Here is a 72089-nt window from a genome sequence, read left to right as displayed (position 1 = left end):
TTGTTCCTTTAACCATCCAGATTTCTGTTTGAGATTACTTATTTTCCCCATTTAATTTTTCAAAAGTTCATTCTATCTATACTTTTATAGAGAAATATGTATTGAATTTTAAGTACACCTCTGATTGAGGTATTTAATCAGTTAAAATGCATTATGCACAAGGAAAACAAAGTACTGAAAAGCTACAATAGCCATTTTATACATTTTTTGTATTTTTGTTGGTTGGTGCTGTATAAAAATTAATTTGAATATATAGAACTGCATTATTAAATATATTTGTAATTAGGTTGATGTATAAAACATGACATTTTTGGAGTTTGCTTTTTTTTTAAGAAAAAATATTTGCAATTTTTGCTGAAATTTGGATTGGCTTTCTCAACACTTATTCTAATTTCCTCTTGAAGTGCCCTTTCTGATCACATTTAGAAAAACTGAAATCTCTATTTCCATAATCCTTTGATGAATCTAGTGTTTCAAATCTGATTTAAACTCAGCCAATCAGAGGTAGTGTGAGACTGGAAGTCAAAATCTGGGTAAATATAAAGAGGAACAGGAACATTCATATGAACAGGTCATATACAAACATCAACAAAATGTATATCACTGAATGAACTTGTATGTATGAATGTGTGTATTTACATATTTATGCATCTCTCTATATCTATCATCTATCTATCTATCTATCTATCTATGCCTGTAGTTTCTCCATTCAAGCAAAATTTTTCGTAAAACTGGTAGAAAGAATTGAAAAAAACTAAAGAATATTAATATACAGTTGAAGAAATTCACATGTCAAGCTTATATGTACAAGAGGAGGAAATGTTTCACTAGGAATTAACATGCAGAAAGCAAAACAGAAAAAAATGTCTGTTACAAACTTTAATTCATAATCCTATGTTATATGTAGAGAAAATAAAAACAAGTGTAACAAATATTTTCAAATTACCCTTAACATCTGGAAAGTTATTGTCCTGATAGGCAAATTTTTGTCTCTAAACTCAGTATATAGGTGAATCATCTTCTCACTGATCACTAGTCCACAAAAAATGGAATAAATGTTGCCTTCGAAAAGCCACTTCTTACACCTATTATTAATGCTTCTTCTAAAGTATATTATACTAATCTTATACCACTTTAATTAAATTTATAATAAATTTAAAATCCTAAAATTTTAGTGGACTAATCCAAGTTCAAGCTCTAATCAGATATGATGAATATTAATTTATATTACAGAAATTATAGAAAAATGCCCTTAAGAGGTATAACTTATCTAGTTGTGACATTTTACATTATAATATGGGATAATCAGGGAGTAATAGTTTATCCCAAAATTTTTATTTATTTTATGTATTTTCTTTAGTGATGGGTCTTTCAAACAGAAATATGGCATTGGATTCATACATTCTTAGGACAAAATTCACTGGATAAGTCAGATCCAGATATTATCTGAACATTTTGAAATCATTTGTCTAAAATATATGGGTGGTTATGGTAAATATTTCACTTTCAACAATACCTCATACATTATCCTACGTAATATATAATCTGCAAGACAATTCTGAGAAACATATATTGTCATTATTTCCATGTACCTTGGATCCTTTCAAATTATTACATGACAAGAATACAATGGAGGTAGACATCTGTTTTCTGCATCCATTCTTGAAAGATGTTCAAATTAACATTTATTAGGAATAAATAAAAACTTCTACCTTTGTATTAAAAGAAATGAAAGAGAAAGGCTTAACTTAATTTCTCTTCAGGAAGCACGAGTATGAGACCAACTTTTCATGTTGTTGGAACAATAAAGTGTAGAACTTTATTTTTTAAAAGATGGCAATCATTTCTCTTGATATTGCTGGTTAATCTTCCTGAGAATCCCTTTTGCTTTTCAGTCTATCTAGTTCCCAGCCCTGTTTGCATCTGTTTCTGCATGCTGTTCTGTATCCTAACAAATATTTATCTGGTTTATACTTTATGTACACTCTATGTACAATATATGCATAATTTATGCAAACAGTCTAAAGATACAGGCAAGCAAGGCAAAATACCATGGTGGTTAAAAGTATAGACTCTGGGCTCTACTACATACTGTCAGTATGACCGCTGGAATGACTTGCTTTCTCTGTGCCTTGGAATACTCATTTGTAGAATAAAGTTTATAATAATGTCTGCCTAATGGGTTTTGTATTAGAAGTATTAATGCTCATAAAATAATTGGATACCTCTGGCAAGTAGAAACTTCTCAGTAAATGTTAGCAAATGTTGTTGTTGTTTTTGTTATTGCAATGCCTATTCTGCTTTGTGTAAACAAACTTAGAAAGACGAAACCACTACTCCTGAATAAGAGTTAAGCAATCCCCTTTTACAGAAATTGTAATTCCTGTTCCCACACTCTAACTACTGCTGGGTAGCTGCAAGTCATCTACTCAATCAGTGAATCTCACCAATGGGGTAAAAGCAGATACACACACACATACACACACACACACACACAAACACACCAGAAGCAGATCCTCATTTATCTTATATTAGGTATAGTAAATATTATTTTTTCATTTGTCACCAAGCTCTACATTACATCCTAGAACTTATTTATCTTATAAGTGGAAATTTGTACATTTTGACTACTTTTACTCATTTTTCCACCCCCATCTCCTGTTTCCGGCAACTGCAAATCTCTTCTCTGAGCTAGTATTTTTAGATTCCACTTGTAAGTGATGTCATACAGCATTTGTCTTTCTCTGTCTTTTAAACTCTTAAAAGTTCCTTGAATTAGTGTTGCCAAGGAACACTTTTCTTCCAATTATATACACTGCTTTTAAGATGACTATTTGTTATGTAAGTACAAAGAAAAGCTAGTTTCATATAACTCAATTGAAACATGAAAATTCATAAAAATAAAATACCACTAAAAGCTCTATTTTAGACCTTAATTTTAGTTAATTCAAAACCTACTATATAATATCGGTAATTTAATAATTCTTTTCTATTACTAAAATACTCATAGCAACATGCTGTGAATGCTATTAATGCTAAAGCCTTGAAGGAAAAAAAAAAAAAAAAAGCTGTGTATTTTAACTGTTGGAAGAGGAAAATGAGAAAAAAAAGAACAGCTTGAGACTCTAAATGGTCATATTTTGAAATTTTCATGTAAACAAAAAAGCTTATTATCCCCTTAAGGCTCAAAAGTCCTGTCTATTAGTTATGGTTCTAAAGTAAATATTCCCTAGTTGAACTTGATTTATCTTATTTGCATTCTCTTCCCTACTCATCAGTAAGCCTTTAGAGTCTGCTCTAGTCTTTCAGACCACCAAGTATCACTTAGTGCGCTGAAGCAGTAACTTAATACTATCCTGGTGACCTGTAACAGCTGAAGCAGTTTCCAAAGGTAGTTAGCTTCCAAATAGGCAGTATTTTACTATTTAATAAGCACTGCTTCAATAGACTAAATAATACCTTGATGGCCAAAAAGAGCTAATGCTTCTTTTGGGGGTTGATGGAAATAGAGCAATAGTGTTTGTCTACCAAGACATAATAGTATTAAGACTACACACTTCTACCCTGACTACAGAAACAACAATAGAAAATACTTTGAAATACAATTTAAACTCATTTATATGAAGTAGGAGTATGATAATATCAAAACTCTACCTTAGCTTTAGAAATAAATGTATATTTCTTTTTTTTTTTAATTTTTTATTTTTTTATAAACATATATTTTTATCCCCAGGGGTACAGGTCTGTGAATCACCAGGTTTACACACTTCACAGCACTCATCAAAGCACATACCCTCCCCAATGTCCATAACCCCACCCCCCTTCTCCTAACCCCCCTCCCCCCAGCAACCCTCAGTTTGTTTTGTGAGATTAAGAGTCACTTACACCACACACGAAAATAAATGTATATTTCTTGGTTAATTAAAAATGTAATGAAACCCACATCCTACCATAAAGATGAAGTTATGGAATTTCACATTTTTTCCCAAGGAATTTATGATTTCTAAATTCTTTCTGTTTCTCATTTCTGCATTACCTAATATGTGCTTTTTAGTTTTTACTAAACAAATTTGAAGTAATAGCCTCGAAAAAGATTTTTCTCTAGTTTTGTATATTCAAACTAGGGACTAATAATATAACTCAGTCAAACATGATTGACAGTAATACTTGAAATAATTTTATAATATTTAATAAAATAACTATAGTTTCTATAATTCAAATGTAGTTAAGCTTAAGGTTAAGGGATATGCTCAGATTCTTCTGGTCTTCCTTGTTAATTCTTGCAACAAGATCTCATATACACAAACAGACCACCACTAGTTCCCCAGATCACCCTACTATACCCAGACCTTCAATTTGTCTGTAAATATAGTATGAGTTGTGAAGCCCTATTATTACCAATATATTTAATATGCTTCCATTCTTCTATCTCTTATGAGTCTGCATAGGACTTTCAATCATATTTATTCAAATTAAATTAAATTCTAAAAAAATTATAAGGATTAAGTGCATAGGTATGATAAGTCTGTGGTTATTATCAAACTTTGGGGGAATATATATTTTGTATGTATGTATGACTGTCTTAGAAGCTGCCCATGAAGTGCTTCAGGCCCCAAAGCAAGACATTTTGTTAAAAGTTATTTTCAAAATTATCTCTCACGAGTTTTTCAAAGGGTCTTTATTTCTCACCACTAACTCATTCCTGTGGATTAATATTACCAATGGTTCAAAGACAATGACTAAAGTGACATGCTAGAGAAAGATTCTGAAATATATATATTTTTTAACACCAGTGATTTTACATTAGAGGTAGACAAAAGGTAGGGTATGTTTTTGGCATTCAGTTAGAAGCTGTAGACTGCCTGCCAAAATACCACACACACACACACACACATACACAAACACACAGGCATATTTATAAACTCTGATTAATAGACTTGTTCAAGTGATTTGTCATAGCCAAAACCCAGATATGGATTTTATAGGGGCTCTCCAAGCACAGTTTAACAAATCTGCTCTACCCTGGCCATACTCTTCAGTCTAACAAATTAAATTTGTTTGAGAGAAATGTTGATGAAATATTTCGAGTATTTCTAAAGAAGAGATCAATTTCCACTCTTTACATACATTAACAGCAGTTTACAACTGCATGCCTTGCAGCTTTTAACAGTGTCTTGAAAAAAATATGAATTCAGCCACTATTTTCTGGGTGAATAAAAAATGATTAAATGAATGAACTATTTATAACATCAAATTTCTTAAGGGATTAAAGAAATATTATATTTTATATTTACCTTATTGCTTTTGCACGGTTAAATAAAAGCAGGTAAATTATAATAAAGAAAACTTTCTGGCTTGGAAGGAGTGGGAGTAACATAAAATAAATGAGTAAAACTTGATTCAGTTGGCCACCTATTAGTAACAATACTATAAAAAAATCAGGTTCTTTGGTTAAATTTTTTCCCAAACTAACCATATCAAAGTGTATTAATAATAGACACAATCTATGTTATTTAAAGTAGCATGACATAAAAGCCATATTGCCAGAATTAAATGTATCTTAATTTATGTATTTTTAATGTGAACATTACTGATGCCCTTCCAAAATGCTATCAATAGTCTGAGGCTAAGCCATATTTTTCATATTATGCAATCAGACAGCATAAGAAATCTTGAGAATGAAGGATGGGGTTTCTGTGTGTATGTGTGTATGTGTGTATGTGTGTATATGACTATGAAATTCAATTCTGCATCTAAAATGCTGCCTCAAATATATAGATAGTATATACTTCAAAGCTTATCATTTAAGGATTTTTTTGTAGTATTAGAAGTTGTAGCATATCTTCTGCATATGAACTTTCAAAATAAATGGTCTGGTTTATCAACCTTAACACAGAAGTGCAACAGTTTCCTGTTATTCACTCAGGTAATGAATCTACACAATAGGTAGTCCTCCCCTGGGTAGAGCTGTGTTTGCATCTTGGCCTTTTACTTCCTTAAATTTTAAAATACATTATATCAGCTTCCATGCAGCAATATGAGCTTCTAGTATATCCATAAATGAAACCTCCAGCTCAGGCTCTCAATTGCAAATAAGGAGCCATAACATTTTGTAAATTCTCCCTCTGAAATCACAGAGAAGAAACTCAATATACTCACCAATGACCCTTATCAAATAGCAACTTTATGGAATGCTCTTTGCCTTCATAGTCTCTCTGAAGGTTCCTATCTCTAATGGGAAGGCAATGTACCATTGGCTATTATTCTTACCAGCAGTCTAAGTTGAAGAAAGATGCAAACATTAATTCTGTGTTCTCATTGCAGAGAATGAGATCCCAGTAACGCTATCTTTACTTCTCTTTGAGAATTAATTGTAGATTTGGGTATTTATTTATAGCACTGTGTTACATTCCTGCTCCTTGACCTCTTATGAATCTTAAACCATCAATATGAATGATACTTCATTGTATTTTTTCCACAGTTAATTTCACAATGTTCTTTGAATACCAATTTTGTGAAAAACCAAGGCCTTATCTATTTTTGCTGAAATGACAAGCTGGGTTTCACGCTGTTTCTGAAATCACCATGTCTAGTAAAACAAACAATATTCTATTAAGATACAGGAAAAGAAGAATTTTACTAAAAAGTGTTTTTAGTAGTTGCAGATGATAAATATGTTAAGCTTCTTTTGCCTCCCTCAAGGCAAATTAATTAATGAGGCATTATATGCAATTGTAAGTACCAAGAGACATGACTACATTGGACCAAACACAAAAGGTCTAGTTTTCTTATGTAATAAGGGGTCTGAGGTAGGCAATTGGTGATAGTGGTTTACATGTTCAAAATTGTCAGCATGGGATTTTAGAAGTTCTTGTGATCTTTTGTTTTCATAGTGTCAAAATAACTACTACAGTTCTGCTATCACATCCTATTCTAAGCAAGCAGAAAATAGAATGATAAAGAGCAAAAGGAAAAGCTGGATCTCTTTTAGGAACTCTCCCTTAATCCCCATGCAAGAACCTCTCTTTGTACTTCATTAGATATCTTAACCTGGAATGGATTTGTCACTATTAAACTGAGCACATTAATAAACCACAAAATGTACATTTGTTAAAAAGGAAATAAAATAGAATGGATAGTGGGTAGGCAATAGCAAGTTTCTTCAAAGGTATTTTTTTTTAATTGGCTAGATTGCAAGACATGAAATTTAACGATTTTATTTATTTATTTGACAGAGAAAGCAAGCAGCAGGCAGAGGAAGAAGCAGGGTCCCCACTGAGCAGGGAGTCCAGTGGGGTACTCGATCCCAGGACCTTGAGATCATGACCTGAGCCACCCATGTGCCCAAGACATGAGATTTAAATAAATTTAGTTTTGATTATTTATAATAATAAGGATCATAGCTGGGTGGCTGGGTGGTTGAGTGGGTTGAGCCCCTGCCTTCAGCTCAGGTCATGACCTCAGGGTCCTGGAATCCAGCCCCACAGGGAGCTCTCTGCTCACGTTGGAGCCTCCTTCCCCTCTCCCTCTGCCTGCCTCTCTGCCTTCTTGTGATCTCTCTCTCTTTCTGTCAAATAAATAAATAAATAAATAAATCTTTAAAAAAAAAATAAGGATCATAGTTAAAATTTATTAAACATTATCCACATGCAAGTAGATAATAATCAGGTCATAGAAACTTTCTCATTTACTGTTCATAACAACCCTGGGAATTAGGTATTTGGCAGATATAGAACTTAGTATCTCAGATTCATAGTCCTGTAGGATAAACTTTGCCTTATTTGACAAAAAAATCTTTTACTACTAACTAAAGATTTCTGTAAGTTCCACCATTGAAAGTCCCATGCTTTAAGGACAAAATGTCATCTTATTGCTTTCCCTCTATGACAATGAATAAAGGTCATAAGCCCAGTCACACCTTATCTTTGAACCAAAGCCACCACTGTTACTCCAGTGGATCTCCAGAATCACCTTTTTGGTTGAAGGAATGTTTCTCTATTCTTTAGATAATCAAGAATTTTTCTCACTCTCATTCATGTTGCTTGGTATGTTTCTAAAATTGTCATGCTGAAATTGTTTTATACAAAAAATCTTCCCTATTGGTACAGACTTACATTGTTTATCAGCTACTCAAATGTGTTCCATTATAGTTGAATTGTTTTACAAGTTTCTATATAAATAGTTTATATCTTTTTATTTAATGTAACATTACATATTTACTTGTTTATAATGTACCTCTCAAACACTTCTTAATAATAAGGGGTTTAAGGGTACCTGGGTGGCTCAGTCAGTTAAGATTCTGCCTTTGGCTCAGGTCATGGTACCAGGGTCCTGGGATCCTTGCTCAAGCAGGGAGTCTGCTTCTCCCTCTCCCTCTGCCTGCCACTACCTCTGCTTGTGCATGTGCTCTTTCTCCCTCTCTATCAAATAAATAAATACTTTTTTCATAAAAGGGGTTTAACTTATAGTAAAATTTGTATACTAAAAATATACTATTTGAAATGTGGAGTTGGAATTAAAAGTTAAATTAAATGAAAACAAACTAAAAACTTCAGTTAATATTGCCACAACAAAAATTGAACTAAATGAGTCTCAAATAAAAGAAATATGATTTGTCTGGAAGAAGATTTTTTTTTTTTAATTTTCTTAAAACAAATTTTTAAGGGTGTTTTTCTTACCTATTTTTAAGATACAGATAGAAAAATATTAGTTTTCAACAATGTTGAACAATGTTTCAACAATGAAAACAAGTTTTCAACAATGATTTGGTTGGAAATACAGATATAGATTCAAGCAAACTGTATTGTTTTCTAAAATGTTCCATATGTCATCAACATGAATTGTGTACCTTTATTTGAATAGTGCATGACATTAAAGATGTAACTTAAAGATCAAACTTAATCAAGATTAAATACCTTACATATGAGTTAATATACTGATTTATAATGTTAACTTATATTTATAATTTTAATGTTTTAAAGTTGTATTACTTTTTTAAATAAATAGTCCTTTTTTCAGAACTCATAATGGTAAAGAAATGCCAATTAAACTATATATTGATATGGACATTGCACCTTCTACTATTTTTAATCTTTATTGAAAGAAAGAAAGACTATGTCACAAACTACTCAAAAGAGTTCATTTCCGGGGCGCCTGGGTGGCTCAGTGGGTTAAGTCACTGCCTTCGGCTCAGGTCATGATCTCAGGGTCCTGGGATCGAGTCCCGCATCAGGATCTCCGCTCAGCAGGGAGCCTGCTTCCTTCTCTCTCTCTCTCTGCCTGCCTCTCTGCCTACTTGTGATCTCTCTGTCAAATAAATAAATAAAATCTTAAAAAAAAAAGAGTTAATTTCCTACAAGACATCATTCTCTTATGCTGTTATTCCTTTCTAAAGTGTGTGATTTAAATCCTAGGACAAAAAAAAATAATATTCTATTATGATGGGGAAGAGGAAATTCTTATCAGTTTGATGTTGTTATTTCATTTATGTATAAGCAGGTTGATATACAAATGTTATAATATCTTCAAGCATAATTTTAACTGAAAAGGATTTGTAGCTAAAATATAGATTATTTATTACTATTCTGTATCTATATCCAAAGTTATGTTTATATGTGTTGTGCTTTCCCAGAATTTATATATTCTTCCTAAAAGAATGATTTAAGAGAATGATTTATAAACTGACATATATACACTTCAGGAAAGGATTTTTTTCTCACACACTGAATATACAGTAAAATGATATTTTCCAAAACACTTTGAAAATAAATCATAAGCAGAAAATATTGTTAAATAAGAAAAGATGCATACTTATGCATTACACAAGGTCCATTATCTTTCATTTTAGAAACTTATAAACAGATTTCATATTGTATCAGTACATAATGAATTATGCAGGTTGAACACTTTGTGACAGGTATTCTTAAAGTTAAATATCTTATAAAAATTGCCTAAGCTTCCTGCTATTATCCTCCATATATGGCTTCCTGAATAAATTTTTTCCCATTTGTATTTATTTTTTCCAGTGTTATGAAAAATAATTGACATACATCACTTTGTAAGTTTAAGGTATACAGTGTGATGGTTTGATTTACATACATTGTGAAATGATTAGGTTTAGCTAACATCCATCTTCTCATGTAGATACAATAAAAAGTAAAGAAAGAAGAAAAGAATAAAGGGGAGAAAATTTGCCTTGTGATGAAAATTCTTAGGATTTACTCTATTAACTTTCCTATATATCATATAACAGTATTAGCTACAGTTATTTGGGTTATTACATCCCTAGTACATACTTATAACTGGAAGATTGTACCTTTTGACCACCTTCCTCCAATTCCCATCATCCCACTTCCGATAACCACAATTCTGATCTCTTTTTCTGTGATCATATAATATTTGTCTTACTCTGACTTTTTTCACTTAGGAAAATGTCTTCAAGTTCCATCCATGTTACAAATGGTAGGATTTTCTCGTTTTTCATGGCTGAATAAGATATCATTGTGTGTGTGATATATATTTTACAACTTCTTTATCCATTCATCCTTCAGTGGAAACTCAGGCTGTTTCCATGTCTTGGCTACCATAAATAATGTAATTATGAATATGGAGTGCATATTCCATATTTGCTATGGAAATATGGTGCTAGTGTTTTCATCACCTTTGGATATATTCCCAGAAGTGGAATTACTGGATCATATGATGATTCTATTTTTAATATTTTTCAGGGTCCTCCATATTGTTTTCCACAGTGGCTGTACCAACTTAAAATCCCACCAACAGTGCCATGTCAGCATTTGTTAACTCCTGTCTTTTTATTATGGTCATTCTAATGGGATTGATGTGATATCTTACTGTAGTTTAAATCCACATTTCCCTAATGGCTAGTGATCTCGAGGGTATTTTCACATACCTGTTGGACTTTTGTATATCTTCTTTGGAGAAATACTTGGTCTTTGTCCATTTTACAACTGTGTTATATGTTATTTTGCTACTAAGTGGTGTGAATTCCTTATGTATTTTGAATATTAACCCCTTTTCAGATATATGGTTAAAATATTTTCCCCATTCCATAGGTTTGCTTTATGATTAAAATATTTTCCCCATTCTATAAGTTTGCTTTTAAATTTGCTAATGGTTTTTTTCTCTGTGCAGAAGCTTTTTACTTTGATGTAGCCCCACTTGTGTATTTTTTTATTTTGTTGCTTGTGCTTTAGATGTCATATTCAAAAAAATCATTACCAAGACTTGTGTCAAGGACTTCCGTTCTTATGTTTGTTTTTGTTTTTGTTTTTAGGAGTTTCATAATTTCAGGTCCTACACTTAAATCTTTAACCTATTTTGAGTTAATTTTTGTAGGCGGTGTGACATATGGATATAGTTTTATTCTTTTACATGTCACTATCCAGTTATCCCCATCACCATTTATTGAACACATTGTCTTTTCTCTATGGAGTATTCTTGGCTCCCTTATTAAATAATAGCTGAGCTTATATGCTCAGGTTTATTTCTAAGCTCTCAATTCTGTTCCTTTTTTCTATTGTCTGTTTTTATGCCAATACCATATTATTTTGATGATTATGTCTTTATAGTATAAATCAGGAAATGTGACACCTCCTGTTTTGTTCTTTCTCAGGATTTCTTTGGCTGTTTGGGTTTTTTTGTGATTCCATATAAATTTTAGGAGTGTTTTTCTACTTCCATAAAATAATACCATTGGAATCTTAACAGAGATTATGCCAAAACTATACATGGCTTTCAGGAGTTTTCACATTTTCATAATATTAATTCTTTCAATCTGTGAACATGGGATACTTTTCCATTTATTTGTGTCTTCTTTGGTTTCTTTCAGCAATATCTTATCACTTTCAGTAAAGAGATCTTTCACCTCCTTAGCTAAGCTTATTCGTAAATATTTATTGTTTTTGAGGTTATTAAAAATGGGATCAGATTCTTTATTTCTTTTTTTCAGAAATGTCATTATCAGTGTATGGAAAGTTACTGGGTTTTGTGTGTTAATTTTGAAATGTGTGATTTAATGGATTCATTGATGAGATCTGACAATTTTTTGGTTGAATCTATAGGGTTTTCATGTCATATCTGCAAATAGAGACAATTTTACCTCTTCCTGCTCCAATTCTGATAAATTTCATTTCTTTTTCTTTCCTAATTACTCTAGCTAGGACTTCCAGTACTATGTTGAATAGGAATGATAAGAGTGAGCCTCCTTGTCTTATCCTGATCTTAGAAAAAAAGGTTTTCATCCTTTCACCATTGTTAGCTGTGAGCTTGTCATAGATAATATTTATTATGTTAAGATATGTTTCTTCTATGGCTAAATTGTTAAGAATATTTTATCATGAATTAATTTGAAATTTGTCAGATTTTTTTTCTGCATCTTTTGGGATAATCAAATCATATGATTCTTTCATTCTATTAATATGATGCTTCCCATTGATTTATTTGCATATGTTCAACCATCTTTGTATCCCAGCAGTAAATCCCTCTTGTTCATGGTGAATGATTTTTTTGAATGTGCGTTCTCAATTAGATTTGCTAGTATTTTACTCAGAATTTTCACATCTCTATGTATCTGGGATATTGGCCATAGTTTTCTTTTCTAGCAGTGTCCCTCTTTCTGGTTTTGGTATCAGAATAATCCTGGCCTTATAAAATGAGTTTGGAAGTGACTCAGATTTTTGGAAAAGTTGGAGAAGGAGTTAATTCTTTATATAATTTGTAAGCCATCTGCTCTTGGACTTTACTTTGTTGGGAGATTTTTGATTATTGATTCAATTTCTTACTAATAATTAGTCTATCCAGATTTTGTATTTCTTCCTAATTTGGTCTTGGTAAGTTGCATGTTTCTAAGAATTTGTCCATTTATTCCAGGTTGTATAATTTTTTGCTGTACAGTTTTCATAATAGCCTCCTAGGATCTTTTGAATTTCTGTGGTGTTAATTGCAATATCTCCTTTTTTCATTTATGATTTTTAAAATTTCACTCCTTTCTCTTTTATTTTTCCTTTTTTTTTAATCTAGCTAAGCATTTGTCAATTTTGTTCATCTTTTTAAAGAACTGACTGTAAGCTTGGTTAATATTTTCTATTGTTTTTCTGTTCTCTCTTTCATTTATTTCTACTCTAATCTTTATTATTTTCTTTCTTCTGCTAATTTTGGGCTTCTTTTGTTCTTTTTCTTGTTCCTTAAAGCATAGAATTAGGTTGTTTATTTGGGAACTTTACCTTCTTTATATAGGCATTTATTGCTATGAAATTCATTCTTAGAATTTCTTTAGCTGCATCCCCTAAGTTCTGGTATATTGTGTTTCCATTTTCATTTTTATCCAAGAAACTTATTGATTTTCCATTTAATTTCTTATTTGACTCAGGAGTTGTTCAGGAAAGTGTTCTGTGTGTATGTGTGAATTTTCCCATTTACCTCCTGTTAATGACTTCTAATTCTATGTCATTGTCGTCAGAGAAGATACTTAGTGTCGGGTCCATGGTCAAAGGAATGAGACCGATACAAAGCGAAAGGTCAAGCAAAGCTTTATTTCATGCCAAGCATCAAGAATCAAACCGACCATTCAGGGTCAACTCTTACAGAGGGAGTGATCCCTCCCTGCCTTACAGACTAACTTTTATAGAGCAAAGGCCATGTGGTTGACCCTGGCCACACTCGGGTGGCCAATGAGATTGTTAACACACAGAGAAAGCTGCACAGTCATGCTAGGGCATACACGGGTAGCTAATTGAACTACAGTTCACCCCATAGTAACTATTTGAACTAGCCTATCACCTTAGAATTGGCACCCAAAAGGTGGGGCCCACACTCCTTGGTAGCTAGGGACAGTATGCACGCTCTACTGATTGGAAGTCTCCACCTGACCCGACTCATCCCTGCATGCAGGCAGTTATCTCCACCTGACCTGACCTGTCCTTGTATTGGGGCTCTGTTATCAAGGACTGGTTGACCATATTTTACTGGTTTCCCGGACTTGCTTTTAAGTAAGTTCCCCTGGGGCAGGACGGAGTGGGGGGGGGGCAGGGTCAGTTTAAGCTTTACTTCATAAACAACAAAATCACTGTTGAACTGGGTGGAATAACTCTGGCTAAATAAGCCCTTACACTTAGCATGATTTTAATATTCTTAAATTTACTAAGACTTGTTTTGTGGCTTCACATATGGATTATCCTAAAATAATGTTCCATGTGTACTTAAGAATATAGTATATTCTGCTATTTTTAGATAAAATGTTCTGTATATGTCTGTTAGGTCCATTTGGTCTATTGTGTTGTTAGAACCCTTTGATTTATTCTTTGTTAAGAGTGGGTATTAATGTCTCCAACCATTATTATATCATGGTCTATTTCTGTTTTTTATTTCTATTAGTTTTGCTTTATTTATTTAGGTGCTCTAAGTTGGGCACATATACTTTTATAGCTGTTGCATCTTCTTGAAGTATTGACTCTTTTATCATTCTATAATGACTTTTTCATCTTTTTTTGAACCATTTTTTAGTTGGTCTGTTTTACCTGATATAAATATAGCTACCCCAGCTGTTTTATCATTATGATTATCATTTGCTTGAACCATTTATTTCTATCTCTTCAATCTCATATATGTATGCTATCAAGACTAAAGTAAGTCTTTTGTTAACACATAGTGTTGGATCTTATCTTTTTATTCATTCAGCCATTCTATATCTTTTGATTAGAAATTTTAATCTGTGTATGTTTAAAATAATTATTAATAAGTTTGGACTTTCTGTTAATACTTTGTTAATTTGGGCATTATTTTATAGATCCATTGTTCCTTGTTTCTTCCTAGGAAGAAGTTGCTGCGGCTGAGGTTGAAGAAGTTGCTGACTGTGTTCTCCTCAAGGATTTTGAAGGATTCCTTTCTCACACTGAGGCCCTTCATCCATTTTGAGTCTGTTTTTGAGTGTGGTGTAAGGAAATGGTCCATTTTCATTTTTTTGCATGTGGCTGTCCAATTTTCCCAACACCATTTGTTGAAGAGACTGTCTTTTTTCCATTGGACATTCTTTCCTGCTTTGTGGAAGATTAGTTGATCATAGAGTTGAGGGTCTATTTCTGGGCTTTCTATTCTGTTCCATTAATCTATGTGTCTGTTTTTGTGTCAGTACCATACTGTCTTGATGATGACAGCTTTGTAATAGAGCTTGAAGTCTGGAACTGTGATGCCACCAACGTTGGCTTTCTTTTCAACATTCCTCTGGCTATTCGAGGTCTTTTCTGGTTCCATATAAATTTTAGGATTATTTGTTCCATTTCCTTGAAAAAAATGGATGGTATTTTGATAGGGATTGCATTAAATGTGTAGATTGCTTTAGGTAACATAGACATTTTCACAATATTTCTTCTTCCAATCCATGAGCATGAAACTTTTTTCTGTTTGTTTTTGTCTTCCTCAATTTCTTTGATGAGCACTTTTTAGTTTTCTGAGTATATATCCTTTGCCTCTTTGGTTATGTTTATCCCGAGGGAAACCAGAGCAGATTACGTAGCTGGGCCTCAGGCAAAGACATTTGAGAATCTCTACAACAGTCCCCACCCCCAGAAGATCAGCAAGAAATCCAGCTAAGAGCAAGCTCACAGATCAAGGAGAATGGCGGAATTCCAGAGGAGGAAAAAGCAAAGCATGAAATTCATGGTTTTCTCCCCATGATTCTTTAGTTTTTCAAAGTTAATTAGTTTTTTAAATTTTTTTCTTATTCTAATTTTTTAACCTTTAGTCTTTCCTCTTTAACATTTTTTAACTAGTTTATCTTTATCTTAATACCTTTCATAAAAAAAACCTTTTCTAACCTTCTTTATTATAGCCATATTTTATCCTTCATTGTATCTAACTTTCTTTATTAGATACATATTATCTAGTTAGATAGATTAGAAAAACATAGGGTTTTTCTTCTAAAAACTTTTGGGATAGAGCTTCTTCTAATAGATCAAAATATACCCTTAATCTAGCACAGGGCTTTGTTCTAGTCTTCAGTTGGAGCAAATTCTCTCCACTTTCTTTTTCTTTATTTTCCCAAGCAACTTATCAACTCTTTTTTTAGAATTTTTTTTAAATTTTCATCTTTATAGTCATATTCCATTCCTGCATCATGTTTACCTTTATTTTGTGTGTGTGTGTGTGTGTGTATACGTGTGTGTGTGTGTGTATATATATATATATATATACATATATATATATATATTTCTCTTTCTTTAAAATTTTGGGAGGTAGTTTCTTCTAAGTGACCAAAGTACTCCAAAATTAAGTGGGTGGCTCTGTTCTATTCACCAGTCTAATATCTATATCATCTTTTTTCTTTTCTTTTTTTTTAATTTTTACCCCCTTTCTTCCCCCCACAATTTGGGGTCTCTTCTGATTTTGTTAACACACCTTTTTCTGGGATCTTTGACACCCTTTTTTAGTATTTTATTCTCTCCTTCATATATTCTTATCTGGATAAAATGACAATGCTGAAAAACTCACCACAAAAAAAAAAGAACAAGAGGTAGTACTGAATGCTAGGGACCTAATCAGTATGGACATTGGTCATATGTCAGATCTAGAGTTCAGAATGACGATTCTCAAGGTGCTAACTGGGCTCAAAAAGGGCATGAAAGATATTAAAGAAACCTGTCTGGAGAAATAAAAGTCCTTTCTGGAGAAATAAAAGAACTAAAATCTAACCAAGCTGAAATCAAAAAAGCTATTAATGAGGTGCAATAAAAAATGGAGGCTCTTACTGTTCCTTGTTTCTTTTTTTTTTAATTTTTTATTTTTTATTAATATATAATGTATTTGTTCCTTGTTTCTTAATCTGCTATATTTTGATGTCTTTAGTGTCAATATACTTCGATGTTTTTTACTGTGTTTTTATATAATTACTACAAGATTTTCTCTTGTGCTTACCATGAGACTTAAACAAAATATCTTAAACTCATAATAACCCATTTTAAACTGATAACAACTTCAACAGAATTCACATACTTCACACTTTCATGTCTTCTTTCCTCATATTTCAGTTTATCGCTATTATAATTTATGACTTTTTATATTGTGTTAATAACAGGTTATTGTAATAATTTTTTAATTTTTAAACTACAGTTGTGAATTATGTGAATTATGCACCACTGTTACCATATTGCAGATCCTAATTATGACCATATATTTATCATTGCAAGAGAGAGTTATACTACCATTTTGTGTTTTTATGATGTTAATTAATTTCTCATATCCACCCCATGAACTGCCTTTTTCATTTCTTAAAAGAGAATTCTGGTGGTATTGAACTCCCTCAGCTTTTGTTTGTTTGGGAGAATGTATCTCTCCTTCATTTCTAAAGGATATCTTCACTGGGTGTAGAATTCTTAGTTGAGATTTGATTTCTTTTAATACTTTGAATGTTTCATCCCATTCGCTCCTGGCCTGAAAGGCCTCTGTTAAGAAGTCTGTTAGTAGTCTAATGGGGGGTTCCCTCTATGTAAGTTCTGTCTCTTTTTTTTGTTAATATTAAAATTCTTTGTCTTACTTTTGTCAATATAATTATGTGTCTTAATAATGTGTAGCCCTATTCAGGTTGAATCTATTTGTGCTTCTTTGGGCTTCATGGATCTGGATACCCATTTCTCCCTCCAGGTTTGGCAAGATTTCAGCCATTGTTGTTTTATATATACTTTCTATCTCCTTTTCTCTCTCTTCTTCTGGAATTCCCAAAATACAAACATTGTTTCTTTTGTGTGTGTATGTCTCATAGTTCCTATAGGGTTTCTTCGCTCTTTTTCATATATTTTTTTTTTCTTTCTTACTCCCCTGACTGCATAGTTTCCAATGTTGTATCCTGCAGGTAGCTGATTTTTCTTCTACATAGTTGAGTTTACTTTTGAAATTGTTGTATTCTTCAGTTTGGTTACTGTATTTTTCAACTTCAGGATTTCTGGCTTTTTTTGCATTGTTAACTAATTTCATTTAGTTGTTAGTCTATTTTCTTGTAGCTTACTAAACCTCCTTAAGGGGATTCTTCTGAATTCTTTGAGAGTTCATAGATCTCCATTTCTTTAGCATCAGTTAATTGAACTTCATAGTTTCTTTTAATGAGGGGGAAAAAAAAGTTATCTTCATTATTGTTGTTGCTTTTGGGTTTTTGTTTGTTTGTTTGTTTTTTTGTTTTTTGTTTTTTGTTTTTGGTGATCCTTGCTTCCTTTCATATTTGAGTAGTAGGGCTCCTTTTCCAGACTTTACAGTTTTGTTTTGTCAGGGACAGCTCCTGATCATTTAGCTCAGTTTGGCTTTCCAGGTATGTCTGCTAGTAATGTCTTTGGGTAAGTGGGCCATGCTATTATGGTCTATTTTGGGGAAAGGCAACTGTTTGCATTCTTAGGACAAGAATGGGGGCTATGCCACTGACTGAAAACAGTTGGAGAGGACTGTATGGTTTCCTGCACACCTGAAGCTGTAGAATGGTCTCAACAGTAACCTGAATTCTCTGGTCAGGCTTACTAAATGCCCAAGACTAGGTACTATGTTGAGTAGTAGTAAGTACTATGAATTCTCTTCTTTGCCCTGAAAGGAAAGCAGACCAGGGCCCAGCCCTTGTACAGCTTAATGTTTGGGAGACTGAATAAGGTCCAAGTGTGCACTGATCTCACAGATCAGGGAACTAGTTTTGGTATGCAAACAGGGGAAGTTATGGGCTGTGGTTTCTATTTAAGTGTCACTGTATGTAAGGCTGCCAGTGGGTTATGCAGATTCCCATAACCTTAGGTTCCTTGGTCAGATAGGCTGAAGGTTGTATTTAACAGAGTAGGGCTATAAATTAGATTCCCTTCTCCTGCAGCAAGAGAAGCAGATCAAAAGCTGATAAAGCATTTTGTTCTTTTAACGCAAGTCAAACAATATCCCAAGGTCCCTGGCAGAGCAAGGCCACTGGCTTCACTCTGTAAACATTAAAAAAAAAAAAAAAAAAAAAAAAAAAAAAAGCCTAGATAGAACTGGTAACTCTGTCTACGCTTTTCTCAGCTCAAGCTCCACTGGGCCACAAAGCTTACAAGTATTTTCACCAGCCCTTCTTGTCAAATGGAAGCCATTCCATTTGACAGAGACAGCAGGTCAGGCTGTGTCTCTGTCCCCTTTCCTGGGTGGAAGGAGGAGGAACCACTCTGGGTTCAATTTCCCAAAAGGCTTTCCAGTTGGGAGTGAGCAGGAGGTACCCTCAGGCTTGGCTGTGAATTAATTCCCTTGCCCATGCATAACACAGGAAGACTCCATACCCAATACAGGTTTTGCTCTGGGGGCAATCTTCTCTCCACATCTACCTCACAGCTCAAGTGACTCTTGGCAGCATGGTTTCCAGGTGTTTTCACCAGCCTTTCTGGTATATGGAGTAGGAAAATACTCTCCACTACAGGTAGGGCTATGGCTCAGCACAGTGCATGGACATGGGCAAACCAGGCTCTAGGCTAACAAAACTCTTTGTCTGAGGATCAGACAGAATTGCACTACGCTGAGTCAGTCCCCTTGTCAGAGTGCACCCCAAGTTGGGTGTGCAGATGGGTAAAGTTGCTGTGTGGGACTACTACTGGGCACTGCAATTTGGCAATTTGGTCTGCCAAGATCTGTGTGATGACTGTTACAACCCCCACCCAATTCTCTGCCAGAGTCAGATTCCCAGTGGTTGAACCCTGAGGATTCCACTGCAATTACTGTGGTAAGAGATAAGAGTAGATGCTCCCACAAAATAACCCACTATGCTGGGGAAGCTGGTTGTCCCGCCTGGATGGTCTTTTTTTCCCTGGAGCAACTGGAGCCTCAGGGGCGGCCTTTCCATGTGGTGCTGTGCTGGCCTGGGAAAGAGGAAATGTCAACAAAATGTAGCCATTTCTCTTACACTTTTAATGCAGTCCGTCTTGGTCTTTGAGATGCGGGAGGGTGCTTTGATCTCACCTCATGTTCTAGGGTTCGCTCAGTGGTGTCTTGATTTTGAATATTTGTGAGAGAGAATGAAGGAATGAATGGCCTATGTCATCATCTTCATGATGCCTCTGTCTGTACTTATTAAGGCAAACCATAGCGTGTTTGTGGATTGAGAAATTAATATGCAAAGTACTTCAAAGTATATGATAGTTATTTGTTATATGATCTTTAAAATACATTTATCTTCCATGTATTTTGGATCCTCTACTTGTCAAACTCGATATCTTCCCACTTACAGCAAAGTTGAATTAACTGTAGAAATTTATATAGAATAATCCATTTATTAATTCATTCAACAATTTATTAAACATTAATATTGAACCATATAAATGTTGGTCAGTATATGTATATAAAAATATCTGTCCAATGCAAAGTTCAACCTCATACATACACAACAGTCTATTAAATGGCAAAGAAATTACAAATAAGTAAAACAAATCTTTTGAAGACAGAAGACAATGACCAAATAGATAAATACTTAAGCTCATGCAATTTTTAAAGAAATTTCACCTCAGTGCTTCCTTTAGTTAAGTATGTTTATAATTTTTATATGATTTTTTAAATCTAACTTAGATTATATACAAGCATTTTCAAGGATTTCAGTATATGATATCTAACTTCCAAATGCTATATTACATCTGGCTGCTAGAAAATGCAGAAAATGACAACTGATACCTTGACAGTGAGGAAGGAGTGAAGACTGAAAAGGAATATAGGCACAAGGTTGAAAAATAGCATTTTTGAGAGCAATTTAATGTATCAACAACTGTTACATTTAAACAAAATCATTGCTTGAAAGAGTAAACACATATTTAGGCCTGGACTAAAACATGAGGGAAACAAGAGACCAATTGTGTGGGTCCTGATTCAAATTATATTCTATCAAAACGTGTACTCCATCTGTTTAATGGCAAAAAAATACATATGTTTTATTAAATAAAAGTTGTACACTTTTGCATATATTTTAAATAAATATTTATTCTAATATTCAATATGTAATTTCCTATGCCAAAGTTACTTCTTAAGCTGTTTAAAATTTAGATAACAAAACAAGCCATTCCCATTAACCAAACCAAACAGTAATTATACATTATTTGGTTTTAGACTGAGTTCTAACTTCCGATGATTTTTGCTAGCAATTGTTCTGTATTCACTGGTCCAGTCTATATGTTCACAGGCATTCTGCCAGAAATTATCACCAGATTTTTTTTGCCATCTGTGAAAAAAAAATTTTTTTATATACCAGCTGAATCCATAGGAGTTTGATCAATGTACATTTAGCCATTTATATAGGGGTTTCTATATGCAAACTTCAGTTAATGGACACCATAACTCCAATATGTTTAAAATATTTTAGCATCCCCTTTAAACTCATGCCCTAGACATTTGCCTTTCCGGCTAGCCCCATAAGCTAGTTCAACATAGAATGATTCATATAAGGTAATGTCTCATAATGAGAAAGTACATAAGGTTTAGTTAGATAACTTGGCAAAACTCCAGACAGAGACAAACTTAGTAACTTTGTGGGAAAAATATAAGTAATTTGCAACCAGAGGACTTCCAATAACTTAATTTCTTAATTGCTAAAATGGAGATAATGGTATCAGCTTTGGAGATAATTGTGAGAAATATATCAGAAGTGAATGTGAAGCATACTTAAGCTCAAAAAAGATTAAACTATGTTCAGTATTTCCTATGAATGAATCTGAGTAGTTATACTACTCTAATAAGTATCCTAGAAAATAATGTAGTATTCTTTTTTTAATATTTTATTTGTTTATTTGACAGAGATCACAAGTAGACAGAGAGGCAGGCAGAGAGAGAGAGACGGAAGCAGGCTCCCTGCTGAACAGAGAACCTGATGCAGGACTCCATCCCCGGACCCTGAGATCATGACCTGAGCCGACGGCAGCAGCTTAACCCACTGAGCCACCCAGGCGCCCAATAATGTAGTACTTAAAGACATTTTCCTATGATTTAGAAAATTTGAATTGTCCAGAATATTTCTTTGGTTATGTTAAAATGTTAAATGAACAGCTACTTTCCTCTGTCCTTAAAAATGTTAGAAATAAAAACTATGCAAGTATTAAAATAAATACAGCAATGGGACTCCGATATTTTAATTCCAACAATGGAATTTTAATATTATATTGAAAAAACACATATTATGGTGAACTTTGGTGACTGAGGGGGTTTGTGAAGGAAATGAAGGGTCTACTTCTGAAGTAGAGTCATAAACTTTAGTTTATCAAAGAATCAACAAGGAAGCTTGACAAGAATCAGCACTTCTTTTCAGTAGGCCTGGGGTTTAGGGCAGAAATCAGAATTTTCTAAGAACATTGGAGATGATTCAGAAGCAAAAGAACTTCAGTTCATACTTTGGAAAACATCGTTCTGTAAGATAAATGAAATTTATGGAGAAAAAATTTAATGGAAGCTACGTAGGAGGCAGGTGTAAAAGATATCAAACGTTTCAAGTGTATTGGCAGTTCAAGGGGAGAAAAGGATTTTAATGGATGTTTCACAGCTTAGTATAGATTTGGAGTGTCTGTAATGCCAAGCTAGGAACTTAAACTTAATTTTGTAGCTTATGAAGAGCTATTTTCTTTCAGTAATTTTTTATTCAAGACATACTTTTAAATTAATTTGTTAGTACTTCTCTGTTTAGGTACAGAATAAGACTGAAACCAGTTAGGAAATCAGGACAGTAATAAATTAAAGAAAGGGTTTCTGGTCTTATTCACTAGTTTAGGGTAAAGAAAAACAAACACCTTATTGTGATTGAAGAGATAACCACAATTGATAAGCCTTTTGATATAGAAGGGAAAAATAAATAAAAGAAGTAGACACTCACTTTAAGTTTTAGAGTTTACAAAATTGATTGTGTTGCTCATCAGAGGAAAATCTGGGTCCATATGCTTGGGTCTTATGCTGTAGACATATTTTTATTTTTATTTCCAAGTGATGTAATCCTTAAGAATGCATTTTTATAGGTTGGAAAGTGATCAGAATTAAAGTCAAACATTAAGAGTACTTTCCATAAAAATAAGAATCAAAACATAAAGTGCTGGTTTTAAATGCATAATTTAACTTCTACTTTTCTTTTCTGCTTCCAATTAATCTTAAATCTTCCCTATGAAAAGCAGTGTATATGTTAGAAAAAGAAAGAGAAGAGGAAAAGAAGACAAATCTTGACCTTTCTCCACCCACTTTGAAGCGCTATGATTCCACGTGTTTTTACACCAACAGAACTACTTTGAAGCACACAGACAGCCACGTACAATACTGGAATATACTAGCCATATCTATCTAGTCTCCTATGACATAAACATCTGCTGTTTATGTGTGCGTAGGTTCCACTGACCCAACTTCTGAAACCAGCTCCCTATTTACTCTGGAAAACCATGCCTCCTTGAATTTCAGTCCATGGTAATTTAGTTCACTTGATACTTCTGCTCAAGTTGTGTACATATAACCCAGGCCAAACCAATTAATGCTATATAATGACCAATTCACTAAAATAACTGTATAAGTCGCCTGTGACTATTTTAACAAACTACCACAAACTTAGAGTAAGATAAATTTATTCTTTCACAATTCTAGAGGCCAGGGTGCAAAATCATCTGAAATCAAGGTTTCTGCTTCTGCCCCAAGACTCTAGAAGAGAATCCACTGCATGCCTCTTCCAGCTTCTGATAGCTGTAAGTGCTCTGTGGCTTGTGCTGCCTCACTCCAATCTCTGCCTCCATTGTCTCACTGCCTCCTTTTCTGTCTTGTATTTCCCTCTACCTCCTTCTGAGAAAGATATTTGTGATTGCATTCAGAACACATCTAGATAATCCAGAATAATCTCCATGTCTCAAAATTCTTAATCACATAATATAAACTAACATTCACAAATTCTAGGGATTAAAATGTGCACATTTGTGGGGGAAATATTTTAAACAACCACCATGACCACTTTCCAGGATTTTACTTTTAAATGTTGGATAGTTGGGTCATCAAGATACAGATTTTCTGTATGTGCTTAGAATGACTGGAAGACAAAGTAAAACCTGTACTGTTTACATCCAATTTGGCACTGCTAGAAGAGAGTCTGAAAGGGAGTACAATTCATCTATTACATGAGAGAAAGGAGAGAATAAGCCTGAGACCTGGTAACATTATTTTAATACCTATACCGAGTCACGTCTGAATTAAACTCTACCCTCTGGTAGAGTTTAAATCTCATCTTCAGGATGTGATTCCTTAATTCCTTGTATTGTATTGTTACTGTCACTGTTGTTTAAGCCAGTTTCAATGACAATTTATAGATGTCTCGCTACTACTTCCCAGTTTCCAAACAAATGTTCCTGAGGTTTTATTTTCCGAGGATTAATATATTTAATCTACACTTAATGTAATACAAAAAGAATGTTATATTTGCATATGTGCTTCCAAAATATAAAAAAATTGAAAAGGATGTGTTTTGTACCCAATTTCCCTCTTTGGTAGACTACTGACATAACGAGGAATAAACCAAATATGGCTCAGTATACTTTCATTATCTGCTAACTCTTGAGCTCAAAGCAAAATAAACATACCAGTATTTGCTTTTTCTTAAATGTAGAATGCATGAACAAGTACTCCCAGTTCCAGACAAGGCAGGCTGCTTAACTTTGTAGCAGGTTCATGCTGTCAGGAAAGAAACAGTCATGTTTCCTTCTACTTTTGTACACATTGCCCTACTAATTAATTTTTGAAATTTTTGGAGAGGGCATCTCTGTATGACGACAATGACTTATTTTTGATAAGTTGTTATAGTTGAGTCTTTTGGTGCCTGTAGTGTCCAGAAAAATGGCTCCCAAAGATGTTCATGTTCTAATTCCCAGAACGTGAATATTTTACCTTAAATGACAAAAGGGACTTCGCAGATATGAATAAGTTTTCTGAGATGAATAATTATTTTGTATTATCCATGTGGACCCAATATAGTCACAAAGATCCTCATAAGAAGGAAATGGGAGATTAGGCTTCATAGGAAGATTGGAATATACCAGTCTTTTAGCTATGAACTCCAAACCAACAGAACTACTTTGAAGCCCATAGGCATATATATAGGCATTGAAACCATAGGCCCATTAAGATATAGGGTGTGGCCATAAGCCAGAAAATATAGGCAGCCTCCAGAAAACGGAAAAGGCAAGGAAACAGATTTTTTTTATAGTCTCCAGAAGGAATACAATACTATCAACACCTCGACTTAACTCAGTAAAACCCATTTGAACTTCTGACAGGTTGGGTAAGATTTGGACTTCTGATCTGTAAGAATTGTTAATAAACTGTAAGACAATAAATTTAAGATACTGAGTTTTCAGTAGTTTGATACAACACCAGAAGAAAACTAATATAGTACCATACCCCAAATCACCATGTAGATTGGTGTAGATTGGTGTTCCCACCCCTTTGTTGATCCTGGTGTAGATGCTGAGACTAATGTCTCCTGTATATAAACTTTCTGAATGCTACCCTTTGATGATTGAAGCTGCCTAGCCCTGTGGTCTTGGGATTTATGTTGCACTCTACCACAATGGTAGGACAACTTCATAGGCAATAACTGACTTGAATAGATGTAGAAATGATCCACTGTTCTGTCTCAGGTGTGAGCAAACTCAGCAGCACAAATGACATTACAGGTCCCCCTGGAATCAACTGGACTTCATCTGAAAACACATTCTCACAGAGCTTCTTCACCTTCCCAAGCCTGCTTCTCTGACTCTTTTACCTGTCCTTTGGAGAAGGTGTTCTTAATAAATTGTAACAAACAATTACCTATCCCCAACTCTGCTTCTGCAGAACTACCTAAAACACATACAAATTATTTTTTAAATAAGTTAATGTCTTTTCACGGATACTGTTTTATTCTTTTTTTTTTTTTTAAGATTTTATTTATTCATTTGACACAGAGAGATCACAAGTAGGCAGAGAGGCAGGCAGAGAGAGAGAGAGAGAGAGGAGGAAGCAGGCTCCCCGTGGAGCAGAGAACCCGATGTGGGACTCGATCCCAGGACCCTGAGACCACGACCCGAGCCGAAGGCAGCGGCTTAATCCACTGAGCCACCCAGGTGCCCTGTTTTCTTTATTCTTAAAGCACTCAGAAGGTAGGTTCAGATAAGATTATTATGCTTTCAATATTTTCACTAAATTCAAATAAGGTTAAATAAATCAGATAATTTATTTTTTTCATTTCTAATTAAGAAAGTCTTTAGCAAATTATATATCATTTGTATATTTATCTAATCATTATTTGTCCAATTATTGCTTAGAGTACCTATATACTACCCATTATATACCTTTCAAATGTGGAGACTTTCATATCAACATTATGAAAATTCATGGCTCAAATTTTCAAATCCACCTAATGACTCTGAAAGTACTTATTTTTCTTTAACACTGTGACTCTTTGTAAAACCACTTAGTAAATCTGTTTATCCTCTCCTGGCATCAAAATAGTTTTATAGAAGACAAAATTAGCCTACACATCCAAAATTTATATTTGAACTAGTCATCTTAGCATTAATGGAAAAGCACAAATTATAGTTATCAAATCCCAGTGAACCCACTTCCAAAAATTACATGATCCCCATCTCTAAAAAATAATTAAAAGTATAGATACTTTCATACATAATAATTAAAGTATTATATTGAAAGACAAATTTATTCAATAGAAAAATATTTTAAAAGTATAAACATTAAAGAGTATTAGAAGAATATTCTCAGTTTTGGTTTTTAGTGTTGTCTGAACAACAATGTCCATGTTGCCACTCACAGTAGCAAGCAAAAGGAGTAGTAACATATATTTAATTATTGGGTCACTGACAAATAATTTTGTGATAGTCATAGATGAAAACCAAGTTCAATATTTGAAATCAATTAGAAAATACTAAATATAAAATGAGAGTTCACATTTCAAATATCTTGCATTGGTAAATAAAGCAGAGATGATCACTTTTGTAATATTTTAATTCTGGATTACCTATTTTACTACATCTAAATTCTGAGGTAATTTTTTAAGAAACTTAAAAAAAAAAAAAAAAAAAGAAACTTATTTATTTGAGAGAGAGAGAGAGAACATTCATGGAGGTAGGGGCCAAGGGAGAGAATCTCAGATTCCCCCGGAATGGAGATCTCCATGCAGGACTCCATCCCAGGAACCATGAGATCATAACCTGAACCAAAATCGTAAGTCAGATACCTGGAACCCACTGATCCACCCAGGAACCCCTAAATGCTGATTAATGTATTAAACAAAATTTTTCCATTGAAATTTTGAACCATTACACTAAATAAAATAAACCGGTATAAGGAGAGATATTTTTGCATTCTTTCACACAGAAACAAATTTTAGAGTTTGTGTATAATTATAAAAGGAATAGTAACATAGATAATGTATTCAGAAAAAACATAGAGAGTGGAATAAAAAAGGAGGAAAGGTTTCAGTGGCTCAGAAATAAAAAACCCAACAAAACAATTGTGACTATATTAAGCGAATTTTCTTTCAAATTCCCAAAAAATTAGAATAAATGGAATTAGGGAAGTTATGTACAAATTAACCAAAGTCAGTCAGGCTTTTTTATATTTATAAATGCAAGCAATAGTAAATGCTGATAGTTCAGTTTTTGGGTTTTGTTTTCATTCTTTCCTTTTTTCTTTCTTTCTTTGTGTGTGTGTGTGTGTGTGTGTGTGTGCTTAAAATTCTCCTATCTCCATGTTTTGAAACCCCAAAGGAAAAATAAAAAATAAATCTCTCAAAGATAAAACACTTTCAAGATTGCAAATCTTCTTTCATGAAAAAAATTTCCATTAAAAACAACACTTTATGTATATTTTAAAATATAGCAAACCAGTGCACAGAAGTTTTAAAACCTTGACCAATAGGTTCATTTGGATGGATACTGCCTAATAAATACTGAGTTGATAAAACTTGGTAACATTACTGATAATAACCATACTGATATATCCTATCTATATAATGGGAATTATAACTAGATAACAAAGGGATGGTAGTATAGTTAGATCTTTACAATAAAATTATGGCTTATCTTTTGCTTGTTTTTCACTTTTTAAAAAAAAAAATATTTATTTGGCAGAGATCACAGAGATCACAGGCAGAGAGGCAGGCAGAGAGAGAGGGGGAAGCAGGCTCTCCACTGAGCAGAGAGCCCAATGCAGGACTCGATCCAAGGACCCTGAGATCGTGACTTGAGCTGAAGGCAGAGGTTTAACTCACTGAGCCACCCAGGCGCCCAAGAATGAATATCTGAATATAATGTTAGGAAGCTGTTTAGTGCCTCCCTACTTGTTATCTACTCTGGGAAGTATTTTAAAAAAGTATTTCTTAAGAGTAACTGTTATGTATGTTCTCTCTTTTCATGCTACTTACTTTCTATTTACATTAAAGACTATTTGTTGTAATTTTCTGTGACAAATAATAAAGTTAGTCTTTGGACATTGTGTATTTTTAACAGAATATAACCCCAAAAATGGAATACCTAGTACCCATTAAATGTCTCCTATTGGTTAGCTGGTCTAGAGTCTTTAAATAGAAACTATTCCATGGAAGATGATGAATGTAATGGTAGGATAATGCAGATCCTTAAAAACAGTCTAGTGTGTCTATCTGTAGATAGTAGAGGTAGTGTTAAAATGAACATTTAGCAGATCTACACCGGTTTTTTGAAAGTCAGTTTTGAACAGAAAAGGCATTGGGAAATTTCCAACTTTGTGTACTCATATAACTTTTGGAAAAAAGAAATGAAAGAAGGCCTCACAATGTTGGTCATCACCTAGGTTACCTGAGCACATTTAAAAAGATCCCTAATGAACATGGATGCAAAAATTCTCAATAAAATACTAGCATATAGAATCCAACAGAACATTAAAAGATCATTTACCACAATCAAATGGGATTTATTCCTGGGCTGCAAGGGTGATTCAATATTCACAAATCAATCAATGTGATATACCATACTAATAAAAGAAAGGATAAGAACCATATAATCCTCTTAATAGATGCAGAAAAAGCATTTGACAAAGTACAACATCCATTCATAATAAAAGTCCTTAACAAAGTAGGGAAAAGAGAAAACATATCTCAACATCTGAAGAACCTACAGTGAATATCATCCTCAATGCGAAAAAAAAACTGAGAGCTTTTCCGTGTTCCAGTTAGGGATAAGACAGTGATATCCATTCTCACCACTGTTATTTAACAAAGTATTGGAAGTCCTACCCACAGCAAACAGACAGCACAAAGAAACAAAAGGCATCCTAGTACATAAGGAAAAACTTTCAATATTTACAGATGACATGGTAGTTTATATAAAAAATCTAGAAGACTCACCCAAAAAACTTCTAGAACTGATTCGTGAATTCAGTAAAGTTGCAGGATACAAAATCAATGTACAGAAATCTGTTGCATTTCTATACAAAGAGATACAAGATTTGTACTCTGAAAACTATAAAACACTGATGAAAGAAATGAAAGGTGACACAAAGGAATGGAAAAACATTCCACACTCATGGATTGGAAGAAGATATATTGAAATGTCTGTACTACCCAAATGAATCTACACATTTAATGCAATCTCTATCAAAATGCCACCAATATCTTTCAAAAAAAAATAGAACAAACAATCTTATAATTTGTATAGAACCGCAGAAAGCCCCCAAATAGCCAAAGCCATCTTGAAAAAGAAAAACAAATCTGGGGCACCACAATTCTGAGCTTCAAGCTATATTACAAATTTGTAGTGATCAAAATAGTATGATATTAGCACAAAAACATACACATAGATTAATGGAACAGAATAGAAAACCCAGAAATGAACTCGCAACTATATGGTCAATTAACCTTTGACAAAGCAGGAAAGAATATTTAATGGAATAAAGACAGTTACTTCGAAAAAAAAAAAAAAAAAAAGGCCTACCCCGAGAGGCGGAGGAGAGGTCGGAGCTGTCTCCAGGAGCCCTTAGAGACCTAGTCCCCGGCGGCGGTGGCGGGGGGGAGCGCACAGGAAGATTCATTCCACGTCTTATAACCTGAAAACGGTGGGCCCCAGGAAGTCTTACTGGTTTCAGGTAGAAACAATAGTTGAAGATGTCCAGCAAAACAGCAAGCACCAACAACATCGCCCAGGCCAGGAGGACAGTGCAACAGTTGAGAATGGAAGCCTCCATCGAGAGAATAAAGGTTTCAAAGGCGTCAGCGGACCTCATGTCCTACTATGAGGAGCACGCCAGGAGCGACCCTTTGCTGATAGGGATACCGACCTCAGAAAACCCTTTCAAGGATAAAAAACTTGCATCATCTTATAGAGGAACGCTGAAATGGCTCCTCACCTCTTCTCAACAAAGCAAATTTTGAGCAGCTCCTTGGAAGAAATTTACTTTCAGCTTATTTGGTAACCACTGCTAATAGCTAAAATACTCTAACTTGGAATAAAAAAAAAAAATAGTTTTTTGTTTTGTTTTGTTTTGTTTTGTTTTTTGATGGTTACAAATAGCTTCAATTCATACCAGCGTAGGTTCAGGTCGTGTTTTGGTGTCAAATGAGTTAATGAAAATATTAAGCACTGGGACTTCGGAAATGAGGACCTGTATAACTCAGGAGCCATTATCTCAGCAACTCCATGGAAACACATGGTCCTTTGTCCTTAAAATTGCATTCTACCTTGTCTTCCTTTTACCCAAGATCACTAGACAAAAAAAGTCAGAACTGGACTTGTTATTCATACATTTTCATTGATTTAAATACATTACATACAAGTTCTACAGTGCGTTGGAAGAACAACACAGGCAGCAGCACTCTCCCAGCCCAGCCTCACCTCCCTGACACGGGGACAGGACCTGGGGCTGGCAGAGGGCTGGGCTGTCCCATGAGTGTCACCCAGAAGCCTTCCCTGGCACTTCGGGCCCCCAGCTCTCCCCAAGTCCACATTCAAGGCAACCTGAGTACAGACTTAAAGAGAATGGAGACATGCCGAGAAAGGATACCCCACATTCTTGCCTGCCAAGACTGGGACCAGCCCCTTCATTCATTGGACCCAATTTCCTTCTCATCACAGAGGTGGTCTAGATGAGGGCAATGTGCAGATCTACTTGGCTGGGGGATCATTAAATAAACAAATGTGGTGATACCGTATTAACAATCATGACCTGAATTCTGTGAGTAAGCAGTTTTCCAGTTCAGGGAGTAGGGGAGAACCACATTACTCAGCCTCCAGAGGGTTCTGGCTTCAACTCTGGGTAGAAGGAATGCCAGTCCTGGTCAACCATCCATGATCTTCACCACAGCAAACTGGAATCTCCAATTTTTGAAACTAATTGTAGGAAGAAAGAGTAACTCCAGACTGACATATAAATTGATCAGGATGACTACTAAAGTGTCCTCCACTCCTAAGGTGGCAAAGTCTTCAGAGTGACTGTTGGAGTAAGGAGCCTTTCATGTGCTCCCAGTTATTATACAGTGCATAGAGGCTGGTAAGCATTAGTCCTGCTAGACCACCTCGTGCTACCCCTCGAAGACCACCTGTACATTTATACAACATGCCTGTCATGGTTCCAGCTGCTATGGTGTTAAGGTCATCTTCTGCACCTCATGTTTTCTCAATGATGACACCAAATGCACTATAGAGCAAAGCCAGAGAACCTAGAGTATTAGCCCAAAGTGCCCCTTGCCTAGTCACCATGTTCAAAATCTGTACGTTTCTCGGTTTGGACCAGGACATGTTCTGGGTTTCCTTCAATCCTAGCCGTAGACCATTCATCGCTCCAAATGCAGCCCCTGTCATACAGCATCCTCCAATGGTAAAGAAGGCCAGTTCAAATCTGCCCCGGGTTTTATTAGCTCCAGTCGGTAAAATAAACTCATCTGTATCCTGAACGAGATATCGTGGATCCACATTTAAATCTCTGCATTCAGAGATTTAAATCTCTGCATTCAGCATTCAGTAATACTACCAATAAACGCATTTATAGTCTCTTAATCACAACCCCCCCCAAAAAAAAAAAAACTGGGAAAACTGGACAGCAACATGAAAAGAATGAAACTGGACCACTTTCTTACACCATACACAAAAATAAATTCAAAATAGATGAAAGACCCAAATGGGAGACCTTGAGCTTATGACCTGAGCTGAAATCAAGAGTCAAGACGTTCAAGACTGAGCCACCCAGCACTCCAATGTTGCACATGTTAAATCTGAAATGTCTATAATATACTTACATGGAGATTTAGGTAGCTGGATACATGAGTGTACAATTTAGAAGAAAAGGTTTGCTAAAGATAAAAAATGAGAAGTCATCAGCACTCAAATAGTACTTAGAAATTATAGTAACCATCTGTGTTATTTTATGAAATGGCATATTATCTTCTCATTTACTTCCATGCTTTGCTTTATTAAAGAAAAAGTATAATAAATAATATAAAAGGCATGCATCTGACACCTAAATTGCCATTTTAAAAAGTTATAATATTTGCTTCAATATACTTTTAATAAAATTATTAAGGTGATAGGAATAAAGTAGAATTTCCTTTGGTCCCATCCCAAATGTTATGCCTATTTCTACTCCCACAACTTTATCTCTTCTAACTGACTAGTTTTTTTTAATTCAATCAAATATACATTCCCTGGCTAGCTCCATTGTTTACCATCACTACTTCTGAAACAAACTGAGGGTTTTGGAAGAGAGGGGGGTGAGGGTTGGGTGAGCCTGGTGGTGGGTATTATCGAAGGCACGTATTGCATGGAGCACTGAGTGTGGTGCATAAACAATGAATTCTGGAACTCTGACAAGAAATGAAATTAAAAAAATTCTAAACATGTTTTATCCAGCAATAATCCTTCTCCAGTTCCATTTTTTGTCTATAAGGAATCTGGATGTATGTATTTCTTCTATTCACACATTTTTATTAGTGCTGTCTTAAGAGAGATTAGAAATAAACACATGTTTTAACTATACTGTTTTAAATTTATCCTTTCTTTAAACCTATTTTCCATTTAACCACCCAATGTTATGTCCAGGTCCCAATGAAGAAAGACTACCTACAGTTATGTGGCCTTCTGTACCCTGGGAGTTTACAAATTAATGGAGAAGGAATGTATAAGACAAAAGTGAAATGCCTTCACAGTTTACCCTTGAACAACATAATGGTTGTGGCACTGAATCTCACACAGTCAAAAATTCGTGTATACCTTTTGACTCTCCAAAAACTTTACTACTAACAGCCTACTGTTGACTAGAAGTCTTACCAATAGCATAAACAGTGGGTTAACACATGTTTTGTATATACTGTATGTTTACAATAAAGTAACCCAGAGGAAAAAAAATGTTATTAAGAAAGTCATGAGAGAAAACACATTTATAGTACTGTATTGTATTTATTGAAAAAAATCTGGATATATGTGGACCCATGCCATTCAAACCTATGTTGTTGAAGGGTCAACTGTACTACAAGCCAGATGTTGCAGACGAAACTAGTACCTCTCATTTTGACTTATGAGTGAAGCTTTCATTCTTATCTTACATTATAGAAAAACTATAGAGCATAATTACCTCTGATTTTTGAAATACTGCTGATTTCTGCAGGGAGAATCAGCTTCCTTCTCTTCTGAATATCTTTCTGAAAGCATTTACATTTCAAATTATTCCATACTGCCTCATCAGCCATTTCTCAGTTGTTTCCAACTTCCAAAATTGTGTTGATATCTCTTGTCTCTTTGGGTTTCTATTTTTATTCCCTTTCTTTCAATTTGGGGCTTGGAAGATTTGAAGGTGGGATAGAAATAAAAAGTTTAACTGGAAGCCTTTATTTTTTAACAAAGGGACAATTCACTAAGTATATCTGTTGGGTATATTCAGATGGGCAAATTTTGACCTTTCCGTTATCCCTCTATTTGATTTTTTTCCCTTTCTCTCATGAACTTACAATATTTAGGAAGAAGATGGATTCAATTAAAAATATAAACTATGTTACAATATGCATGACCCACTTCTTCAAACCTAGGAAACTTGAAAACTTTTTTATTTTTATACACAAAAGTGTATATAGCATAGGATATATATGCACACATATATGACATATGCTTAGTATAATTGCTTAGTTAATATTAGTTAGTATCATACTATTACTTTATATGATTATTGAAGTATTACTTTAGTTATAAAATAGGTCATTGTTACTTAGCATAATATTTGTATATTTGCATTTTTACATGTATTACATCAACCAAGTTATTAGTTTCAGAAAATAGCACCAGTTTGACATTTTATAACATTTCTTACTAAAATAACTGAAACAACAAATGCAATTGTTAAAAGATTACATTAAAGTGAAGAGACATAACAGAAAATAGTATATAACAATGCATTGGCTGTGTAGCTTTTAAGAGTGTTTATAATTCCTTAATGATATCTATTTTTAGATGTTGCTCCTCTCAACTGCAATCATTGTTGTATCCTTTCATTTTTTGGCTGAGGTAGAAGCCTTCAGGGGTTGTTCTTAAAATTTAAAAAAAAAAAAGTTATTTATTTTAGACAGAGAGAGAGGGAGAGAGAGAGAGAGAGAGAGCAGGTGTAGAGAGAGAATCCTGAGGGAGATTTCCCATTGAGCAAGGAGACAGATGTGAGACTTGAAACCAGGACCTGAGCTGAAATCAAGAATTGGCTATTCAACCAACTGAGCCACCCAGACGCTCCTTCAGGAGTTGCTCTTGCTTTCTTCTCAGTCCACAGCATCTTAGCTTTTCACGGAAAACACATCCCTGCTCTTACATTGGTGGCTGCTGCACTACCTGCTCATGCTTTGAACTACTGTGTTCTCACCTTCCAGGAGCTCAATGTCTCTTCAGTAGTCTGCTTTGTCTTGATTATAGTTCACTTTTAAAAATGAGGGAAAAGTAAGTTATTTCAATCCTTGTTATAGCAATTTTGGTTTAATTTTCTTCTATACCTTGGCTTGCTCATAAAAAAGATATTATAGTTTTTTACTGATCCCTTATTTCTACCCAGAAATATTCCTCATTCACTTTTTTCTCACCCTCTGGCTCCTGACACTCGAATCCCTATTACATTTTTCAGTTTAATTTCTTAAGAAGTAATCATAGTTTGCTTTCCTAACATAAACAACTAGACATATAAAACATTTTGAAAATATTTAAATATTCAAATGCATCATACTAATTAGAATTATCTAAATACTCATTTTAAAAAGTCTTAAATATTTTAAGTATATTTCATAAATAACTTCCCCACACCAATAAAAAAAAAATACAGTAAGAGGGGACTTTTTTTTTAACTTAATGAATGGCAAATGCTTTTTTTTAAAAAAAAATGCTTTTTTTATTGGAGAGCAAAAACATGTCTATCATTCATTCATCTCAAGATCTAATTTTTCTTAATGGTATTCCTACTACCTCCTCAAATCATGCAACAGGTATCAATGCCCTTGAAATATGCCATGTTTATTCTACATCATAGAGTATAACAGTAAGTAAACAAATATGTTTGTTCTCATGAAGCTCTTATTCTCGTATCAAATAAGATCAATTCAGTATTTTAATTTAAAACAACCAAGTAGCAGATTTTGTTATCACTTGGTTGGTTATGTCAAACAATTTTTGTGCATAACCATAAAGGTTATAAATCACCAAAATAGCATTTAGTAGTAATTTGTTAAACTCAAATGATTGAAAATTTAACAAAGTATATTAAATTTAGATTTCACATTAAAAAGAATGTGAAATAAGTAGATTAATTATAAAAATATATTGATCACGTAACAAAAAGGAAAGCTTTGCTACTATTCCATTGTTAAAGATCTTTTGACACGGTAAAACTGAAGAAAAATTCTTTTATTATGAAGAGCTTATCATTGATTTTCTTTGTCAGCATTTTCATTGCAGATTTTTCCCAAACCTCCATAAAGCAATAATTGATATCCAAGGGATTCCTTTTGATGCCAAAAGTCAGCTATCAAACATATGGCTTTCCCATGTAAATATGTAATTAACTTTTTTCCCTTAAAGCATCACAGAAACACATAGCAGTAGTTATTGCATATTTTTGAGTATTTATAAATTCTAGAATATTTTAAGGAAATGCAACTGACTAATTATGCTTCTCTTTTAGTAGGTTTTTTCATGTTCCAATTATTTGGATTATGAAGAAAAACACTTCATTGTAAGAGCTTCCAATGTACTCAAGTGGAAATATGTTGTAATGAAAAAGATAAGTCCATATGCTATGAATTGGCAACAGCTGTTCTACTTCCATCCTATGGGATGAGAGAGGAAGAGAAATTGGAACACCTTGATGAATATTAAGATGATAAGAAATAGGATACTGGCACGATAATTCTACAAGTTTCAGATTCTTTATGGTAATATCATTAAACCTAATGGCAGAGTGATAAGATACTACATCCACACATTACACTTATCTTAAAATTGAAAAATGTCAATCAATCTAATAGTGTATATGTGTAAATACCTAGGCAGTTTCAATTTCTTTGAGTTGTTTTACTGAATTAGGCAGATGTCCCAATACATTATAGATACAATCTTAGCAAAGGTCATGTGTGTAAAAAGCATTAGCCAATAAAAGTCTTTTCTAAAAGCTAAAACAGACTTTAGTTAGGGTCTTTATCATGTAATGTAATAGCTAAAATTGTATTCCTAATGAAACAACGTGCTTCAAGAAGTACAGAAAATTACATATTATGCTTTTATTTATGAAATAGTTTTGTGCTATAGTCCCAATACAATTTGTATCTGCCTTTAACAGACTCAACAAGCTCAATGAAGCTTTGGTGTTTAAGGGCATCGGATTTCAAGCCAGATGCCAAGAACCAAATTCAAATTTTACCATCAACTATCTGCGCAACTTTGTGCAAGTAATTTAAACATTCTATGCCAAAGTTTAACCATCAGCTGTAGATATGATTGGGGATTTATCATGCTAAATGGCATTAGCCGCATCTGGTACATTGTGAATACTCAAATATTAGGAGTAATACTTCCAGCTATAGGGGACACGGACTGAGTAAAAATTAAAAAGATGATATCTTTGGTATATTTTATGACAACAGATTATAAAGAACTTCAGTTGTAGATTTTGGATTTTTGGTAAGACAACTAGTAATCACACAGTATTTTAGGTTAGGCAAATGTAATTTGACTTGATGATCGGAAAGAAAACTCCTTGAATTTATAAGAAAACTTTGGATTAAAACACAGTTAAAAGAGAATTATAATTAGACATCTGGAATTTGATTGATTGATACCAAATTAATTTAAGCCAATGTCAGTAAGGACTTGCTTTAAGAAGAAAAGAGATGAACTGGAAAGGCAGGTTAGGGCTTTGTTATGCGCCGGGGTGAACAGGATTTGATAGATATGAATAAAATAGCCAACTATAAGACTTACCTTAACATTTAGTAATTAGAAAAACAACAGTGCATTAACAGACTCAACAAGTATATGGAAAGAAAAAATTGGGCTAAATGGAAAGACACAAGTTAAGGGTAGATAATTTTATGCATATAGTCTTCTAATGAGAAGATTCTAGATAATATGCTTAATTTTTAGATTGAAAAATATTTCACTGTCTCCTATATATTCATTCTAGTTAAGAAATAGTTGGATTGGGTGCAGATAAGTTAATAAATCATTTTATTTTATTTTGTTATTTTACATTATTTTATTTTATTTTATTTTATTGACAAGTCATTTAAAAAAATTCAAACTGTAATGTTAGCAAAACTTTCAAGGAGAAGATTGAACTTATAGGCATTCTTGTAGGAGGACATATTGGAGATAGACAAAAAGGGAAGAGTAATTGGATAGAAGAAATGTGTATATTTAAAAAAAATGACTATGTCTACTGCTGTAGAACTATTACATAACAGTATTGCTGAAATAGAGTATTTAGGTAGGAAAATACTGGGGTATAAAATTAAAAAATGCACTGAGTTAAGAACCTTAAATGTTCAGAGGGGAGTTTCCCAAGGATTAGTCTAATTCTGTGATGGTCTGCATTCAGTGTAACTATTCATTGCACCCAGATACATATAAGGTATCCAAAAACCCTCATTTTGTTTTGGGAAAATTTATAGTAATCCAGGATTCTGGGCCAATGGTTTTTGAAAAATGATGAGTTGGTGGATAAAGTGCAGGCAAAACTCAGAAACAAGTCATCTTCTGAATTCCTTCCATTCATCTTCTTTACTCCTCTAAAAGGGAAAACAGCTATAATTAGGTAGTATAATCCCAAAATAGTCATAAAAATTATAAGATTGCAAGATAGATATTTACTGTATACCCATCTAGTCCATGGAGGTATGGGATTTAATTTAAATTTCTTAATGTTCAGATGAGCCCACAATAGTTTCCTAATTACTATCCAAATATGAATGTCTTATTATAATGTATAATCAATAAAGTGCTCCCTTATAAAGGGACACTGGTTGAGTCACTTGGTAGGACATGTTACTCTTGATATTAAGGTTGTGGGTTTGGGCCCCACCCTGGGTGCAGAGTTTACTTAAATATAAAAATTTTTAAAAAGCTACATTATAAAAATAAATCCAAAATTAACCTCAAAAATATATTTTATTTATTTATTTTTTAAAAAGATTTTTTTTATTTATTTGACAGAGGGAGAGAGATCACAAGTAGGCAGAGAGGCAGGCAGAGAGAAAGGAGGAAGCAGGTTCCCTGCCGAGCAGAGAACCTGAGGTGGGGCTCGATTCCAGGACCCTGGGATCATGACCCGAGCTGAAGGCAGAGGCTTAATCCACTGAGCCACCCAGGGGCCCCTCAAAAATATGTTTTAAAGGAGTATAAGTAATATAATTTATTACATAGGTAATGTCTTATTCCAATAATGTATTTATAAATGCAGGCACTATAAGGCAACATTTTTTCCATATTACTTGCAAATGAAAATATAAGTATGCCTAAACTTATCCAAATATCTTAATGTATATTATTTATATTAAATCTCAAAATCAAATTTATCCTTTTCATGTTATTCATTACACTAACATTTTTTACAGTCTCAGTGATTATCAAGATTCCTTTTCAAATACTTATCACATAATAACTACATAGACTCTTTTCTATCAGAAACCTTAACACCAATGCATATAATAGAGGTTGATTTTCAAACTGTTATAAAAGAAGAGTATTTAAAATAGTGGGATTGGCAGCTGGGTGGCTCAGGCCATGGTCCCAGGGTCCTGGGATTAAGCCCAGCATCAGGTTCCCTGCTCAGCAGGAATCCTTCCTCTTCCTCTCACACTTCTCCCGCTTGTGTTCCCTGTCTCTCTGTCTCTATCTTTATCAAATAAATAAATAAAATTTTTAGAAGAAATAGTGGTATTACAGGTATTTAACTTTGCAAAATTAAATATGAAGTAAATCTTTGCTACTTTTAGAAGGGATATGTAAGCATTATCAGAGTGTTCATTCTGAATTGTTTTCTTTCATGAAACTGCTTAGCAATCCCCAATGCAGCTAATTCAAGCTTTCCACTAAAATTTTCTAGAAAGAAGGAGAAAATAGGATAGCAAAAATAGTACTGAAAATTTCTATTGAAATATTATCTAAATTTAGGATGAGATTTCAGAATAATTTGGATTGAATACTAATTTTTTTTATATCCAGTCTTCTCTTCACCATAAAGAAGTTAACAGTGATTTAAAAATAAAAAAAAAAATAAAAGCTAACAATCTAACATTTGTTTTAAAACATTAAAAAAGCATTTATAGGGGAGCCTTGGCTGGCTCATTCAGTTAAGCATCTGCCTTCAGCTCAGGTCATGATCCCTCAGTCTTGGGATGGAATCCAACATCAGGTTCCCCGCTCAGCAGGGAGTCTGCTTCTCCCTCTGACCTATCTCCTCTCATGCTCTCTCTCTCTCCCAAATAAACAAAACTTTGGGGAAAAAAAAAAAAAGAAATGACAATGTATATGAAAGTATACAAGGATAATTTTAATATACTAGTATTTAAAACACTATACAATGATATAAGTCAATTATACCTCAAAAAAAGTGGAAGAAAAAATAGATTAAAAATTTTCAAAATTAATTGAGGCAGTATATTACCATGTTTTGGAAATGATCATCTATCACTGATGATTGCAATGCAATATATATATATATGTATGTGTGTGTGTGTATATATATATGTATAGATACATATATATATGAGATATAGTATTTTGGAAGGAGATGTTGTTAACATGTGTTGAAATAATTCAAATATGAATAATATTTGAACCAGCAATTCAAGTGATATAATTTATGTTTTATATTTTATTTTCATAATATCATATTTTCATAATTATAGAATTTCTCTTTCTTTTAGGTGTTTTAGTTTCTCCAGCCATGTGCATTATACAAGTACAACTCAAAGGCCCAATTTTCCTTCATCCATAACCCAATAATTTATCAAAATATTTTTCTTTTGGATGAATTCAACTAATCTTCCATTATTAATGGCAATATTTGTTTTCATCACTCTATCAGATATGCTTTGTGTTGTTTCATGTCCTTGTTCATAGGTGTACAGATTCCTTATCAAATATTGAACAAATAAAACCTCTTTACTTTTCCTGTCATCTTAACTTTTCATAATAAGAAGCTTTACCAATCAAACATCTATCAGAGTTAGAAGAATCAAGTTACTTAGAAGTTACAGAAACAATGAAATTCCAAATAGTAAGCATAATTTCTCTTCTTAACACCTCCCTCAATTTTATCCCTCTGCCATACTTGGAAAATAGTCATATAAGTAATTTTTGATAGAGAAAAGCATAAGGTAAGTTGGTTATAAACACACCATAATTTCACTGAAAGCCAACCCATCACACAATACTTCAGCTGGGACATAACCTGAGAACCAGAAAAGCATAAGTCCTGGATTCACTGTAGGCTGAACCCCAGCTTTCCGCCCTTAATACAATGGTTTGTCACTTTTTTTTTCTTTTTCTTAAGATTTTATTTATTCATTTGAGAGAGAGAGAGAGAGAGCATAAGCAGCTGGGATAGGCAGACATAGAAGCAGACTCTCCTCTGACTGGGGAGCCTGACATGGGACTCAACCCCAAGACCCAGAGATTATGACTTAAGCTGAAAGCAGATGCTCAACCATCTGAGCCACCCAGGCATCCATGTGTCACTTTTCTTGTAGGGTCTTTCAACATTGAAATTAAATGTTATTAAATAGTATCTCTGTGTGCTCTTTATTAGTAAGCTTTATTTAAGACCAATAAGCAAACTATATTAATAAAAATTGCATTAATAAAAGAGTATTAATACCTTGAGTGTATTTCTTCCATAAACTTGAAAGCTGTAAAATCAATCAAATAGAAAGAAATCTGAAGAAAACTAAGTTTCTGCATATTAGAGATGTTAAATATTATCTCATTTACAATAAAAGGACCAAAAGTGTTTCTCCTCATAAAAATGGATAGATTTATTGTTGAATAATACTGTATGATAAGGAAACTACCCTTAGTTACATACATAAATATTTTCATTCATTGTGAAAACATATGGTATCTATCTCTTCAATTTAGACTCCCCCAAATTAAAGACAGGAAAGCAGTCACAGAATATCACTGCATCATTTATATTGCCTTGTTTGCTAATGAATCAATTTTGAGAGTGTTCCATTTTTTTTAAAAATTCACCGAAGAAAATATACCTTTTCTTCTGAGATAGAAAAAATTGCTTAGTACTCTATTTACATTCACCAATTTCTTTAATAAATTTGAAAGTAACCAATGTTTATTTAGATAATAATAAATAAAAGTACTATATGTTTTAACCATGACAGAATAAAAAATGGGTAAAAAAAATGGGTTTCAATATTACTATTGTATTTGACACTTAAGAAAGTTATATATTACTATGTTAAAAGTATATACACCCTCATCCGTCTTAGGCTTTCACAAAAGCTATAAATACAGATCTGTCACTCTTCTTGACATAGCATTGACAACAGGCCTATCCCACAGAATGATGAAAACCTAATGCAATATGAATTTCTAATCTCCCCACAATCACATATTCTTTCCTTGAAGCTCTGCCAGGAGGTGTTTCCTCTGAGAACAATGCTCAAACTTTTCATTACAGAACTCAAAACTGCTTAAACTCATAGAATTTTAGATATCCATATTTGCATTAAACTTGAAAGATTGGAACTGAATTCATATGGGGGGTCTCTAAATCTTGCTAAGAAATTATAAACACTTTTTTTCTGTCTTGAAAATTAAATGCTCCATGAATGGATATCATTGGTTTTGTATCAAGTTTGATTTAGCTTTCCCATTTCTTTTGGGATGATGTGCTTTGTGGGTTGTCATGAATACCTGAGTAAAAGGCAAGACTACAGGCGGGAAAACTTGCTTAGGGCTCATTGTTGATAGGGAAAATATGTGTCTGAATGTATGTGTGTGTGTGTGTGTGTGTGCGTGTACTTGTCATTTTGTACCCATTATATTATTAGGTGATAACATAAAAGATTTACTGTCTTCTTTGAGATCACTTGAGTGCATTCAGAGACTATGTTGAACTCTTCTTTAAAAACTCTTTAAAACAAACTGAACTAAACTCATGTTTAACTTGTTTCTGCTTGCATTGAAAATCCCAATGGAAAGTGGCTTTCAGGAAGTTTCCATATTAAAAAAAAAAAAAAAAAAAAAAAAAGCTTCTTTTGTAAAAATCCAGGATTGCAAATGAAAATCCAAATCCAAAAATTATCCCCATTTCCTCAAGGAATCACTCAGTTTTTTACCTTAGGTTCCAAAGCAATATTTTAGATCAAGGGTCATTACAGTTTTTCTGTAAAAAGCTAACTAAAAAATATTTACCCTTTGTGGTTTAGAGGTCTCCATTCTACCTACCCAACTGTGATGAAAGCAGAATGGTTATATAAAACTTTATTTACAAAAACAGGAGGTGAGCTATATTTGACCTGTGAGCTCTAGTTTGTCAGTCTTTGTCTTAAAGTATGAATATATGAAAATTACTGTAATTTAAGGTGTGAAATCTAAATATTTTCAATTAATAATATATTAAAGTATACATGTATAATTAAATCTATTTCTATTAATGACTATATATTCACTTTGAAGCCTAGTCTGAAGATGACTCATTAATATTTGACATTCACTGGAAATCACTATTTATAATAATATTCCTATTTTATTTTTTAGAAAAGAAAAAGCAGAACAAGGGAGTTGGGGGAAATTGGAAGGGGAGGTGAACCATGAGAGACTATGGACTCTGAAAAACAATCTGAGGGGTATGAAGTGGCGGGGGGTAGGAGGTTGGTGTACCAGGTGGTGGGTATTATAGAGGGCACGGATTGCATGAAGCACTGTGTGTGGTGCAAAAATAATGAATAATGTTATGCTGAAAATAAATAAAAAATAAATTTAAAAAAAAAGAAAAAAGAAAAAGCAGAACAATGCAGCTGGAGCTACAATGTATTATGCTAAATGAAATAAGTCAGTCAGAGAAAGACAAATAACATGATTTTACTCATGTAGAATTTAAGAAACAAAATGGGTGAACATAGAGGAAGGAAGAGAGAGAGAGTGTGTCAAATCATAAAATAGACATGTAACTATATAGAACAAACAGGGTTGCTGGAGAGGAAGTGGGCAAGGGAATGGGTTAAATGGATGATGGGTTTTAAGAAAGGCACTTGTGATGAGCACTGTGTGTTATATGCAAGTGAGGAATCACTAAATTCTACTTCTGAAACTAATATTACACTATATTAGTTACACTAATTAACTAGAATTTAAATAAAAACTTAAAAAAATAAAATAAATAAATAAAATAAAAAAGAATGATTGCTTTTATTAGTTACTTTGTTCTGCATTGAGGATGAAAACAAATAAATTTTATCTCTCAAGACATTATATTTTAAGTGTAATCTGAACTAGAACTGTTAAAATAGAAATGTAGACCTAGTATAACAAAAACAGAAAATAATAGCAATTAAATTTATCTGTGGAGAGCAGAAATGCTTATAAGACTTGTTACACCTATGGTGGGATTGTACATTCTCTTCCTATCACACAGCAGTTCAAAGGCATAAGAATATAATCATGCTCTTTGGATTTATTGAATAATAATAAATGCTTGCGCAAGGAGACCACAGAGCAAACATATTTGTTTCGGTATGTCAAATAAAATCATTAAAGTTATGATTTAATCCAATGACAAGTGAATGAAGAATAATGACCTATAAGCAAATATCCAGGTAGTAAAAATAATAGAAGTTAATGCCTTATTAGATATGTATGTTGAAATGGTAAAGGAAAGCAGCTGTCAAAGAGAACTGGAGGACTGTAATGGGGGTGACTAAATGAACTGGCTTATCATAAACTTAGATTTTAATATAAGAAGGAGGAGACATGAGTAGTTGATAATTTAGAACATCATATATCTGAGGTTCTTATAGGTATTTATGGAAAGGTCATTGGATCATTAAAATTTAGTTTTTGGGAAAGATAAGCAGCCTTTTAAATACCAGTGATGCATCCCTAATCACATAATCCAGAAAGCATCTCATTAAATAACTGAACTAGATCAGAAATGTATTATATCCATATTAAAATCAAAGTCTTTGAAAGACTTATGTGAACATTTAGAATGATAGTACTTCACAATTCTATCAATTACATATTATTATTTAATTTGAATGCATATTTTGCAGTTAACTTATTCATGAATATTCTGAGATGTATAGTTATTCAAAATTTATTCAATCATAAGAGTCATATAAAGATGGAAAATAGTTTTATGGCTTTTCACATCACCTGCCCCAAGGTCAACTTTTTCATCATTTATAATTATGATTTCAGGGATTCAGTTACATAATTGCTTGAATACATCCATGAAAGAAGAATAACTTTAAAATATTTTAGTCCTTTGGAGGTATTCATCTACCCAATACTTATGAGTAAATGGAAAAAGTTTCTTAGTAAAACGAGTATAGAAATCAGGCTTCTTGATTTTCAAAAAGCAAGATTATTTTTCTGCAACCTGTTACTCAGCAAATATAAATGTCACTTTAGTGAGTAACATTGAATATTTTTGTCTTCAATAACTTCTGGTAGCATCAAGTATGATTTATCTGCCATGAACCTATTCAGGATACTTCATAAGATATAAAAAATTGTAACGGTAATTCAACAATTATCTCTCCACTTGTGTTGAATTGTGTAATTAAATCAATCTATATTATCAAAATGCTTCAAAATTAAGTTATTTCATCATTTCACCTCCATCCTTGACATTCTAATCCAATACTGCACTAGTTTTATTAATAATAAAATTATAAATATTTATTCAAAATTAATAATGTGCCAGATATTTGGCTCAACCTTTGCATTAACTAACTCATGACTCTCTAAAATCAGTTGTTTCATCTCTAGAGATATAGAAAGGTTTCTAAAGAAAGAGTGTCGTGCATAATTTTAAAGGATTCAACTCCAGGTACAAAACCTTCAAATATAATAGTCTCTGAAACTACTATTTCTTTAATCTTCTATGTTCATGTTCATTCCTCTATCTTTTCTGCTCTTTCACAATGGATCGTTCCCATATTATGGGGGGAATAAAGCAGAATTAGGCAGAAACAGAATATTTCAAAAAACTTGTGTTTATATTGAGAAATGAGAACATGAATAGCAAACTATTGATTAAAATAATTTCCTAAATAAGATAATGTGCATGTATTATTTTTGAAATATTTTGAAGAGAGACCTAAAAATTATCAGATAATATTATTAAAAATAATAAGAGCACTAGAAAGAGCATTTCTCCCACTACACACAAAAGAAATTTAGTTACTCAAAAAAATCATAACTTTCCCTTGACTCATTAAAGAGTTAAATTCTTAAGAAGCAATCTATCCAAGAATTGAAATAAAGGCATATTCTGTCACGTAGAGGTGGGATGCAAGCATTTTTTCATTTGGGGCAGAGCACTGGAAGAAGAGATGCAGGGCGCCATAAAAACTGGTAAGAATAATGCAGTTAGGGGCACCTGGGTGGCTCAGTTGGGTAAGTAACTGCCTTGGGCTCAGCTTATGATCCTGAAGTCCTGAGTTGGAATCCAGCATCAGGCTCTCTGTTCAGTGGGGAGTCTGCTTCTTCCTGTGACTCTCTCCCCTTTCATGCTCTCTCTCTCTCATTCTCTCTTTCTCTAAAATAAATAAATAAAATATTTTTTTAAAAGAATAATGCAGTTAAAATTGTTACTAAATTGCTAAAGGCTGAAAACAGGCTAGCATGAGGCTTTAGAAACCTTAGAGGCACAGACAAAAGGGAAATTCAGAGTCACTCGCAGACTCCTCTCCACGAACCTCACTGCTTACAAGAAACATAGGGAGAGAATTCCTCCCTCTTGGTGCAGACCTGGGACACATCAGCCACTGGGCCCTGGCAGGGGGTGAGGAGAGAACAAGCTCCGTCTCTTATCTTTCACTAACATTTTCTCTACAGAGCCTTAAAGCATGAGGCAACAAACTCTGTCACTCTAAAAACAGTGTGGAAAGATTTTGACTGACAGAAAGGAGGATAAAACAAAGCACTTCTGCTCCTTGAAAGGGGCGCAAACCTTCATTGGACAGGACAATTGGAGGTATTCAACCATCGTATAGGTGCAGGGTAAATCAGATCCCCTTTGCCAAGACTCAGAGACATAGGCTGTAAATACAGTTCAGGATGAATGAAATAGAAAATACCCTGTTCTTCTCACCTTACCCCAATATGACTAGCAAGCACCAAGAAACATACAATTAACAGTTTACCACTAGTGGCAGGACAAGAGAAAGAAGAGAGAATCTTTCTAAAGAGCAAGATTGTAAGTAAAGCCTAAAGCAAAAATGAAAATGGGAACATTAAGTAAAACTCTCAATGAGCCTCCAGCCAAACACAAAGCTAGCGGATTTGAATCTGGTGGTATACTGAGGATAATCATAGAAACAACCAAATCCATACCCAGAAAATCTCACTTGTGGCATTCTCCATCTGAAGTGTCATTTAATGGGAGCACCTGAGTACCCAGTCAACTAAGTGTCCAACTTGGTTTCAGCTCAAATTATAATCTCAGGGTAGTGGAATCAAGCCTCATAAGGAGCTCTGTGCTCATCATGGAGTCTGATTAAGATTCCTTCCCCCTCCATCGACCTCCCCCTCTGCTCTCTCTCTCTTAAATAAATAAATAAAATAAAATTTTTAAAAATAGATAGATAAATGATAGATAGAGTGTTATTTAACAGTTGAGTCCAGATACCCAGGACATTAATGACCTATTCCAGGAAACTGGAATTGAGAGAAATTGTGTGTGTCTTAAAGGAAAATGAATCAAATCCAATAGCTTGGTTATATGCTTTAGCCAGTACATGTGTGACAAGGAAAGTGTGACTAAAGAGGCAAATATGATATTAAAATAGAAGCCTTATACATAAAAAGGTTTAAAATTTCCTGAAGCCATTTTTAGAGAAAACAAAATAAGAAAATAAATAACGAAGAATGCAGATCAAAACGCAATAATCCATGATCTTGTCCCAAGAACATTGGTGGCGGTGTTTTCCTTTTGAAGACCATCTGCTTTCAAGGGATGGGAGTAGGAACCTCTGCATGGGTTCTAGAAGTAGGGACAATTGTCCAGTACTTTGAATATCATTTATGCCTCTTTAATTAAAAGAGATGAATTCAAGAACCTTTAGTAGACATAGCCTATTGCTACCAATACCTGACAGAGTTCTTCCCACTGTGAAAACTTTTACTCTGATACTTCTAAAAGGTTAGATCTGGGGTTTAGACCATTCACAATTGCTTATGAGAAGATTGAAGAAAGATTACTGATATATGTTGAAAAGAAGGTGTATTGGATGACTCTTTACAATATTTTTCTATGTCTACTTGTTATAGTGTGGAATATAGATTTAAAAGTGATGTTTCTAGATTCATAAGCCAATCTGTCACTAACTTATAAGAGAAAGGTTTAAGAACCAGAGAAGGATTGGATCTCACTGTCATTAAATCACTGACAATAACATATTAAATTAAAACTAAATAATAGAAAGATATTTAAAAGATCCCATATATTAAAAATGTATATTTCTAAATAATTCATTGATCAAAGAGTAAATAGAAAAGAATATTATATTTGAATTATATAAAAATACAAGTGCAGTGCATTAAAATTTGTGGTATGAAGTTAAATGATAGTAGTAAATGATTGCTTAGAAGAGAGAACTCATATTAATGATCTTAGCTTATTTAAAGTCTAGAGGAAAATAGAAGCAAATTAACACCCAAAAGAAGCACAGGGAAAGAAATATTAAAGAACAGTCTGTTAATGAAATTGAAAAATTTTTTAAAGACCAGAAAAACCATAGAGAATCAATGAAATAAAAACAGATTCTTTGAAAAAAACCCCAAATTGATAAAATTCTCATCATCCTAAATAGAAAAACATACCGACATATATTACAAATATTAGTAAGAAAAGAGGACCAATCATATCATACTTTACCAGTATTAAAGGTTAATAAGGAAATATTACAACTTTATGTCTATTAATTTGAATATTTAGATTACATGGCATACTTATTGAAATATCCAAACTCATAATCACCATTCAAGAAAAAATAGTAATATGAATAGTTTTATATTTATTAAATATATTTTATGTATAGTTAAAAATATTCAAACTAAGAAAATCCCAGGGCTCCCTGGTGAATCTCACCAAAATTTTATTTATTTATTTATTTATTTATTCATTTAGGAAAGATTTTATTTAAATTCCAAATAGTTAAAATACATAGCAAACTTCACTTCATGTGCACAGTAGAGTGATTCAACACTTTCATACAACACCCAGTGCTCATCACAACAAGTGCACTCTTAATCCTCATTACCTATTTAACCCATTCCCCTACTCACCATCACCCTGGTAACCATCAGTTTGTTCTTTATAGTTAAGAATCTGTTTCTTGGTTTGCCTCTTTCTCTGTGTCTTTTCTTACCCTTTGCTCATTTGTTTGATTTCTTCAATTTTACATATCAGGAAATCATATGGTATTTGTCTTTCTCTGACTGAACTATTTAATATAATACAATATTGACTCTCTAGCTCCATCCATGTCATTGCAAATGACAAGATTTCATTCTTTATTTATGGCTGAGAAATATTCCATTACTTCCTCCTCCTTTATCCATTCATCAGTTGATGGAGGTTTGGGCTGTTTCCATAATTTGGCTATTGTGGATAATGCTATTATAAACATTGGGGTGGATGTATCCCTTTGAATTAGTATTTTTATACTTTTTGGGTAACTATCCAGTAGTTCCATTGCTGGATAGTAGGGAAATAATAATTTTTTAAGATTTTTTTAATGTATTTCACAGAGAGAGAGAGAGTGAGTGAGAGAGAGAGAGAGAGAGAAGCAGACTCCTCCCCTGAGCTGGGGTGAGGAGCTGGGACTTGATCTCAGGACCCTGGGATCAGGACCTGAGTCAAAGCTAGACACTTAATGGACTGAGCCACCCAAGCACCCTAGGAAATTCTATTTTTAACTTTTTGAGATAAACTCCTTAATGTTTTCCAGAGTGGCTGCACTAATTTGCACTCCTACCAACAGTATAGGAGAGTTCCCTTTCTCCACATCTTCCCCAACACCTGTTCTTTCTTGTGTTGTTGATTTTAGCCACTCTGACAGGTGTGAGGTAAAATCTCATTGTAGTTTTGATTTATATTTCTCTGATAATGAGAGATGTCGATGTTGAGCATCTTTTCATGTGTTTGTTGGTCATCTGTATGTTTTCTTTGGGAAAATGTCTATTCATGTCTTCTGTCCATGTTTTAATTGAATTTTGCTAAAGATTTAAAGAAACAGTAGCAATTCTATACAAATTCTTCCAGAAAACAAGAGGCAAGACTTTTTTCCAAATTATTTTAGCAGACTATTTTGCCTAATACAAAAGAAAGACCTAATGAGAAAAAAAATTACAGACTAATCCTCCTCATGAAAAAACATACAAAATTCTTCACTAAAATGCAATATATAAAACATAAGATCTAGCAATATTTAAAAAGTACAATATAATACATCATAACCAATTTTAGTTTATGCCAGGAATGTTAAGGGTGGTTCAACATTTGAAAATAATATAATGTATATTACCATATTAACAGACAAAATGAAGACCCATATCTTAATAGGTATAGCAAAGTTCTCCAACAAAATTCAACATTTATCCATGATAAAGAATCTAAACAAACTAGGCATGGAAGAAAATATCCTCAACCTGATAAACCATCAAAAACAATAAAACAGGGGCACCTGGTGGCTCAGTGGGTTAAGCCTCTGCCTTCAGCTCAGATCATAATCCCAGGATATTGGGATCGAGCCCCGCATCAGGCTCTCCGCTCAGCAGGGAGCCTGCTTCTCCCTCTGCCGCTCCCCCTGCTTCTTCTCTCTCTCTTTCTCTCTCTCTCTCTGTCAAATGAATAAATAAAATCTTTTGAAAAAAAAACAAAAACAAACAATAAAACACACACACATACTACAGTAAATGTCACAACTAAAGGTGAAAACCCAATTGAGTTTTCCCAAAACTTAGAACAAAATGAGGATATATATTCTTCAATATCATATTGGAGGTCCTAGCCTGTGCAATCAAGCAAGAAACCTAAATCCAAGGAGTGGTTACCGGAAAGAAAAAAAATAAAATCCTCTACTCACAGATAACATGCCTATCTATATAGAAAATGTCACAGAATCCACCAAAAAATGTTCATTGAACTAATAAGTAAATTTAATAATGTCACAGTGTGCAAGGTTATTATGCCAAAATCAATTATATTTTAAATACTAAATGAAAATCGAAAATTTTAATATACTATTTTCCATGATACAAAAAACATTAAATAGCTATAAGTCTATTAAGATATGTACAAAGACCTGTATTGTTGGCTGGAAAGTACAAAACACTGATGAAAAAAATCAAAAGAGATTTAAATAGAGATATGTGCTATGTTCATGGAGTCCATGGAGTGGAAGTCTCCACTTTTTGTTAAGATAGAAATTTCACAAATCTGAACTATAGGTATATTACAATTCCATTAAAAATGCAAGCTGAATTTCTTTTTATAGAAATCAACAATTCCTTCTAAAGGAACTAGAATAGGCAAAATACATTGAAAAAAGTTATAGGTCTAAAACTACATTATTTCAAGACATAATTGAAAGCTATAGTAGACAGTTTGTAAAAGGGATAGACACAGAGATCAACAAAACAGAATAAGGAGTGTAGAAATAAATCCATACATGTGACCAACTGATCTCCAACAATTTTGCAAACTTCTGTCAAGAATGCAGAGCATCTGAAACTCTCATACATTATACGTGGGAATGCAAAATAATACTGCCACTTTGAAAATAATTTAAATGTTACTTAAAAGTGAAACATCCACTTAACATATGACCCAACAATTCCTCTTTTAAATATTAATCAAGTGAAATAAATCTTTATGATCACAAAAAACCCTGTATGATAATGTTTATAGCAGATTTAGTAATAACTGCCAAAATTGCAAACAAACCAAATACTCTTCAACTAATTAATGGATAAACCATTAAGGTAGGTCCCTAAAATGGGATTATTTAATAATAGAAGCTGCAAGTTACTGATATATGCAACATAATTGAATCTCAAATATATTGTGTTAAATGACAGAAATCAGTTTAAAAAAAGCAAAACTTTACATAAAGAAAGAGATCATGGGGCACCAATGTAGCTCAGTAGGTTAACTGACTACCTTCCGATCAGGTCATGATCCCAGGGTCCTAAGATCAAGGCCCAAATTGGGCTCCCAGCTCAGTGGAAAGCCTGCTTCTCCCTTTCCCTCTGCCTGTGCTCTGTCTGCTTATGCTCTCTTTGTATCTCTGTCAAGTAAATAAATAAAATCTTAAAAAAAAGAAAGAAAGAAAGAGATCAGTACTTGTCACAGGCTGTGATTAGGGGAATGCTTTACCTAAAAAAGTGCACAAGGAAATTTGTGGGGGTGAAGGATAGAGTTGTTCTCTAGCTTGTGGTGATATAGACATGACTGTATGTTTTTCAATATCCACAGAATTGTATATTAAAAACAATAAAATGTTACAATCTCTAAATCATGCTTTAATTAAAAACAAAAATAATACTCATTTATAAACTAATATGTGAGCTTGGAAGAAGTAGTGGAAGAAATTCAGAGAATTATATGACGTTGCTATAATGAAATCCCTTTCATTTCCATCGACTTATTTATTTGAATGTTTCTTAGTGTTTACATTATAAAATAAAATGTAGTAAACATAATTTTACTTAGATCCATCTCCTAGAATTAAGTGATAACTAGTTATGAATGCATGAATTGTGAGCACAAATTTTACTTCATTTATTTACTGATAGATGTTTTTTCCAAATAAACTTTATTCATGTGTAATGTTTATCAAAAAAAGAAATACAGTAACAATGTGAATTAATATGTTAACATCAATGATACAAAAGAAATCATTTTATATTTGAGTTTGTTTTAAAAATAAGCTTATAGGGGCGCCTGGGTGGCTCAGTCATTAAGGGTGTGCCTTTGGCTCTGGTCACAGGCCCAGGGTCCTGGGATTGAGCCCTGCTTTGGGCTCCCTGCTTGGCCAGAAGCCTGCTTCTCCCTCTTACACTCTCCCTGCTTGTGTTCCCTCTCTTCCTGTGTCTTTCTGGGTCAAATAAATAAATAAAATCTTTTAAATAAATAAATAAAAATAAGCTTATATATAATTAATATTATATATGATATTAATATAGCAATATTTAAATAATATACAATGTTATACATTGCTGTGCAATATATACTATATAGAAGATAGAAGATACAACAGTCTTGATCATATTGTGGATCACTATATCATTCTTTTCAAAGTTATGATCTATTAATACATAAATATATATATTATATAGCACATATATTAATACATAATCAATATTTATATGTGTATTAATATATAAATACTAATTATATTATTTGCCACTATATCATTAGAAAGGCATGCTATCATAATAAATAAAGAATATAATGTGACTTCTAATAAAGTTTTATTAGAAGAGTGGAATGCAAGAACAAATTCAATTTTCTCTGTTTTGAAGCAAAAAAAAAATCAGAACAAAAGCAAAGGATTACAGAATTGATTAATTTGATCATCATCACTTAGTTGGTAGTGGGCAATGTCAGGACTAGTGCAGATCTATGTAATGTTACCGTATGTTCTCATGTTCTTTTCTATATACTGGCAGAGTTTTCACAAAGAATCTATATAGAAAACATATAATTGTAGGCACTTTTTGTTTCGTTACTAAAAATGTTTTTATCAATTATATAGTTTTCAGTATCTTCCACAGCATCTTACATAAAAAGTCCTCCACTGTTAATCAGCATACAATTGAGGTTATGTAAACTTTTATTTTCATTTTTGCCTTTTCTTGTAGGAAGTTTGACATAAAACACAAGTTGCTAACAACTGCTTCAGCTTAAGTTGTGGATGCTCCTCCCTGTATAGATACTTAATACATGCATGTATGTCTTCGTGTGTTTGAAAGAGTTGTAAAAAACATACATTGTGTCTTATTTGATAGATTTTGATTAATTATTACTATAATCTACAAAGGGAATATTCTTTTATACTTTAAATGGTAAGTAATCTCGGAACTATTTTTCAATGTTCTTGTTTATAAAATGACTGTTTAATTTATCCGTATTGCTAGGTCAATTTTACATTGAAGTTTAACGATAGACTACTTCAAATTATTTTGGAAGTGGAAAACAAATAAGCAAAAAATACAGATCATAATAAGCTATTACAACAGGCTGAAATGAAAGCTGTTGGTTTATGTCAAATTTGAATTTCAAAAATAGACCACTTGCTGAATGTTGGAAGTTGATATGAAACAAATGTGGAAAGGTCTTTCTAAATGTCAAAGCTATTCTTTTCAAACTAAAATTAGATTAATTTAGCTCATTAATAAACTGATGACATTTTGCATAACAACAATTTGTGTATGATATCATAGTCTCCAGTGTGCAAAGAAGTAGAAATATAATTTTCTGTCCTTTTAAAAAATGAATCGTTAGTATTACATATTAATTGCCTCTTAAATACTTACTTGAATAATAAAGAAGTCCCAAACACAATAATTTCTTAAAGCTACATATCCCTGAACATAAACTTTGACAGAAAATAATCATTAGTGAAAGCAAAAATAATGTTTAGAGGAACTTTAGATTTTTGGTATTGATCCCATTTTGGAAAGATTCTAGAATTAGCATTTTTTATATATTCAAAACCATTCTAAATTAATTTGTTTTTATTTCCCAGCTGCTTTTTAAAAGCATGTAAAGCAAGTTGTGAACATTAGTTAAATGAATCATGGCTTATTTTACATTTTCACACTTTTACCAAAAATTGCATATCATAGGCATCTCAATTGGAAAGTGGAAAGATTTTGAAATAAGTGTTATACAAAACATCCCTGGGATTTTCTATAATGCTACTATTTTAATTCATTTATATAAAATGCAATTGATATTTCAAACATTTTTCCTACTGAATTTATTATTTTTAGGAGAAGTCTATAATCCCAATATAACTTAGGGTTTTAGGAAGAAACAATTTTTGTCTCCATTAATCAATCTAAAAACTTTATTATTTGAAAAGCAAATGATTTTTCTAAGAAAAGTTTTTATAGAATGTAGGTAATTTCCAGGATAAAATAATGACAATAGAATCAGGAAGTAAGAAAATGACTTAAAGGTCATCCAGAACATCTCAAAGGAGCTAATGACTTTACAGGCATTTTCCCTCAAGTGAAATCAATCTCTAATTGATCCACACTTTTGTGTGTACTTGATACAAAATAATCACTCTATCTCTATTTTTTAAATGATAATCTTGCCTTTTATGCTTCTAAACATCCCCCCAAACCTATATGTGAATCAACTATATATTTTAGACCATACTTTTCATTAGACTTCTTATTTCAATTACCTATATGTTCAGTGCTTACTTATCATATACTATGATTATGAATTTTCTTACAGATAGTTGTAGCTGAATTTAGTTTATTATTTGTCTATGCCCTCTATGTAACCTAAATGCCTATCAAATGCCACCTCTACTTAATTTATCTGGAAAGATAGGAGGATCCAAATGGTGCCATCTACTAGATGTTTTCCAAATTTTCTGTCCTTTTCTAAAAGGAGGATAGGGAAAGGCTTACATTTTTGCTGAAAATACATGGATGACTAGATAAACTAATATTCTATCTTTCTAGTTTATTAGTGAGGATTTGATCACAGAAAGAGAATCATGAGTAATGACACAAAATAAAGGATTGACTATGGAGATCTGACCTTATGATATGCAGCCTTACAAATCTTTACACAGATTACAGTCATTGCTTCTTTATAAGGTGCTGGGTCTGAGGTCTGGTGAGCAAATGGTTATGAAAGAAAGGTGAATGTGAAATGGGGAAGATCAAGGACAAATGAAAGAGACAAGAAAGAATTGGAGCCTGTTCCACACTCCATTGCCTCCCAGCCTCTTGTTGCAGGTGACCTGCAAAAGAACCTTTCATCACAGAGATAAGCACCTGTACTAGGATCCAAAGAAAATGAAGGAAGAGATCCAGCAAGCCCAGGAGAAGTTGAGAGCCTGGATACTAACTGCCCCAGATTTACGTACCCTGGCTTAGACTCAGAAAATGCTAAAGGAATAAATCCAGTGAGAACTGGAGGAGCTGTAAGGATGAGCTGCTGCCCCATGACAACCGAGTGAGCTAGCAGATCAGTGACAATGTGCATGAACTGTAACAGCACACAGTATCTTGTACCAGCCCTTCCAAGCATAAGAAGAATATGGTATACAAATAATGCACAAAATTTGGCCCATACTACCCTGAAACTATGCATCAAAGTTTATTTCTGGAAAATGTAGTTCAGGTTCAACTAGTTGACACATTATAAAACCATCACAGCCCACACTATTTCAACATGCCATCTACATACTCATTGTTTAAAACATACTTCAAAATAAGGACAACAATGAAATCACACTTCTAGATAACATCAGTACAACTATCTCCTGCAAACCAAAAGCAAGGTAACTCTCCTCTTAAAAGAACATTCAATATTTTTTATATATCTTTGATGATGTTTATTAATTCAACCTCTGAAGGGCTTGCTATGCAGCTGGTGCTGTAACTGAGGTTTAAAATGTCATTTCATGGCTGATTCTAGGTCTGGTCAGCAAAAATACAAGATGAGCTTGGAGCATCTCATAGTATAAGAAAGAAAGAAAGTGTTAAAAATACAAAAAGGTGAGGGCATGTCAAAGAGACCTCAGTGTTAACAGGAAAGTCCTCCCAATGGCCAGAAGTGTAATAATTTAAGTGAAAATTGTAGTAGATTATAATTTATAGTATAAAATAATTATACATGAGTTCATAAGATTTTTAATAAATGGTTAATTGAATAAATAAATGGGGGAAAAGAGAGAATTCTTCTGTAAAGAATAATATATGTAGATACTCTCTTCTCCAAATGGTGACTCTTATCTTGCAGAACTTTAGGATGGGCCAGATATGAGCCGGAATATAGGAAAGGCAAACAGTAAGTTTACAGTAGGGAAATTTGTCAAACATTGTCTTAACCAAAGTTCAAAGTTAACGTCACCAGTGATGTCATATAGATGTCATGTGTTCCTAATATGATGTAAGAACAGAGACACACCATTTCTGTAACAATCTTTACTAAACCCATAACACGAGTCTAATCATGACAAGAATATCAGACAAGCCCAAACTGAGAATACTTCTACAAGATAAATGATGACTACTATTTTTGAGTGCTGAGGAAAACTTAGAAACAGTCACAGAGGAGATTGAGGAGACATGACAGCTAATTGCAATGTGGTCATCTGTGTTGGATACTGGGGGTGGGGTGGGGGGAAGGACATGAATGGAAAAACTGATGAAATCCAAATAAAGTTTGGAGTTTAGTTCATTATAAATGTAGCAATATTGATTTCTTAGTTTTGACAAATGCACCATAGTAATGTGACACAATAAGATTAATTGAATGTTATATTAACAGGAACTGAAACTAGGTGAAGGATATACGAAAACTTTCTGAGTTATCTTTGCACCTTTTCAGTAAATCTAAAATCTACCAATAAAAATCTTATTAAAAAAGTAGCCATCCCCTGGTTTTATTAGGCTAGCTAATTCACAGTGATAAGAAACATGATAAAACCAGTAAAACCTGTGAGCAGGAGCCCATTGTCAGTTTGTTTGCTACAAAATGAGTTTTGTGGTCAGAAGTAATACTTTGAGAATACCATGATTGTAGGTAACACATTCTAGAGATCCACAGATGGTAGTTTGGGCAGAAGCACTGAGTGTCAAGATGGCAAATTCATATTGCATAAGGATCTATTCCATGGGGATGAAGTGTTCATAGGTAATTAGTCCGCTACCAGGTTGTACCAGAATTATGCCATTCTGGGAAATCAACCTTGGTCTCTCCAGTTGACAGGCTAGACAGGCAGTGATTCTAACCAGACAAACCCGAATGACTGCAAGTCTATGCTGTTAAATACATGTGCAGACTTAAGCCTTGTTGCCAGGACAGATTTACCCTTAAACTTATTGAGCACAGAATTATTGGCAGAGGGAAAAACCTTACTGATACATACAGAATGGGTTATCCTACATACTTGATTATAAGATCCTTGTCTACTGAAATTTGTCTTTGATAAATATTACATTAGTTACAAAAATCAGCATATTTCATTGCTTTTTGGAGAGTTCTATCTACATACCTATTTCCCTCATTTTCTATTTATGCCCTTTCTATATAATTGACCATTCAGCCAAAACATTATCCCTTGTATATGATGCAGGGTAAATCTATACCTCTATCTCATCATTTATGGAAAATAAACAACACCTGGTATTACTTGTTGTTCTACCCACTGAGAGGATTTTACCCCACCAGAGCCACTTAAGTGTGGTGAATAGTGCTTTAGCAGTAGACTTTCATATGTTATCAATAAGTCAGAACCATTGTTCTCTATGAAGCTATAGGGGCAGCTTATAGGGGAAAAGTAATGTAGAATGGTAAGAACCATTTGCTTCTGGGCAACATACTTGGGCATCTTGCGGCTTTAACTCTTGCTTAAAATCAGACTCATATACACAATATGCTGTTGATAATGCAGTTGATAATGCAGGGCTATTAGCAAACTCAGCATTATGGCTTGGTGTGTTACACAAAATACAGTTCATAATGGACATCTCAAATTGCACATTAACAAGGGGATCCATAATCTAGCATCAACTAGATACAGAACAGTAACATCACCACAAGGATTCTTCATGGAGCCCTTTGAGTATACGTTTTTAAAAAGACTCATTTCCAGTAGTGACAAAAGTTATTGTGATAAGTTAGAGTATACTTCCTGGAAGTGTAATATTTTATTGAGCAATATTAATGAAGATCTGAATAAAGGAAAATATATACCTTGAATAAAGAAATTAAGACTCATAATTTTTAATTTGACAATTTCCTCATATTAATCTAAAAATTCAATGCAAACCCAACATAAAGTCCTTCAGTGTTTGTTTTGCTTTGTACACTGAATGTGGCAAAACTGATTCCATAATTTATATTGGAAAATAAGATCTAAGAAAAAATAGTGCAACTTTGAAGAAATAGAACAAGTTTGCAGGACTAGCAGTGTTAAATATTAACATCAAGGGTACTGAGCTGGTTCAATCAGTAGAACATGCAACTCTTGATCTCAGGGTTGTGAGTTCAACCCCCACAACAGGCATGGAGCCTACTTAAAAAAAAAAAAAATCAAATTTAAAAAAATGACAGAATATATTCACCATGCACAAATCCTAATCCATAATATGTAATATTTGAATTGGTATTATTTATTAAGCTGAGTTTTGTTTATATAGATGTTCATTATGTTATTTTTACACATTTGCACATCACAAATATTTCATAAGTATACCTAATATGTTAAAGCTTTATATTGGTTCTTAATTCATCAGTGTTTTCATTTCAATTTTTCCAAATATTCTATCATAAATAGTAATAGATTATATCAAGATCATTTTTGGCATCTACTAATAAGGTCATTAGATTTTTTAATTGACTTAAAGGTGTGAAATGCACAATTACATTACGTAATTTTATACTTCTTTGAATTCCTGAAGTGTTTTATTTTGTTATAATAGGAAATTATAATTTAATGCACTATTGACTAATATTTTTTATTTTCGTCAGGGTTTTTATATAATAAGCAGTACTGAACTAAATTTTTTCTACACCTGATGTTTTCTAACAGAGAAATCCTATGTTTATAAAATCTATTCAGGAGTTTTCTTTGTTTTCATATAATTTGAGAAATAATATAGCGTGAAATATCTATAAACCTCAAAATCTGAAATAACACATTATTCTTTCATTATTTCTTTTTTCCTTTTTAAATCCAATTTGGAAATAAATCTTTCCTTCCAAGGCATCCATTTCATCCTGTACAATTTATAAATTATATGTATGACCCAGTTTGTAAAATTTTTCTGATACTTGAACTAGGATATATTCTATATTTTACATTAATAAATTCCATAAGTAACTACTAATTCAGCTATATAGTAATAACAATCAAGATTTCTATATATTGGGGTGTCTTGGTGGCTCAGCTGTTTATGTGTCTGTCTTTGGTTCAGGTCATGATCTAAGTATCCTGAAATCTAGCCCTACATCAGGCTCCCTGTTTAGCTGGGAGCCTGCTTCTCACTCTCCCTCTGTCCCCCAACTCATGCTCTCTCTCTCTCTCTCTCTCTCTCACTCTCTTTTTATCTCAAACAAGTAAATAAAATCTTAAAAAAAATTTCTATGTACAAAAGTATTTGCTGTCTTTAATCTATAAAAGAAGATGAATATCATATTAAAATTTCCAACACTTTCCTTGGTTTCTACTTGGTTTTGATTTGTATATGATAGATGGTACCTAAAGAAAATAAATAATATTTACATAATTGACCTTTCTCTCAAAATAAATTGACCATATATTTCTGTTTAATGATTATTGTCCTATATTCTAGTATCACTATAACAATATTTCTTTATGTTTGTCCACTTGTCTTATAAATCTTTATTCATATCATCATATTTGACCTTTCTTTTTATGATGTGTTCTCTTGTAAAGTGCACATAGATAAATTTTTTTAACTCAAGCTGACAGTCATTGATTTAAGGGTTATTAATAGATCTATTCATTACAGTAATTACATATATTCTCATGGCTTATATGTTTGATATTCATTCATATTAGTATGTATACTCTGTTTTAGCATCTTTATTCTATGCTTGATATTACTAATAAGAAATAGTTTAGGAACAGAATAGAAATCCCAGAATAAACCCACAATTACATGGCCAATTAATCTTCAACAAAGCAAGAAAGAATAGGAGAAAAAAAAGAAATTATTTGATTTCATATACTGACTCCAATCATTTGCTTGTGCTTTCACAGATTACTGTGTTGAGAAGGATTCTGAAGAAATGAATGGATGACCTGAGTTACTACACCAGGCAAGCAATACAAACTATTTGATTTGCTGGCTAAGTGTAGGAAAGTCTAAAATGGGTGATGGAGAAGCAAGAGTACAAATATTGTTTAAGGCCACACGACCAGTGGAAGCTATCAGCAGATAAGGTACTTGGTTTGATTATCTTCTTTGAATATCTTATCAGAATTCCAACATGTCACTCATTTAAGAACCCAAATTGCATCCTAACATTTGAGAATAAAATAATGGCAGCATTTTTCTCACAGAAGATTCAGGTATAATAAGAAGATGCTATGAGATTTGAATAGTGCAGGGGTAATTATGTACTTCTCAACATTTGGTCAGGCCTACTTTCCCATTGGCCTTGGCCAATTAGAGTATTTATTGGCTAACGATCAATTCCACAGTTGAAATCTTTGTCACCATTGTCACTGGCTCTACACCTAACACCACTTCCTCTCATACTCTTTCCATGAAAAGAGTCAGGTTTCAGTACAACTGCCACTAGCATAACCAAGTTGGAAGACATAGAAACTTCAGCATCAAGGTCTGACAAACCCAATTCATAGACACTGGATTTTTACAGATGTGCTGAATAACATAATCTTAAATCAGAGGATTGCTTTCTGCTAAGAGGGGCCAGACAACATGAATCAGATATGGTGAAGTAAAAGTGCTGTAAGGCAGATGTTTAAAACTGAGAGGCAGTTTTAAAAAAAGAGCCTGCAGATTATTTGCTTTCTTCTGAGGTCTCATCAAGGATGACAAGAAAATAATAAATTTCATGAGTCTGGGATGAACTTAATAATACAGTATACTGTATTTTCTCTCCTTCTTATCTTACACTTCCTTTTTTCAATCACTCTGGCTTCATTGGATTGTAATCAAGAAAAATGAAACAAGTAAGCTTTGCCTTAAAGCCAGATTTTAGGGAATCAATGTGAAGACAGTTGAGTGTTTTGTTTAAAAAATGACCCTTTGGCTAGATATTTATTTATTTATCTATCTATTTATTTATTTATTTATTTAATTTCAAAGGGAGAATTGAGTAATTCATCAGTTGCATACAACACCCAGTGCTCATTACTTCAAGTGCCCTCCTTAATGCCCATCACCCATTTACCTCATCCCCCCCACCAACCACCCTCAGTTTTTTTCCTATCATTAAGAATCTTTTATGGTCTTTTATGGTCTGTTTTCATCTTATTTTTAAATATATTTTAACTTATTTATTAATTTAATTATTTAATATATTTTTATTTATTTGCTTATTTATCCATTTATTTACTTAAGATTTTATTTCTTTCTTTGAGGGAAGAAAGAGGGAGCACATGCACAAACAGAGAAGAGGGGCAGAGGGAGAGAGAAAGGGACAAGAAGACTCCCTGTTGAGCAGGGAGCCTGACACAGGGCTCAATCACAGGGTTCAATCCCAGGACCCTGAGATCATAACCTAAGCTGAAGGCAGGCATTTAATGGACAGAGTCACCCAGGCACCCTGGGTGATATTTATTTTTTAAATTCAAATATTCTTATCTCAAATTTCTAATGGTATCTCTTTATTTCTGATGGGTTTCTGTTGCATTTTGCTTGTATTTCATTATACGTCACTTTTAAAATACACTTTTTAATTTTGCATAAATGATCTTTCCTATCATCAATGAGTATCACCACCATTATATTTACTTCCTTATTTCTATGTTTGTTTTATTTTCTAATTGTTGCTACAATATAGTGATCCATTAAAAAAATGTAAATCTCATTGGGATTGCATGAAGCTAAATGTGATAATATATAAAGTAATATATTTAAAGCATTTAGCCCAACATGGCACACAATAAGCACTCAATAAATTTAGATACTTATTTTTTTTTTTCTATTCCCACTTGTGGTAAGCTAAAAATGCCGCCCCCCCCCGCCAGAATATAAGGCACTAAAGCCCAGAATCTGTGACTATTACATTATATAGCAAAATATGTTATTAAATTAAGGATCTTGATAAGGGAGATTATCCTGGAATATTTGAACAAGCTGAAAATGCAATTCCATCATAAGAGAGATGCAAAGGGAAATTTCACATTGACAAGAAGACACAAACAGAAGAGGACAAGACAATGTGACAATGGAGATATAGATTAAAATGATAAGAACATATGCAAGTCAAAGAATGACAGCAACAACAAGAAGTTGCAAGTGGCAAGGAATACATTTTTCTAGAACCTTCAGAGGAAGCACAATGCTTCAGACACCTTGATTTTGGTCCAGTGATACTGATTTCAACTTCTGGCCTCTAGAACTGTGAGAGAATAAATTTATTTTGTTCTAAACCCCCAGTTAAACAGCAGTTTTTTTATAGCAGCCCTAGGACAGTAACATACTATTATAATTATTACTATTTCAGGTTATAGGAAATATTCCATTTACAGTGTATTTCTGATAGAAAAACATTAAAGTATAACAATAGATGCATCTTCTATAACATGGTAATAAGACTTTTAAGACAGGTTTTCTTTCTTCTTTTAACTAAAAAAGTTTAAGTAACAATGATACTCAGTTTTCTGTGGAGTTACATGTGTGAAATTAAAGACAATTAGGTATACTCAGGTTTTGGGCCATATTTAGCACTTACTGTAGAAATGGAAACTTCTTAAGTTTATCAGTGTAACCTCCTTGAAAAGTTCAAGGTATAGTCTCAGAATCCTTGACAGCATTCAAGAAAACAATTATCAAGTGATAAAATTGTTATATTTTTCTGACTCGGGTTTTTATTTCAATTTTATTCTGCCTTTACTACCCTTAATTTTTATTTTTTGTAATTCTCTCAGTCATTGAGTTTTAAACAGTAAAAAACAAAAACTTTTCTAGAAAGATGCATCATTGATGTACTGTTTTGTTGAATACTTGAGATTATCTTTCTGGTTTCTCATGAATGATGTGTCTTCACTGAATAAGCATTTCCAGGGAAATTTTATCTTCTGAAATGAAGATACTATAACATTATTTCTTATGTTAAGAATTGCAGAAAATTGACTGAATTTTATTCCTTTATATAAACTACATTTGTTTTTTTCAAAAATTTCACTTTATTGGGTTCATTTTCATGAATATTGTCTTAATTACAGAAGATGTCAAAGAAAAACTCCAAATATTCTGTGTATTGTGTCGATATTTGAACATTGTGAATCCTAACTATATAGGCTTATATAAAACTGAATATTAACCGAAGGGAGAATTTTAAGTAAAATCTGCCATGTTTTGTTCAAAGCTATTTGGTCACAAAATAATATAGTGATTAAGATTCTGAAGCTAAGTTCTCTTCATTTATATTACTCTTCTGAAACTTACTAATTATGTGTCTATTTTGTCAATATTCGTAGTAATATTTAATGCATGTGAAGCACTTAAGCAATGTTCACTAACTTTTATGGTCTTTTACTGTTATGCCAAGCTTGAATTTCTGGGAAATTACTATGGAGGGAGGGGTAGAAGCTAAAGAAGAGAGAGAGAGAATCCCAAGTCGGATCCAGGCCCAGTGTCCTTAGGGTTCGATTTCATAGCCCTGAGGTCATGACCTGAGCAGAAATCAAGAGTCAGATGCATAACTAACAAAACCACCCAGGCTCCACTCTGGGAACATTTTTGTTTTATTGATCAATGCACTACAGAATTAAGGCATGGTATGATTACTTCCAAGAGTTTGAGGGGCAGGGGAAGCAAATTTACTCAGTCATGTTATAGTATCCTTTTTCTAGCTTGTTTGGTTTGTTAATATTTTTTTTTAAAGACTCTTATGCCAATAATCATCAGGATCATTGGTCTGTAATTTTATTTTTGTAATGGTTTGTCAGATTTTCATATTAAGGTTATGTTAGTTTTCTAATTGATCAGGGAAATAGTTCCTCCTTTTCTACTTAAAGGAAAAAAAAGTTAAGATTAATTCCATTTCTCACTAGGATGATTGGTAGAATACATCAGAGAAAGTTTGTGGGCCTGAAGTTTTCTTTTAGAAAGGTTTGTAGTAATAAATTTATTCAATAGATACAGATCTATTCATATTTTATATCTTACATAACTTCTTATAAATTATATTTTTGACAAATTTAAACATTTGTAAAAGTTGTCTACTTGTTGACATGAGGTTTTCTTATTGTATTCTGTGATTATCATTTTAATGACTGCAAAATCTTTGCTGACAATACTTTATTTTATTCAGGCTATTGTTCATTTGGGTTTTCTGTGGGGGAAATTGTCAATTTTGTCCAAATTTTCCAAGAATCAGTTTTAGCTTTGTAACTTATTTTCAGTCTTTTATCTATTGCATTCATTTCTGCTCCTATCTTCATTATTTTCTTCCTCCTACTTGTTTTTGTAAGTTTTTTCTCTTGTGTGGTATCATAAGGTAAAATTTTAGGTTACTGATTTTAAAACAATTTCTTTCTTTAATAAAAACACCTGAAATGACAGCTTTTTCTCTAAGCCCTATTTTAGCTGCATCCTAACAAATTTTCATACAGTTGTATTCTAATAGCAGTTCCTTCTTTTATGGTTGCACAATGAAATTATTATATGCAAAATTTTATGAGAATTGTCACCTCTTCCTCCCTTCTTGCCTGAAAGGAAACTTTCTTTCTTTTGCCCTGTTGCTCCATTTGGATTATGTTCCCTACAATGTCTCCATAATGTGATATTTTGTCCTGGCACTGTTTACAGGGTTCTACTGCACTACTATACCAGTACCAGTGCCTGCACTACTGATGAAATTAATCTGGAATAACTCTCTGGTTTTCATAGCTCTTTCAGATTGCCCCAACATACTTCCCAGTAACCAGCCATTTCAGCAGAAGTCTTGTTTAGTTCCTTGTGTTTCTTCCCACAATTACTGACATAATCTAAATTTTGTGGCTACCAGTGGTTTGTGCCCACTCACTGGTATTTATGGGTCTGCAGCAGTATATTCTGCCACCAAGTTTTGCTTCAGATATTGCCTAAGGCTCTTAGTTTTACTACCCTAGCAGCTTTGTTTCTTTGGGTTTCTTTGTTTGTGTGTTTATTTTGGGTTTTTATTTATTTTTTTTTTTTTGAAAAATTGGAAAAAGAAAATGAAACAATAACTATAACCATGTCATTCTTATCTACTCTAAACCCTCTCTTCTTGTAAATTTTTTTTAATTTTATTTATTTATTTGAGAAAGAGAAAGAGAGAGAGAGAGAGAGGGAAAGCACAGAGGGAGAGTGAGAAGGTGAAGCCGACTCCCCACTGAACAGAGAGCCCACTGTGGGACTTGACTCCAGGACCCCGAGATCATGACCTGAGCTGAAAGCAGATGCTAAACTGACTGAGCCACCCAGGTGCCTCTTCTTGCAACTCTTTTTATCCCATTTTTATATAACTGACATTTATGCATCTATGGATTATAAATTCTCTTATAATCTATGGCTATTAAAATGATTATAGATTTCAATATGCATATGGCAAAAAATTACAATTATTACAAAGAGTAGTCATCAGATAACAGATCAATTTCTAATCTTCCCCAAGGATATGAAATACATATTTAATAAGCTTACTGCATTTCAGCTTCTTTTGAAAGTAAAACGAAGATGTCAGATATATAAAATGTTTATAGTGTAAGCTTTGTCTTTTTAATTGTTTGTTTCTTTTTTTAAATCTTTGTTTTATATAAATATTTCGACAAGGTTTTTCAGGGAATTTTCTAGGTAAACCATAGCATTGATTTGGTAACAAATATATAGCAAAAATAATTTGTGAAACTAATACCTACTTATTTCAATGTAGCAGAAAATCAGTTAGGTCAGTGATGATGCAAAATAAATATACTGTGAAAACAAAACGGTTTCCCTGAATTAGGTCTTAACTGCCTTTAGGGTTTTACATGTTTTGCTAAATTGAAATTTCATACAGTAAGAATAATTCCTGATAGCTCTGTAGCTTCCTAATCCTATGCTTTTTTGATAGTGTCCTTTCTAGAATAGGGGGAAAAAAAAAACCAGAAGTTAATTGCTTAAAGTCTGAAAAATGCTTTTCTTTGAACTCAATGAAGCACAAAGATAAATAGTGTATTACTAAGGGGAATTTAGCTCTATTTACTACTGCTTGTAGTGTGAAATTGGCTGTTTGTGATCTCTAAAGACTTGCTTTTTTTCCAAAACATTGTATGTTTGCACTGACTATAGAAAAAGATGAAAATGTAAAAAGAATTTAGATGAAGGAACATTCATTTAGTTAAACAGTTTTTAAACTGCTCCATTTGGTTTTTTGGTGTTGTGGATTTATAAAAACCTTAACGGATGGCTTCTCAAATAATGATGTACTCTAGTATATTTCACCGTGTCTTTTTTTTTTTGGCTATTCTTTTATATATCTTCTATATACTTATTTTATTTAGTATTATTTATTGTGCTATATCTTCTTGGGTTTTTTTTGTCTATGTGTGTTCTGAAAATTTTTAACTAGGGACACACAATCTCTTTAAAATCAGTATTTGGGTTTATCACAACCCTCTAGCCTCTAATCATAGCTCTTGACATAGCTTACAACATAAAGTATATGGTTTTGTCATTGAGAAAAACAGAAAGTGTGTTTTATAAATAATATAAAAAACTTATACAGCTGAAATGAATTTTGAAGTATTTATTTTATTGCAAAACAAAAATGATCTTAGAGTACTTATGTACATTTTTCTGTGAATTCCAAGTTTGTGATACATATTATGTATATATATATAAATAAATATATATATTTAATTTACCATGGAGATAAGAAATCAGTAGATTACATCATTTTAACCATCTGTATATTGGTATTCCATCAAGCACAAGATTAAATGTTATTCCCATTAGCTTATATTGTACTATTGTGTCACTCTTCTCAGTTCCTGGAAGAAAAGAATTTGCTACATTTCTTTATTTTCCATTGTTTATTAGGAAAAGAATTAGATATATAAAAAAGCTAAAGGACTGATACAAAAGTCAAATGATATTTTATATATATATATATATATGTATATATACATAATAATCATCAGGTTTTTGTCTATAGATAGGTTGACTCATTTGAAAGTAAATTTCAGAGATAATGAGTTGGCTTCTGCCTATGATTGCATAACAGACATCTCCTACAAACAGGGCTCTATGTTAGGCATAACACAATAAAACTGCTGAAAATCAGTGCACGCTTAATTTAACATATTAATTTGATAATTAACTATGAATATGTAGCTTAAATTTTAATAGTACTTTTACAGATATGACATTTTCCTAAAAAATGTTTATTATTCTGTTTATTGTTTTTAATATCTGTGACATTTTTTATGCCTAATTATCATATCTCTTCCTTAACTATGTAAATTCTAATGTTTGATGAAAAAATTCTGTGATTCATCTATAGAATTTTGCTGCTTCTATTTCCTGTATCATATATACTTGCTAGAATTTATTTATCTCAAATATTAAAAACTTATAGTAAACAGCTTTGTTTTGTTTCATAAATTATTACCACTTTATGGTGAAAATGAACTTACAAATCAATATAAATAGTGGAGAAAATACATAATACTATATACTTGTAGGCACTGAAATGGGACAAGTATAGTATATCCACCTATGCAAGTTATCAATTTGAGTACATTTCCAACTGTAAGAATTCATTATATTGGCGTTCAGAAAGAGCCATTCAAATGTCAACTTCTCTTAAACTCAGAAGCTAAGTAGCTCCTGAGAGATTTGGCAGAAGTGGGTAAAAGAGAAAAACAAAATCAAACACATACACAAAAAAAGTCACAGTCAGGCAGTCCATAAATATTATTAGAAAAAATATCTAGGTCACTGAAGAAGTATCTTTTCTTTAGGGTACTGAGTTGTATTTCTATTTCTCAATTGTAACAAATGACAATAAGGTATACATGCATTATCCAAAGAGTACATCAATTTTCACATATAAATTTGGATTACTATACTAAATAAATTTTGAGATGTGAATTACAGAAAATCAACTTAAATTTCCAACCTTGAATAAAACTGTCAAACCAAACAGATATTCAAAATCACAACTATAAAAAAAAAAACTAATTATAGCGTCAAGTGTACTTTTGCTTATCATACAGACTATTTTTTTTAAAAAAATTATTTAAGGATAAACAGATATAAAGGCAGAAATTCAATAAATCTAGTGGAACAAGAAACACTTAAGTTTTAGTCATTACTTTTCTAGCAATTATTCCAAAGCATGTTTGTTTGTTTGTTTATTTATTATTTATTTGCTTAAAATATTTTATTTATTTATTTGACAGAGAGGGAAGTCACAATTAGGCAGAGAGAGGAAGGGAAGCAGGCTCCCTGCTGAGCAGAGAGCCTGTGCTAGGTACTGAGCTCAAGGACCCTAGGATCATGACCTGAGTGGAAGGCAGAGGCTTAACCCACGCACCCCAGCATGTTTTATTTTTAAGACAGTAGTTTTCATGTTAAACAGTGACTTCTTATTCTTTTTTTATTGGGAATTTGAAACACTGAGCTTAAATCTTCTTCCACTGAATAACAAAGTTGATTAACTGATAATTTTTTAAAGAATTCATTTATTTATTTGACAGAAAGAGGTTACAAGTAGACAGAGAGGCAGGCAGAGAGAGAGGAAGAGAAGCAGGTTCCCTGCTGAGCAGAGAGCCTGATGCAGGGCTCGCTCCCAGGACCCTGGGATCATAACCTGAGCCAAAGGCAGAGGCTTTACCCACTGAGCCACCCAGGCAACCCTTAACTGATCATTTTAATAATAAATGTAAAACATGGAAATTCTTTTGATGTAATTCAGGTGTGTGGAAAGAATTTCATTGTCTGAGCCAATGAATGGTACATTTTGTTTTTAAAAATTTAGGAAGCCAAAAGACTTGAATGTGTCTGGTCAAAGTTCAGGAAATGTGTGCTTTGGAAAAGCTGGTTTTAATTTAGGTAATCAGATAAATGGTTCCATACTTAACACCGAGGAATATAATCTAACTGGAAATTGGAATTAAGAAAGAAAAAATAGAATCAAACTGGATTTTGAATCTGAACCACATCTTGTTCATTTTTTTCTCTTCAAAAAGGAAAATTCTAAAGAAGAGTTATTTTAAGCTAAGAAACTATCAAATTAAAAACCCTAGCTACTGAGGAAGAACAATTTTCCCTGAACAGAGGACTGTGCTTTCCCCACCCTAGATGTCTGATCTGGCATGTGTGTATTGTGCATGTGTGTGTGTGTGTGTGTGTATCAAAGGCCTGCATTGTAAATATAGAGATAGGAGGCTATTGGATTTGAAGAAAGAGCTACCACAAGTGCAGAGAAAAAATGCCTGAAAAACAGAATGGAAAGTAGTGTCAAAAGTCAAAAAGCGAACCATATCTGATATAATAGAAAATAACTTTGAAACCTTTGAGTTAAGTGTTCCAGTATATAAACACCCCTCTGATTTCCTGTTGTTTCTACTGAGAATCACAGACTGCAAGATCCTAAGAGGTGCAACCACCTATCAAGTATGTATGTCTTCTTTCTGCAACATTCCTGCTTTGTATTTGAAAACCTATGGTAACACCAACTTGTCACTCCTCCATCCTTTCCTTTAGGACGGAAAACAACTGTCTTCATGACTGTCAAAATTGGTTGGTTTTTATACGGAAAATTCAAAACAAGCCAAAAGACAGTGCCATAATGGGGAGAAGTCTGAATCTTTGAGAAGACAGGTGTTTCAAATTACACATGCAAAAGCTTCTACTTCCCTCTATTTTCATGTGTGTCTGCTTTCCACCCCTATTGTTACTCACTGCATTAGGTTATCCTGAAAAAGAACCAACAGAATGTGCATATATATGTATACAGAGAGAGAGAGAGGTTTGTATTAAGGTGGTTCATGAATTGCGATGGCTGGAAAGTCTATAACATATAGGGTAGACCATCCTGCTGGAGACCAGGAAAGTCAATTCAATCTGCTGGTAGAATTCCTTCTTTCTTGAGAAGAGGTCATTTTTTGTTCTATTAAGACCAGTGAATTGGATGAGGTCTACAAACATGATGGATGGTATCTGTTTACTCAAAAGTCCACAGATTGAAATGTTAATCTCATTCAGAGTACACCTTATAAAAACATCCAGAAAAATGTTTGACCATGTATCTGGACAACATGTCCCAGCCAAACTGACATAGAATTAACCATCACTCTCCTCTTATTCCACCTCTTATCTTTCAGAATCACTGTTACACGGATAGGGGAATTTGATCTATTATTTATTTTTTTTTTTATTTTTTTTTTAATTACTTTTTTTTTATTTATTTCCAGCATAACAGTATTCATTATTTTTGCACCACACCCCGTGCTCCATGCAATCCGTGCCCTCTATAATACCCACCACCTGGTACCCCAACCTCCCACCCCCCGTCCCTTCAAAACCCTCAGATTGTTTTTCAGAGTCCATAGTCTCTCATGGTTCACCTCCCCTTCCAATTTCCCCCAACTCCCTTCTCCACTCTAAGTCCCCATGTCCTCCATGCTATTTGTTATGCTCCACAAATAAGTGAAACCATATGATAATTGACTGTCTCTGCTTGACTTATTTCACTCATGTGCTTTGGTGAGTGCTGTGAAGTGTGTAAACCTGATGATTCACAGACCTGTACCCCTGGGGATAGAGTATTATGCCTCCATCAGAAAGGATGAATACCCAACTTTTGTAGCAACATGGACGGGACTGGAAGTGATCTATTATTTAGTAGACTGGGATATAATTAAGAATTTCTATTCTAAGATAATGTATTTTGTCTTTTTCCCAATGCCCCAAACCCTCAAAGCATGTAAGTATAAAACTAAAAGTGATACCCTGATATCTGCAGTCCTATTTACTCAACAGAATAGGAAGGATAGCCCTGGTCATCTTATTTTTCTTTGGGTCATACTTTGACTTACATTTGCATAACTTCCTTCATATAATTAAACTGGGGAGATAAAATTATGTATCTCAATCTTCTTACAGAGTTAGATATTCATTTTGTTTCTTCTTCCTGTTAATATCCTTTCCAATTCTTTTCATTTTTTCCTTTAAGCTCTCTTATGCTAACTTCCATTAAAACACAACCTATTGTTTTTCTTTCTTCCTTCCTGATTAATTCTTAATATTATGTGCTAGTCCTGTCTGCTCTAATTTCTAAAGATTGAAGTATCTCGGAATTTAATCATTATCCTCCTCTTCTCACTCATCACTTCCTTCATAAGGAATCTTTTATTGGGCCTCATTTAAAATTCCAACTATAGAGTAATTCTAACCTTAATAGAGCCAGAATTATCTTTGCTTCTGTGC

The 72089-nt window shown here is 33.2% G+C and overlaps 1 protein-coding gene and 1 pseudogene across 1 annotated transcript; one reads left to right on the top strand and one right to left on the bottom strand.

Moving 5' to 3' along the window:
* The first annotated feature begins 29968 nt into the window (after window positions 1-29968).
* LOC116567154 (guanine nucleotide-binding protein G(I)/G(S)/G(O) subunit gamma-12-like) lies at window positions 29969-30482 on the top strand. The gene has a single exon (XM_032302044.1). The coding sequence runs from the start codon at window positions 30128-30130 to the stop codon at window positions 30392-30394; it is 267 nt and encodes an 88-aa protein (XP_032157935.1). The 5' UTR covers window positions 29969-30127; the 3' UTR covers window positions 30395-30482.
* A 662-nt stretch (window positions 30483-31144) lies between these two features.
* On the bottom strand, window positions 31145-58315 carry LOC116591717 (annotated as a pseudogene).
* Window positions 58316-72089: the final 13774 nt, after the last annotated feature.

The sequence above is a fragment of the Mustela erminea genome, chromosome 1 (assembly GCF_009829155.1).
Source record: "Mustela erminea isolate mMusErm1 chromosome 1, mMusErm1.Pri, whole genome shotgun sequence".
NCBI classification, from domain to species: domain Eukaryota; kingdom Metazoa; phylum Chordata; class Mammalia; order Carnivora; family Mustelidae; genus Mustela; species Mustela erminea.
Note: the sequence above shows the minus strand (reverse complement) of the source record. Positions and strands in the feature narration are given on the sequence as shown.

Coding starts and splice junctions, on each gene's coding strand:
- LOC116567154 (XM_032302044.1), top strand. CDS start 30,128: ATGTCCAGCAAAACAGCAAGCACCAACAACATCGCCCAGGCCAGGAGG.